Source organism: Gigantopelta aegis, chromosome 7, assembly GCF_016097555.1.
Source record: "Gigantopelta aegis isolate Gae_Host chromosome 7, Gae_host_genome, whole genome shotgun sequence".
Lineage (NCBI taxonomy): Eukaryota > Metazoa > Mollusca > Gastropoda > Neomphalida > Peltospiridae > Gigantopelta > Gigantopelta aegis.
The window spans coordinates 22,587,288-22,642,521 of record NC_054705.1 but is presented as its reverse complement, the minus strand read 5'-3'; the positions used below and the strand labels follow the sequence as shown (position 1 = coordinate 22,642,521).

The 55,234-nt window shown below is 40.3% G+C and overlaps 1 protein-coding gene across 1 annotated transcript; it reads right to left on the bottom strand.

The window, feature by feature from the left end:
* Nucleotides 1–18,895: 18,895 nt before the first annotated feature.
* LOC121377971 lies at nt 18,896–49,669 on the bottom strand. The gene is made up of 6 exons (XM_041506067.1): nt 49,118–49,669; nt 48,718–48,813; nt 48,396–48,576; nt 47,531–48,005; nt 19,245–19,368; nt 18,896–18,973 (listed from the first exon to the last, which is right to left on the bottom strand). Exons 1-6 carry the CDS (start codon nt 49,667–49,669, stop codon nt 18,896–18,898), a joined length of 1,506 nt encoding a protein of 501 aa, XP_041362001.1.
* Between the last annotated feature and the right edge of the window lie 5,565 nt (nt 49,670–55,234).

Sequence of the window (55,234 nt, the reverse complement as noted above, 5' to 3'; positions counted from 1 at the left end):
TAAGGCATACTTATCACCTAGACCCTAGTTTTTAAACACTAAGGCATACTTATCACCTAGACTCTAGTTTTTAAACACTAAGGCATACTTATCACCTAGACCCTAGTTTTTATACACTAAGACATACTTATCACCTAGACTCTAGTTGTTAAACACTAAGGCATACTTATCACACACTAAGGCATACTTACCACCTAGACCCTAGTTCTTAAACACTAAGGCATACTTACCACCTATACCCTAGTTTTTAAACACTAAGGCATACTTACCACCTAGACCCTAGTTCTTAAACACTAAGGCATACTTACCACCTAGACCCTAGTTTTTAAACACTAAGGCATACTTATCACCTAGACCCTAGTTTTTAAACACTAAGGCATACTTACCACCTAGACCCTAGTTTTAAACACTAAGGCATACTTACCACCTAGACCCTAGTTTTTAAACACTAAGGCATACTTATCACCTAGACCCTAGTTTTTAAACACTAAGGCATACTTACCACCTAGACCCTAGTTCTTAAACACTAAGGCATACTTATCACCTATACCCTAGTTTTTAAACACTAAGGCATACTTATCACCTAGACCCTAGTTTCAACCCGCAAAAATGGACACTTAGTTTGGTTAATTTACAAACATGTAATAAATAAATTTTGATACAACAGAGTGAAAGAAGAGTCTGTGACGTTGAAATAAGTCTAAAAATAGACTAAAACGCGACTCCATAATCATTACTACTCAGACGCACGAGCATTTTGTGGTATTAGAAAAACCAGAATGACCAGAAACACTTCGGTTGTACGGAAATGGATAATCTAAACAATAAAATGTAAGTAATGTTGATTTCAGTGATCATAAACAGTGTTTAAAAACTAGGGTTGTAGTTAGTTCCCTTAGATTGGTTCTATTCTGTAAGAACTGATCACGTATTTGTTTAACTGTATTTTTAAACGACAATTCACAGGTGTATATGATGTACAATCCGCATTCGTGTAAAATACTACAAAAGATTAACATGGAATTTCTATAGCATTTGTATTACAAATTAAAATCTACCAATCACAGCTATACATTATACTCAACAACGAAAGTTTAGCAGATATCATTTATGACGTCTATACTTGCCATTGCTGAATAAACTTAAAAGGAAACCAGGTCTTCCTGTTGTGTTAAGGCAAAGGTTGTTGAGTTTATGTTGTTTGTAAAGGGTAAACATTTCAGATGTGAATACTAAATAATAAAAATAGGTTAATTTATAAATGCTATGCCATTTCTTTTAACATTAGGTAAACTTTCATTGTTGAGTATATTTTAAAGTCATTGCTGTTTAGAAGACTTTGACAAGCTGTAATCATTCGTAATATAGGGTGTATACCACAAAATTAAATCCCATAGACGAAAATAGTGACATATATGGCTAAAACTCCTACCTACAGCATATCAATCGACATAAACGTCACGGATATAAATACTACCACCCCTCACCCTTAAAGTGAATAAAACAATTGGGGGTCAAACTCCTCATTTCAGAGAAAATGGGTAGCGTCTACGACTACTCTGGTTCCGCACAAAATGTGAGTACTTTTTTTTTGACAGGTACCCCATACATGTTTCAGGCACAAGGCTACTTTACACAGTGATACTAGATGAAATAAAATTGCATAAAGTTTTTGCCCAGATGAAACTAATTTTACTACAACCAACGCACTCAAACATAGGACAGTCATAGGACTTGTGGCGTTAACTGCTCTATCAAAAAGTTGGGTGGACCTCGAACTTTGACTCAGGCGGAAGTTATTTGGTTTAGTACTACCTATAGCATTGCATAATATATATCTTCCTAGTTCATCAATGACCGTAGATCATGGAACTTGGGTGTTGATTGGTTAACACAGTACATATGTACAAAACGAAGTGTAGTCCTTCAATAATATCTAAATTACTTAATTCTTAAAATTGCACCACCATATAGCTAAGTGCGTTTTACTATTTTATCAAACATATTAGCCTTGTGTCACAAGTCAAGGGTAATCAGAGCAGAATGTGATTTGAAAGTAATTATTTGTAGATTTACTATACTATGTTTATTAGTACACAAAGGGTATTTTAGTATTGTACATATGAAGTTTATACACACCTATTGGTGGAACATCAATTATACAGTAATACAGGTTGTACACACGAGAGAAATGGAATAGATTCAAGACATACGCTTGGATCGTGTGACTAAAGATTTCAATGGCCATACATTAATTAGGCAAGGTGGAAGTCGATTACATTGTTATAGCTTGTAACAGACAATAGTGGATGGTGACTGAAAAGCTGACTGTGTGAATAAAAGAGATGACCTTTAGTTAAAACATTGTTTGGGGCAGTGTGATTTATTTTTGAGAGAGGATAGTGAGACAAGAGTAATGCAGTCGGACAGAAGATTTGTGAATCTCACTTTGGTGTTTATAGTTCGGGTTACGTTTTAAAACAACTGTGTGATAATTAAAAACTTGATATTTAGTATCTATATTGTTATTTTGTGATGGTTATAAAACATAATTGTATTATGTTAAAATGTAGTATTTATGGTAATAACATATTAGTTTTATAAAGATGTGGATAATGAATATTTAGTACGACTTGTATAATGTGGATGGATTGAGTAAAGAGATGAAGTTGATTGGTATTCAACGTGTATGGAATCAAGGTCGTTACATCAAGAGTAACTGTATTTATCTCTTGGTTACAGCACTGTAAGAGTAATCTGTTCTAGATGTTACAGAAGTTTGTTGTCTACTGAGAGATGTATAGATGGCTTGCTTGTTGTGGAGATGTAATAAAAAGTTATAGACATATTCTTGCCTAATTATGAAGATGTGGCTGAGAGTTGAGCCGCAATAGGTGTGGGGATTCACGACTGAGTGGTACACGAGAGTGCAGTATGGTGGTAACGTGGAAATGAAGTTCCATGTGTGGGCTATTTATTAGCCATGTTCGGGTAACTTAAAAAAAACCCGGATTGTTGTTTTTGTAATTTTGGGCTATACTGTCAAGTATGCAATAATGGAGGTGTGGTGAATTGGAAGGTGAAGACCCTGTCTGTGGTTGTGCAATTAGTTTCATCCCTTGTATTATTTAAAATGTACGTGCTCATGTATGTATTGTCAACATTAAGTGATAGTTTGATAATGGAATAGCCGTGGTATGTACAATCGATGCTTAATTAGTTCGTTAAACAAATAAGTGACTTTACATGGTGACTGAAAAGACACAACACAAAGCTGAAGGTCATAAGTGGACACTGATATCTTTTTTAAATTTTTACGCTGTTGTATATACAATGTGATGTGATATATACTTTAATACAAAGTAGTCTTTGTGGTAATTAATATTGAGTAGTGTGGTGATCATCTGTACTAAGATGGTGACTGGTGATTAGTTAAATGTGTGATGGAGAAAAAGGTTTGGGTGTGAGGGGTTGTGTTAATGTGCATTGATGTATGCTAATGAATAGGCCTATGGTTTTGAGTAATGATTGAAATGTGTGAGTGTATATGATTATGAATTTACTGATGTAATAAATGTAGCACAACTTATATTTCTTTTTTTATGTAATTATTTAATTTTAGTTATCTAATCACTTGTGACACCTTGTTACTTACTTATAAGTATTTGACGTGTCATATTTCCAATTGGGGTTCAGTAGCATGCTGTCCTGGGGACGCTAGTCCTGTAGCTTGAACATCCTCTCTAGGACAGCAAGGGGATTGCAGTATTGGAAAGGATTTTTCTACAGTAAAATTACTGTGAGAACATAATTAGGTTTTTTATAACACATGGGTTGTTTACACACGTGTATGTTTTAGACACTGTCAAGACATACGACTGGCTTTACATTATAGGTGATGACCAGATCGGAAATGCCATACATCCAATGAAAACTGAGTACACGGTGGTCGATCGATTACACTGTTACGTAAAAGTTAATTGTTGTTGACAATATATTGTCTGTGTTTACTTCTTTCATAACATGTTTTAAAGTAAGTTAGCCACAAGTGCAAGGGCTGTAAACAACCGATTAATTTGCATAGTCAATATATTTTTAGTAAAAGAATATTAGTGTCTGTACTTAAAATATGTTTTTGAGGTCTTAATATTTGTAAAATAATTTACATACAATTTATATTTTAGGAAATAAATTTAAATTTGTATTTAACTCTCGACTAATATTTTTCGCTTGTTAAAATACATTTTAAAACAACTTACAATCGTGATAAATGTCTATAACGGCAACTTATCTTATTATTCTCTATATAGCTTCCTTTTGGTTAATTTAGTTGCTGTTGTCTATGAACATATTTCTGTTTTATCGCACATATATGTTTTAAAGACATAAATTTGTGGTCGTCGTTCTGTTTGAAATTTTGAAATAATTTGAACGGCGATTTTGACGATCCCCTGAAATAAAATTGAAAGCAGACATCAGACCTTTTTTTTTGTCATGCCACGAACTCAACGGTCCAACCGTTCATGTCTTCAAGACAACATATGTATTTAGACTATTGACAGTTGCACAACGGAATTGTGTCCCTGATCGTTCTATAGATAAAACGTTTGTAATACACATGTCCTAAAAATAGTTTTTTTTGTACGTACGAAACAATACAATTATCAAATAAACATCTTATAAATATTAATATTCTTAGATAATTATTGATATACATATACAAATTATATTATAATACAGCCAATATATTCACTGTAGCTCGATTGATTTTATCTTTCTTAGCAGTTATAAATGATCAAACTCAGGACGTAGCCCAGTTGTAAGCATTCGCTCGATGCGCGGTCGATCTAATAATCCCCGTCGGTAGAGCCCATTGGGCTACTTCTCGTTCCAGCCAGTGCACCACGACTGGTATCTCAAACCATACCATGGTATGTGCTACCCTGTCTGTGGGATGGTGCATAAAAAAAGATCCCTTGTTACTAATTGAAAAATCTAGCGGGTTTCCTCTCTGGGACTATATATACTAATCTACAAATGTTTCACATCCAGTAGCTGCTACACCTCACAACGGATCGATAGATGCTATTAATCTGTCGTTAAACAATAGATTATATTAATCTCACCTTACTACATGATATATATATTAATCTACACCTCACAATCTAAGGTGATTCTATGTCACACTCACATTTCGAAGATAGATTCTATTAATCTACACCTCAAAATTATTCTATTAATCTACACTCACAACGGAGATGTGCTCTACATTTGACTATCAAGTAGATTCTATTTATCTACACCTCACAACGAAGATAGATTCTATTAATCTACAAATCAAACCTATTATAATCACAACAGATACTATTTCTCAAGAAGTTCACATCTTTTCTTTTTCCATTTAATTCTATTAATTACAATTCACACCTATTAATCTATACGTCAGTAACAGAATCTACAAATATTAATCTACACTGCCCAGAGTCGTACTTTCTCAGTTGATACACAGTAGAGATATTATACTGAATCTACCTAGTATTCCTGTAGGTGATAGATCGGTTATTTCTACACCTTATCGCGGTGTTAAATATCCCTTTAATATAATAGTCAAAACGGTTACTGTGGCCGCTTAATACAGGTATTTTATCGATTTGGGATCCGATTTAGTTGGCCGCTGGCCGCGTTAGACAGGTGACCGCTTTATTATAGGTGTTTTACATTATAATTAGTTTGAGAGCGCAAAAGTGATGACCGTCTCTTTAAGAGAAGGAAATATTCCATCACAGCAGTTATTAGCAATATTTGAAGATGTCTTTCATATGCATACACCACTGCCTTTATTTACTGACCGTGCACCACTGGATGGAATAGTAAAGAACCATATAAATTCGTCTTCCAGGAGGTAGGGCGGGTAAACTACGTCAATAAGGACTGCCCTGGCAAATAATCTAACACAGCGCCACATTCTCTCTCATACACTGTTTCTAGGATCTCACCAGAAAATGTTTAAAAATGTATATATTTGTTTTAATTTAATTGTTTTTGTCTTGCTTCCTCGTGTTTTTCGTGAATGTGGCTCTTTCAGTGTTGTTTACGATGTGTCTTAAATTCATTTAAAATATTATACTGATGTCGAGCGTCATTTTATTTATACGTATTTCGGTGCTTATATCCCACTAAGGTTCAAGTACGCTGTCCTGGGCACACATAACTATCTGATCTATCTGTTCTGGTCAGTGGGTTAGTGGTTAGCTGTTAGTGTTTAGTGAGAGAGGAGTCAGTAAACCTACCCATTGAATAGTTAAATTCGCTTTTGTTCACATACAAGGGGTTAATAATAAATGAAAATACGTCCAACAGCCACATATGGTCTTTATCATGAACTGGTGTTCTTCCTCTTTTAAACTGTTTCAACCCTGCGCCACGATGGTCACTTCCAGTTGTTAAGCAGACGATCGACATATTCTTTCTGCTGTTGAATATTGTGAGTGCTAAATCAATCCAGTACTTCCGCTGTTATTCCACTTTGTTTTCCACATACTGAGGGTTAATCATAAGTGGAAATACGTCCAACAGCCACGTGTGGTCTTTATCATCAGCCGGTGTTCGTCCTGTTCTAAAACCCTGTAGTGCTGTGACAGGATGGTCATTTCCAGTTGTTAAGCAGATGATTGCCATGTTCCTTTTGTCATTGGCAATCGTTAATGCTAAATCAATCCAGTACTTCCACTGCTTGTCTGGTGGGTCGGGGTTCAAGACAATCACAAGAACTTGGACACTACCAATAAGAAGTTCGTAAGAACTTATTTCGGTGTTGGCCCCAAAGGCTGCCTCCAGGTTTCTAGTGATGCTCAGCCCTGTGCATGTTTCCAGAATCTTGTGTATACTCTGTGAGGCTTCAGACGTCTCTGTGCTACCTTCATCGTGGAGAATCATCACATCAAAGCCATCAGCATCTTGTGTTTTGGTTGCCCCGTACTTCAGCTCAAAGGCTCTCTTAAACGAGTCGTGCGCCATCTGCGGTTCACGTCCTTCTTGTAGAATGTGCCGCGCTGTTTCCATGTATACCCGGTTTACGAGATCACGAGGAACATCTGTAGCTTGATACGTACACAGCAGAAGACTCAGACACAGCTTGGCATTGTTGTAGTCTTTAACTGTAAGGTAGTTTTCAATAAGGCGTATCGAAATCTCACAGCTGTCAGATTGAACTGGACCATCTAGACAAAGCTTTTTGTAGATGTCCAACGACGTCTTATACTTGCCGACAAGTTCATACAGGCGTGCCATCTCTTTCAGAACGTTTCTGTCCTTTCTAGAATCGTATTCATTCTGCAATATGTCTGTGACTGTCCTGAAAGCCCAACGCTCTTCGTAACCTTTCATATGAAGACTGGGTATTTCAGAAGCATGCCTCGCTGCCGTTTCTACAGCTGAGGTCAAGTAGAATATTCCTTCATTGAATAATGCGTCTTTATCTTTCTCAGTTATCCCTGGCTTTTCACTCTTCCTTAAACAACAGAGACCAGTTTGTTCATAGGCATAAACAGTTAATTCTGGTGCAACTGGTAACTCGCAACTAGAGATAATTATTTCCCTGAAGGTATCTTCAGCTTTTGAATACTCTTCAGTCTGGAGATAAAGAAAAGCAAGGTTATTTATGGCTGAAAAGTTACATCCTTGGGATATAGCTGCTGATTCTCGTAAGTGGGAAATAACCCTTTTTATGAGTGGATCTTCTTTGGAAAATGTGAAACTTTGTTTTTGGAATTCTAACCAGAATTTAATGTTCTTTCTGAGCGATGACGACGGTGTTGATTGTCCAGTTCCAGTGTTCTTTTTAGTTTGTCTACTCCTACGTTCAGCAACTTTCCTTAATGTCAAAGCAAGATGTTGGTGTGAAAATGACGTTTGTCGTCGTTCAATGGCGTTTGTAAGCAATCTTTCTGATTTGTCTAGTTTTCCCACATTTCGGAAAAATTTACCACTTCTTTCCAAAACGAACGCGTCCTCATCACAAAGTTCAAGAGATTTCTCGAAGCAGTATTCGGCAGGTGGAAAGTCTGTTTTGCTCTTCACCTGTCCAACGATATTTTTGTCAAATGGTGGATACAGTTTAGTAACCGAGTTACTTACTTCTCCAAGTTGAACCAACGCCTTGGCATTTAGTGGTTTGTCAGCCTTTTGAGCTATTTCCATAAAAAGTTCGATACAGCGAATTGTGTTTGTAACTACGTCACGTAAAAGTTCCTTTGAACAGCTGTACAGAGTGATTCCGCGTCTTATGGTCAGAGCCTCGCCAAACTTCCACAGATATTCAGACGGATACCTGTCATTAACTGATCTATAGATCTCCACAGCTCTGAAGTAACAGGGAGGAGAAGTACTAGCCAAACAGAACGCTAGTTCTGCCTCTGCCACTGCGTGCATCCATGCATAAGAAGACTTTTTCTTAATTTTTTCAAGCTCTTTCAGATTCTCATCAGCTGCATACAGGTCACTCTTGTACAAGAAACGCACACGATTAGCACGTGCTACAATATTATCGGGATCTCTATCGAGAACTTCCGCATTTTTGTTTAATGCCTCATCATAATCTTTAAGCAGAAAGAGTAGGAACGAAGCAAAGTTATCGTTCCTGTTTAGTTCTATCGGACACATTGTTTCTGCTTCCAGGAATGAGGAAATTCCTGTAATGTTTCTTTTTTATCTTTAATCTCAGAATAAGCCATTCTATGAAAGATAAAATAATAATATACACAGTCAAACTTCGATAACACGATCTTGAAGGGGACAAGCAAATAGTTCGAGTTTTAGGGAGTTCGAGTTTTCGAAATTAATATATAAGAGTTCAAATTTGAAACTGCATGGCAGCTGGTTTATTTCGCAAAGTATTGTCAAAAGCGTGTTCTTCGCTGCCTACCTCTGAACTATGCTTCCCCAGTTGAAAGGCGAATTAATATCCCATTCCACCCCACCCCACCCCAGGTGTTGTATATAATGTTCAAAATGTTAAGACACAATTATACAATTTTGTGAGTTATTGTATTAATTTGTACGCGGGTGCATTATCGGTGACATTTATGCAGGATACCATGAAGGATCTTAACATATGTTATAACAATGCATACGGCTGGACGATTGGACAACAACGACCATACAATGATCTTTCTGCACGACAACGACAGACCTCACACGGCCATCTTGACAAGGGATTATCCGAGGAACGCGGGCATCAATGTGTCATGGGTGGCCTTCAAGGTCGCCCTACCTGAATCCCATCGAGCACGTCTGGGATGTGCTGGGAAGACGCCAGCGCACTCTCATGAACCCTCCACAGACTTTGCAGAAACTTTGTGCCGCATTAGTGGATTAATGGCGCCGTATCTCTAATGCAGTCTTTACACGCACTAGGCAGTCAACGAGGAGGCGTTGCATTGCCATTGTGGGTATACACAGAGGGCACACGTGCTACTGAACCTGTGATTCCATCTGACGACTCCGCTTGTGAATTACTATTTTGACTGCTTCTATTTTAGGCGAGTGTTGTAAGCACATCGAACATATTTTGGACTCCACATTTATTGCTATTCTTCCTCTGGACGTCATACAATCATAATATACCTTGAATAATGATAAATGCCTCCAAATACTAACTGTGCTAATAAAAGACAACACTTTAATAATTATGTTCTCTAGTTGTGCTAGCAAGATTTGTCGCTACGTCAGTACCAATATCCGGTGTCAGTCCCACACTGATTGAATAGGTTTAATATAATTACTCCAAAACTGGTGTAACAAAGGTCGTGGTATGCACTGTTCTGGCTGTGGGATACTATATATAAAACATCACTGTCTGGTAATTAATCGTAAATATATGATTAGCCCATGGATGTTTTGGTCCAATTATCTATCTGGAGCTTAACCATATATATATGGCCGATGCCATATATCTGTAATTACAATGTGTTGAGTGCTTCGATCATTAAAATCGCTTTCTTTCTTTCCACATTTCCTTCCTTCTACAATTGCCTGTAGGTAACTGCGTGTTATGGCTTGGAATAAATCCTCAAATTAAAGCAAACACGATTGCGATATTTAGGCAAACTGGCGTTTTCGCCATATGTTTCCATCATTCTACCCACAATATTAGTTGTAATCCCTGTAAAAATGCGTAGCGATTAGTGTGCAGCCCTATATAACTTGTTGGCAGTAATGCTAATACAAATAAATGCTGTTATGCACAGACGTGCATTTTCGTTTAACTCGGTCAAAAATCAGCCAGCCCCCTATTCAACTTGGAGATCGTACGCCTATGTTGTCTTGAGAGAAAGAGAAAACATCTGCTACTCGTTCCGACAAAGCAGCAAGGGATCTCTTGTATGCACTTTCAAATATACAGTACAGTACATGACACGGCTTTTGATATACCAGTCCTAGGGTACTGGCTGGGACAGCCATAAAATACCGAGTCCACAGAGGAAGATCGATCCTGTAACCCATAGGACCTCGGACGAGTGCTCCACCGATAAATTAAATATGGCCCCGTGTCCAAAACTATCTGCACACTTGATGGGTTTGTGTTATCAATAATAAACCATAAATACAATTTGCGGAACATTATTGTGAGAGTCTACCTTTTAAGCCGGTTGCTAAAATGTTGTTTGTTTAAAGACACTAACAGAGCACATTGATTTTGAATCTCAAAATTTGATAATTCTGACATATAGTCTTAGAGAGGAAACATGCTATATTTTTCCATTAGTAGCAAAGGATCTTGTTTTTTTAGCACCACCCCACATAGAGGATACCACATTCCACGGCCTCGATATACCAGTCGTGATGCACTGGGTGGAACGATAAATAGCCCAATGAGCCCACTGACGGGGATCGATCCTAGACCTGCCGGGCATCAGGCGAACGCTATACCATTGGGTTACGTCCCGCCCCTTACGCCGTTTGTGATATGACCCTACCCGTATTTACAGTCAGTGATAGCTCATGTTCAAATGCTAGTTCGTCCAACACAACAGTTCAACACACCTGTTTTTTGTATATGTGTACGTGGTTACCAGCACTCGAGGGCAAAGGGGAAAGGAACGGCGGCCCATCCGTCTGCTCAAAATATAAATCTATATATTTCACACACGCTCACGCGCGCGCGCGCACACACACACAGAGAGAGAGAGAGAGAGAGAGAGAGAGAGAGAGAGAGAGAGAGAGAGAGAGAGAGAGAGAGAGAGAGAGAGAGAGAGAGAGAGAGAGAGAGAGAGAGAGTATTACCAGAGTGTGTTTCGGTATCGTCAATATCAGAGAGAGACGGACGCACGTACATAGAGATATGACACCTCCATAAGTTTACAATTCAGTTATCAAAGTTACGAACGTATATATAGGACAATATATTGCATATAGTTTCATAATATCAACTTACAATATATATAATTACTTACTTTTTATAGGTTTAATTTGCTCCCAAGCTTTTATTGCCACGTCAGACGGTAGAAACCGTATCGCTAGCTGACGGCGAGGACAGAAACTCAATCAGCTTGATAACGCAAGGGGCGAACGTTCGTGTGACATCACTAATCAATACATTCGAATATCTATGTGCAAACACACACACACACACACACACACACACACACACGAATTTTGTTATGCACAGTCGGGCATTTTCGTTTAATTCGGGCAAAAATCAGCCTGCCCCATATTAAAGTTGGAGATCGTACGTCTCTGTGGTGTTGAAAGAAAGAAAGAAATGTTTTATTTAACGACGCATTCAACACATTGTATTTTACGGTTATATGGCGTCAGACATATGGTTAAGGGCCACACAGATATTGAGAGAAGAAACCCGTTGTCGCCACTTCATGGGCTACTCTTTTCGATTAGCAGCAAGGGATCTTTTATATGCACCATCCCACAGACAGGATAGCACATACCAACGCCTTTGATGTACCAGTGCTGGTGCACTGGCTGAAACGAGAAATAGCCCAATGGGTTGAGAGAAAGAGAAAACATCTGGTGCAATGGCTGGGACGGCCATAAAATCCGAGTCCTCAGAGGAAGATCAATCCTGTAACCCATGGGACCTCGGGCGAGCGCTCCACCGATAAACTAAATATGGCCCCGTGTCCAAAACTATCTGCACACTTTATGGGCTTGTGTTAACAATAATAACCCATAAATACAATGTGAGAGTCTACCTTTTAAGCCGTTTGTTAAAGTTTGTTTTGTTTAAAGACACTACTAGAACACATTGATTTATAAATCATTGGCAATTGAATCTCAGACATATGATAATTCTGACATATAGTCTCAGAGAGAAAACCTGCTATATTTTTCCATTAGTAACAAGGGATCGTTGCTTTTTTATGTTTTTGCACCACCTGACATACAGGATAGCACATACCACGGCCTCTGATATACCAGTCGTGATGCACTGGGTGGAACGATAAATAGCCCAAGGAGCCCACTGACGGGGGTCGATCCTAGACCTGGTGGGCATCAGACGCTTTACCATTGGGTTACGTCCCGCCCATTACGCCGTTTGTGATATGACCCTACCTGTATTTACGGTCAGTGACAGCTCATATTCAAATGCAAGTTCGTCCAACACAACAGTTCAACACACCTGTATTTACGGTCAGTGACAGCTCATATTCAAATGCTAGTTCATCCAACACAACAGATCAACACATCTGTATTTACGGTCAGTGACAGCTCATATTCAAATGCAAGTTCATCCAACACAACAGTTCAACACACCTGTATTTACAGTCAGTGACAGCTCATATTCAAATGCTAGTTCATCCAACACAACAGTTCAACACACCTGTATTTACAGTCAGTGACAGCTCATATTCAAATGCAAGTTCGTCCAACACAACAGTTCAACACACCTGTATTTGTATATGTGTAAGTAGTTACCAGCACTCGAGGGCAAAGGGGAAAGGAACGGCGGCCGATCTGTGTGCTCAAAATATAAATCTATATATTTTATACACGCTCACGCGCGCACACACACACACACACACATACACACACACATAGTGTGTTTGTGTGTGTGTGTGTGTGTGTGTGTGTGTGAGAGAGAGAGAGAGAGAGAGAGAGAGAGAGAGAGAGAGAGAGAGAGAGGGGGGGGGGGGGCACGTACATATAGACATGTCACCTCTATCAATTCATTTATCAAAGTCACGAACGTATATATAGGACAATATATTGTTTCGTAATATCAACTTATGAGTATTTCCATAATTTTAGGCCAAATCCTGTCCCAGGATAAAGTGTCTTTATTTTGGTATAATTTGTGCAATTGTACCATCTCTACTTTCGATGTATAGCCAATATATATAATAACTATGAGAATTTAATGCACATCGGTACTGAATATGATGTAGTGTTTCGCAGATTTCAATGTCCCAACACTGGGATGACGCACTTCTAAGTAAAATAAATTGCGCCAATCCAGCAAAACTGTATTTGCTTTTATATTAATTAGCACACATTTAAGTAGTATTATTACTTAAAATATAAATGTTTAAATATTTTATTGTAAAAGCACATATAATGACGTCACGTAGTGTGTCCCTAAGGGTTTGTCACCTACATGACAAACAGTGAATTGTAACCAATATAAAGTGTAACAAGATGTAATATTCAGTTGCAGGCGCATGCGTGTTTTGCCATTTGAGTGTACTACAGCATGGATGGTTTTTGAAGTCTGCCCATTATAAAGGTAATCTAGAGATCATTAATAACCATATAGATTTCAATACGTGTTTTAATTAATTGTCATCTACGTGACAGCTATTACTCAGAAAGTTTGGGTGACTGAAGTGAAGCTAATACATCGATAGATGCGTGATAATGTAAGGTTTACTTCGCCATATAATGAGCGACAGTACCTGCTTTACCACACCAGTACAGCTGTGGTAAATACAATTTGTCAACTACATGACGGTCAACTACCTGACATTCAGCTGTCACGTAGGTGACTGAATGTCACGTTAATGACAAAATGTGGTGCTTGCTGGAAAATAAATTGATACAACCAATAACAGCTATCAACTATATATATTAGATCTATATCAGTTTGTTTATGGTGACTATAGATAAAATAATAACGTGCACGCAACTCTTGGTGTTATTTAAACATTACTATCAACTAGATTATGATCGCTCGCTAACATTCAGTGGGGCGGGATCTAGCTCAGTCGGTAGAGCGCTCGCTCGAGGTCCTTCGGTCGACGAAGGATCGAATCGCCTCGGGGGAACCAATTCTCTGATTGTGTTTTTTTTCGTTCCAACCAGTGCACCACGACTGGTATACCAAAGGCCGTGGTATGTGCTATCCTGTCTGTTCGTGAGCCATATACAGAAGTTTGGACTTACTGGTTGTACATGGAACTACTATGAAGCGGGACATGGGAAGGGGACAGCAGATGCCATTGGAGGTGTCATTAAACGCATAGCAGATGGAGCTGTGAACACTGGATCCATTGTCAAGGACGCGGAGTCATATTATGACGTTATTGCCAGCCGAACAAAAGTCCAACTCTTCCTCATCAAAGAAGAGGACATAGATGCAAATGATGCCTATATAAAACAGTATCATGATATTAAACCAATAGCTGGAACCATGAAGCTACACCAAGTCCAAACAGTCGAACCAGGAATAATCTCTGTGCGTGACTTATCCTGCTTCTGCTCTACACCAGTACACTGTAACTGTTTAGGTGCTCACAGTGTGAAGATGCCATCGCTAAGAGCTCCTCCTGCTCAGCAAGCTTCACCAATGCATCCCATCCCTGAGGCAGACGTTTTGATGCAAGCTGATGTCCAGCCAGAAGTATTGGCACGTAACCGTGATGAGTCAGGTAGTGAAGCCACAGCACCTAATCCACCTCCCATCGCAGAGACAAGTGGTCCTGATGAAACCACAGTACTTCATCATGAAGCAGCTCCTAACCCACCTCCCAGTTCAGAGTCAGTTAACGGTGAAGCATCTCCCAGTACCAAAATAGATGTTGGGGATTATGTGGTCGTCAATCTGGGATCAGCAGGAAAACACTACCTCGGATAGGTAAAAGTCAGCCGAGTACAAAACTGTGTTAATGACACCCAGATAACTATAAAGTCTATGACACCATTAAAGCAAATATACTGCTGTTCATAATTAACACACCCACTGTATCTTCTACATATTTTATATCCGGAACAAAGAACCTACTGCAAGGTAAAAGGGCTAGGGCTACAAGTTTCACATTACGGTACTAAGATATGTAGTTGGCATCTCATATATACATAACTTCATCATATACTTAGTGCCAAGAATACTAATTGAAGTAACAGTTAGCATATATAATATGTGTGTATGTGTTTCAGATTAAAGAGTTTGCAGATGATCTCTCCAATGAAATTTCCATTAGCTTCATGACCACAAAGGGGAGCGCACCGTACTACTGCTGGCCTAATATAGAAGACCTATCCTGGGAGCAGCAAAGCAGTATCTGTTATGTTCTTGGTGCACCAATATGTGTTACTATGCCCAGAAACAAACGCAGGAAGTGTTACCAATTTCAGGGCGGGATCTAGCTCAGTCGGTTGAGCACTCGCCCGAGGTTGACATGGTGTTATTTTTTGTTAGATTAATATGTCAGTGTTTGACACTATTATGTTGCCAACCAGGTATTAAAATGGTGCTAAGTAGCCAGCATGGTACTATTCATCAGGTGCTATTATGTTATAGTTAATATGTCAGTGGTTGACTGATTCCTGTAAGCTTTTAAAAAAAAAAATATTACATTGCATAGTAGATGTTTTTCGTTTTCTATAGGTAACTGGGGTAGTATCCCGGTATATTATTTGTTAAATACATTTTAAAATGTAGCATCCACTACAAGTCGTAGTGCAATAATTCCTGTCAGCGTGACTTTCATATATATAAATATAAGTGATGCAACTTTGTTAATTATATTTATATTATTGTATGCGTCAAAAAGTTGTGCCAATGTGCCATTTAGTTAAATGTTTTATGCATTTCATTTACCTCAGTTGTGTGGCCATCTGTTTGCCTAACATGATGTGACGTCTGTGATTGTATTTAGTTAATATACTACTTCAATCTTTTATTGTGTTGATATATTTTAATAGTTTACATCTATATAACTAACACAACTACCATAAAGGTGATACTTTATTTAAGGATGAGGCGAAGAACACAGCACAATACTTCTAAAATTAAAACTTGGTACTGCTCAACCATGGTGTCGACACCTACAATGTTATCTTTAGTTCATCAGATCACTTAAAATGAGAATGCACAGTGATAACACATAATAGGAAACTTAATTATTGGGCATCATCAAAATGTGTTCCAGTCTTGCATCACATTTATACATTTAAACTCCATGACATGATGTCACCTACATCATGTGTAATTTGTCAACTACATGATACTGTGTCACCTACATGCCGGGGTCATTAATTAACATTGCTTAATCAAGGTAATTAATGCAAATTTAGGTCTGCTGGATATATTTGCATTATCCCCATATATCATTTTCTTGAATAAATACTATACACAAGAATTCAAAACAATTTATTAAATAAATACAAAATATCCAAAATGAGCCTGAAATTATAGAAATAGTCATATAATTACTTACTTTTTTATATAGCTTATTTTGCTCCTGAGGTTTTATTGTTAAGTCAGACGGTACAAACCGTATCGTAAGATGACAGCGAGGACGGAAACTCAACCAGCGAGAAAACGTAAGGGGCGAACGTTCACGTGACATCGCTAATAATACATTGGAATATTTATATGTAAACAAACACACACACACACACACACACACACACACACTAACACACGCGCGCGCGCGCACGCACGCACGCACGCACGCACACAAAATAAATGTTGTTATGCACAGACGGGCATTTTCGTTTAATTCGTGCATTAATTCTGACATGATATAGTCTTAGAGAGAAAAAATGCTACATTTTTTTTATTAGTAACAAGAGATCTTTTTTTTTTTACACCACCCCACAGACAGGCTAGCACATACCACTGCCTTTGATATACCAGTCGTGGTGCACTGGGTGGAACAAGAAATAACCCACTGACGGGGATCGATCCTAGACCGACTGGACATCAGGTGAGCGCTTTACCACTGAGCTACGTCCCGCCCCTTAAGCCGTTTGTGACATGGCCCCTGGTTGCAATCAGTGACGTCAGCTCAAGTTCAAATACTAGTAAGTCCAACACAACAGTTCAACACTCCAGGATCTATATGGGTACGTTTATAAACTTATATTGAAACAGGTTACAGGACTGACCATTCAGTGGTTGTTTATAAAATTATATTGAAACAGGTTATAGGACTGACCATTCAATGGTTGTTTTTAAACTTATATTGAAACAGGTTCTAGGACTGACCATTCAATGGTTGTTTATAAACTTATATTGAAACAGATTATAGGACTGATCATTCAGTGGGTGTTTATAAACTTATCTTGAAACAGGTTACAGGACTGACCATTCAGTGGTTGTTTATAAACTTATATTGAAACAGGTTACAGGACTGATCATTCAGTGGTTGTTTATAAACTTATATTGAAACAGGTTCAAGGACTGACCATTCAGTGGTTGTTTATAAACTTATATTGAAACAGGTTCTAGCACTGACCATTCAGTGGTTGTTTATAGATTTATATTGAAACAGGTTCTAGGACTGACCATTCAGTGGTTGTTTTTAACCTTATATTGAAACAGGTTCTAGGACTGACCATTCAGTGGTTGTTTTTAAACTTATATTAAAACAGGTTAAAGGACTGACCATTCAGTGATTGTTTATAAACTTATATTGAAACAGGTTCAAGGACTGATCATTTAGTGGTTGTTTATAAACTTATATTGAAACAGGTTCTAGGACTGACCATTCAGTGGTTGTTTTTAAACTTATATTGAAACAGGTTCTAGGACTGACCATTCAGTGGTTGTTTTTAAACTTATATTAAAACAGGTTAAAGGACTGACCATTCAGTTATTGTGTATAAACTTATATTGAAACAGGTTCTAGGACTGACCATTTAGTGGTTGTTTATAAACTTATATTGAAACAGGTTCTAGGACTGACCATTCAGTGGTTGTTTTTAAACTTATATTGAAACAGGTTCTAGGACTGACCATTCAGTGGTTGTTTATACACTTATATTGAAACAGGTTCTAGGACTGTCCATTCCATGGTTGTTTTTAAACGTATATTGAAACAGGTTCTAGGACTGACCATTCAGTGGTTGTTTCTAAACGTATATTGAAACAGGTTCTAGGACTGACCATTCAGTGGTTGTTTTTAAACGTATATTGAAACAGGTTCTAGGACTGTCCATTCAGTGGTTGTTTTTAAACGTATATTGAAACAGGTTCTAGGACTGACCATTCAGTGGTTGTTTTTAAACTTATATTGAAACAGGTTACAGCACTAACCATTCAGTGGTTGTTTTTAAACTTATATTGAAACAGGTTACAGGACTGACCATTCAGTGGTTGTTTATAAACTTACATAGAAACAGGTTCTAGGACTGACCATTCAGGGGTTGTTTTTAAACTTATATTGAAACAGGTACAGGACTGTTTTTAAAGGACGATTGGGGTCAGAAGTGAATTTTTAAAGTTCACGGTTTTTTTTTTATCCGTAGTGAGTGATACCACAACGATGTGCCAGACATTCATCCCAATGGCCATTTGAGGGAGTCTGTTCCACTCCTCTTGCAGCGCCTGATCAAGTTCCGTTAACGTGGTCGGCGGTCTTTCATGTTGATGCACACGTCTCCCTATCATGTCCCAGACGTGTTCAATGGGGGAACGGTCTGGATTCATTGCTAGTCATGGCATTCGATTGCTGTTGCGCTGCTGGACGTGAGCACTGACGATTCGTGCACGGTGAGCACGGGCATTGTCGTCCTGAAAAACAAAACGTCGACGCACATGCCTAGCAAACGGGACCACCAAGCGTGTGAGTATGTTGTCCCGGTAGTACTGCCCAGTGATCCTTCCTTGCACAATATGGAGGGGGTTCTGTCAGTCATAGTGATACCACCCACACAATAACCGATCCACCGCCAATTCTGTCATGAGATCGCATTGTGACGTCGCCAGTCCCGACCACGCCTGTCAACGAAGTCCAATGTGAATAGGGACTCATCTGAAAACATGACATGACAGCGACGAATACCCCAGTTGTGACGCCCCCTCCACCATTCACGTCTGTGGATAATGTTACGGGGTTGACGAGCATGAAGATGGGCTGCATGAAGACGATTTCTAATCGTCTGACCCGTAACTCGGACACCAGTACCCTGGTGAAGGTTTGCAACAATTTGATTTGCCGTTTGAACTCGATTTCTTAGAGCCTGGTTACGGATGAATCGATCCTGTACTCCTGCCGTTGCCCTGGGGTAACCTGAACGAGGTCGATCGTCAACATTGTGGGTTTGTTGGTACCTGTTCCATAGTCTGCTAATCACTGACTACGAAACATCGAAGGTATTGGCCACTTCACGCTGACTTCTGCCCGTTTGCAGCATGCCAGTAGCCTGTAGGCGCTCATCGCGATGCATACGCCGCATCGCAAATTCAAACAATAAAAATTACTAAAAACAAAACAATAACAACTGTATGATCCACAGAATGAACAAGATTGACAGAAATAACGTTCCATAGTGTTTAATCGACATTCCTAGAAATTGTCAAACTCGAAAATGACACCCCACACACGTGTACGAGGCAACTGGGTGCTGTACGTGCAAACTATGGGATGTGTTTCGGTGTGTTGATAAACAGACACGAACGTCCTTTACTAGGATGTCTGTGGTCAAAACTATGTTCGGTCTAATAGTTATTAATATTTCAGGTTCCCCTACTTTATTTGAAGAGTATACTACACAACAATCATACATTAATCCTGACGTTGAAAAAGTTGTTTTGTTTAACGGCACCACTAGAGCACATTGATTTATTAATCATCGGCTATTGGATGTCAAATATTGGGTAATTTTGACATATTGTTTTATTTCTAACATGTTTCGGTAAGATAGTGTTTAAAAAGGATTAAACAATTGAGTAGGTTATGAGTTGTTTTGTTGTGGGGCAGGTACGGATGTCTTGCTAGAGCTGCAAATTCAGGATTAGCGCCTTTAAATACATGGGTTAAGTTAGGGTAGAACGAAACCACTCAACTTGACCTCAAGCGTTCTCCCATCTGAACTCGTGCCTACTATAACTCTAGAGAGCTCTTAACAAGTTCTCAATGACGTATTATTTATTGCTTAACATGTTTATCAATTCACAAGTAATCCACTTAATCTATATGGAAAACACATACTCTCTCTCTCTCTCTCTCTCTCTCTCTCTCTCTCTCTCTCTCTCTCTCTCTCTCTCGCATGCACGCACGCACGCACGCACGCACGCACGCACGCACGCACGCACGCACGCACACATCTTTAATAGAAGTCTGCCACGATTAGAGGCCTGGTCTGAGCTAGTGGCGAAATAGATAGATGTCTGCCTTTAACAGAAGTCTGCCTCGATTAGAGGTCTGGTCTGAAAGAGTCGCGAAATAGATAGAGGCCTGCCTTTAATAGAAGCCTGCCTCGATTAGAGGTCTGGTCTGAAAGAGTCGGGTCTGAGAGAGTCGCGAAATAGATAAAGGCCTGTCTTTAATAGAAGCCTGCCTCGATTAGAGGTCGGGTCTGGGAGAGTCGCGAAATAGATAGAGGCCTGCCTTTGATAGAAGTCTACCTCGATTAGAGGTCGGGTCTGAGAGAGTCGCGAAATAGATAGAGGCCTGCCTTTCACAGAAGCCTGCCTCGATTAGAGGTCGGGTCTGGGAGAGTCGCGAAATAGATAGAGGTATGCCTTTAAAGGGACACACCCTAGTGACGGCTAGTTGTTAACCATTACGGCGTTGTTTTTTCACTATTAAACTTATTTTTTTCACAAATAAAATTGCACTTTACTTACCGTTTATTATTTAGAATATACATTTCCATTCACCTGAAGTGTTTTTTGGTAATCCTGGTGTTTGTAATACCACAAAATGCATTTTTCGTATTTCTTAAAAACGGACGCACGTTTGAGAAAAAACCGTTGAGCAGACAAGGTCTAATCTATTTTTAGACGGGATATTTCCATTTCAATGTCACAGACGTTGGTATACCACGTGATCGTTATCATTTTGGTTCGGTTTGTTTTCTCGTGCACGGTTCGCGCAATCAACATCCGATTTGTTGTTGTTCATTTGTGAGATTTTTCGTCACAATTCGTGAACATTTTAAGTAACAATAAAGTTCAGACACCATATAACAATAGACAACTAGCCCACTGCCCTGCTCAGACAGCCCAGATAGCTGAATTATGTACCCATAACAGCGTGCTTGGACCTTAATTGGATATAAGCAGGAAAATTAAGTTGAAATGAAAGAAGCCTAGCTCCTTCAATGAGTTCTCCCATCTGATCTTGTTCCTACTATAACTATAGAGAGTTCTTAACAAGTTCTCAATGATGTATTATTTATTGCTTGAAATTCTTATTGCTGTATATACTGTTTACTTAGAATTCGTTATCACAATAAAATTCACAAGTAATCCACTTACTCAAACATCGAAATGTCCTTCTGTTGACAAGGTGGACGTTGTTAACATTTTGTTTATTGAGAAATAAACGAACAGAAAACGTTTGTTGATGACAACCCGTCGAATTGTATGGTTTAAAAGTCGTACCCCTCCAAAATAGAGTCCTCCATCAAATACCCAGGGCGGGACGTAGCTCAGTGGTAAAGCGTTCGCTTGATGCGCGGTCGGTCTAGGATCGATCCCCGTCGGTGGACCCATTGGGCTATTTCTCGTTCCAGCCAGTGCTCCACAACTGGTGTGACAAAGGTCGTGATATGTACTATCCTGTCTGTGGGTGGTGCATACAACAGATCCCTTGCTGAGTAGCCCATGAAGTGGCGACAGCGGATTTCCTCTCTCAATATCTGTGTAATCCTTAACCATATGTCTGACGTTTTTTAACCGTAAATAAAATGTGATGAGTGCGTCGTTAAATAAGACATTTCTTTCTTTCTATTTATTTATTTATTTATTTTATTAATTGGTTGATTGGGCTGGGGGCGGTGTCGCAGAAGGGACAGCTGCTGGCGGTTGAGTCGCCAGTTTTGGCGCCCCCCCCCCCCCCCCCTACTAGTACTACTGCTGTTGCTGCTTCTGTTACTACTACTACTATTACACCACACTACTACTACTGCTACTAGTACTACTGCTGTTGCTGCTTCTGCTAAAACAACAGCAACTACTACTACTACTATTACCACCACTACTACTACTACTGCTACTAGTACTACTGTTGTTGCTGCTTCTGCTACAACAACAACAACTACTACTACTATATATAACTCTTTATAATCTATATGTAGATCCCCTTTGAACTGGGGGGGGGGGGGTAAGCTGCCCCTCAACCGATTTCTACACCTATGCAACAGTAGTAGTAGCAGCAGCAGCGGCGAGGGACATTAAATTGTATATCCAGGTGTCCCATTGCGTTCTGCACATCCCAACACAGCATATAGAGAAGCTACTGGTATTAAAGAAACAATAACCTATGTTAGTGTTACAATAGGTATCGAATTACATGTATTAATAAATAATAATAAACAATTTTATGGAATATCTGAATCGTTTAGGACATAATGCGACTACCCTTGTGAATGTAGGATTTGCTTTTATGCCTTTCACATATAATGTGAAACGTTTTGCAACAGAAAATGTATATTTAATATTCCTGTACACTGGTTTTGGCCACACAAGTTGACGAAAACCAACATGAGCGACATCCAGATTAAAATATCTCAGATAGTACAACCACACAGTGCGTACATGACTCTTGTCATTTGAAGTAAAGAAAATGTAATCACTTTAACCTGAATGCTGAAATATATCCACACGTTTTGTTCATACAGCCCTATCAACGAAAGAACGTAAGTACTACCCATTTCAATATAGTTATTACAGAAACTTTCATAGGTCGTCATAGTCAGGGCTCGAACTTAACGACTGCACTGACGGCAATTGAGATATAAATTGCCGTAGGTCGGGTACATCACCGACGGCGCAAAAGTGCCGTGGGTAAAGCTCCTCAATGATGGTAAAATGTTTACACCTGGTGTACATTAGCTGCCAGTATATAACATCAGTACATTTAAAATATATGTCTACATACAGCAAAATAACGTTTCAGTCCTATTTATTTGCTACAAAAGTATTATTGTTTTCAGTTACCATGGGCAGGCTTTAATTTACCGCTGGTGGGCCGTTTCACCCATGACAATTTTGTTTCTAAATTGTCGTGGGATGATGATGATGATAACTAGTTTAACGTGCCCATATACCACTAGAGTCAGACCTCCAGTAAGATCGGTGGCCTGACTCGGGATGTGTGTGTGTGTGGGGGGGGGGGGGGGGGGGGGGTAGTGTTGAAAATGGGCAGAATTTTGAAAATAGCATTTAGTAAAATGTTAATAGAATAAAATATTTAATTTTTTTTTTTTTTTAAATTACAAGCTGAAAATAAAAAGAATTGACTGCTCGGCCGAATATTTATATAATTTGGAACATTTTAGAAGGACAGTCCAAAAATAAATAAGAGAAAGAAGAGAGGATCGGACTATTTAATAATATTTAAACAAAAGAAGTAATTTCGACATAAAATTTTGAACGAAGGTCTAAATGTTTAAAGTCCGATCTATATGTCCACGTGAGTGGCCACGTTAAGGCCGTTGGAGTTTGGCCTTCGGCGAACCGATGAGCGGAGGACCGGCAAAGGCGGGGATGAAGTGCTTCCATCTCTGGTCGGCGAGGATGGTTATGACACTCCGGTAGTCGTTGCCGAAAAGGGCCTTGACGATCCTGTGGATGGTGTGGCTATCCATCTCTCTAACCAGGACCGCTTGTCGGTAGACTCCTTCTCGGCGCTGAGTTAGTACCAACCCCGTCTTGCCGGCTGTAGATTTGATGTTGTGTAGCTCGTAAGCGCTTCCATCAGGCAGTTGTTTTAGCTCTGGTTTCACTAGTCCGCCCATCAGTGTTGCCGGATCCGTCTCTCCCTGCACGAACTTCAGGAAGCCGGACCTGATTTTCCCGATCTGAACTTTCCAGACGGCTTCCGAGTCGGAGGGGGACGGTGCGAGTGTTGGATGAGGCCGGGCCTTGTCAGGTTGGTCGCTCGGCTGAGCGACGGCCTTCCTCTTTCCAACAGCGGCTGATCGGGCCGGTGGCTTGACGACTGGCAGTACCGGGGATACCGGCCAGTTCTGTCTGGGCCACGTAGTGGTCGACTCAGGCTGGGCTGGGGGCGGTGTCGTAGAAGGGACAGCCGCTGGCTGTTAAGCCGCCAGTTTTGGTTCCCCCCCCCCCCCCCCCCCCGTGCCGTTCCTGGAGCGCTTTTCCTCTTCCTCCACCTCCGCCGTACACCAAAGTCATGAAAACCCGTGATCCGGTGTACGTGACGCAATACTCAAGTAGCTTCCCGTAACTCAGTAAGAGTACCCCCAGGTGGGGGGTGGGGGTGAGGGTGGGGGGGGGGGGGTTAACTCGAGAGTACATGGTGAGACGTCTGTTCTCATCCCAAGTTAGCTTGGACAAATTGTTACGTTGGAGCCCTGTCATAGATACTAAATATTCGAAATACTTCGTCAACTCTGGTGACAGTCATGTTTGTACAGTATCCAGGGCTTAAATCATATACACATAGCTATCATCTGTCTCTACCAGTAGCAAGAGCAATTCCATATGCTCGACACTAAAGGGGCGTTAAAGGGTGGGACCAATATAAGTATGTCAAAAATAAGCGAGCACAAGGGGGGGGGGGAGGGGGAGGGGGGGCAACTGAACGAGTCCCGAAGGCGCGATGTATTTGGGGGATACGGCGGCATGTTACAAAGGTTATTTGCCCGTTACTGTAACTCTCGCCGTTAATCTCGATCCGTAAGCCTCGCTACAACTTTTGCATTCAGTCGAGATGTAAAGGTTATAAAAAAAAGGCCACAATTATTGGGGGGGGGGGGGGGGGGGGGGGGGGGGGGGGGGGGGGGGGGCTGGCCACCCCCGCCTGCTTTGGGCCTGCAAATTAAGTACAAACATACCAACCTCTAAACATTTCACCTCAAAAATCAATGGAATGTAAAGCTATAATTAGATTAAGATAACTTGAAATGCATTTCAGAATGTATGTACAACGTTTTACCAGCTATTTTTAACATTATTGACCTAAAAAGACATCAGCGTGCACGGAACAGACAAAAAACCTGTGCACACATTGTTGAGATATAAAGCCATGCAGCAGAAGTTTACCTGGTTTTAACATTTAGCTGACAGAAATGCATTAAGAGCCTTTGCTGACCTTTCTAAGAGGTACCCAACAGCTAACAGATGGTAGAACATAAACCGGGAAGCCTCAATGCCAAGACATTATTATAATTTATCATCCATCAAAGTCTTTTGTAGGAGATATCGCTGGCAATATAATGTGCGATATCCCCTGCGATATTCATCTAGGAGATATCGCTTCTTATAATCTTGATTGGTCAAATTTTAATCACAAGACAGTCTTTTGTTACGTCACTGTTAATTTCAGCGCTAAACATATCATTACTGACGTCACGCCACTGTTGTTCTGGACCCATATTCACAAAACAGTGTAAATTTACGTCTACGACTAGCCTCAATGTCGAGAGATTATTATAGTTTATTATGAAAGGCTTCTGTGGGAGATATCGCTGGCAATATAATGTGCGATATCCTCTGCGATATTCATCTAGGAGATATCGCTTCTTATAATCTTGATTGGTTAAATTTTAATCACAAGACAGTCTTTTGTTACGCCACTGTTAATTTCAGCCCTAAACCTATCATTAGTGACGTCACGCCACTGTCGTTCTGCTAGTTAAATATAGTAACATTCATCCCACATAACTGACTGTTTACAATTGTCGCAAATGAAAAGAATGATAATGGATGATGAAAAGAATATCCTCTCGTGTCAGCAAACCTCGGATTTCATACTTTTATCAACTCGTGCTGATAAATTATTTTAGTACGCCGCTGTGTATGTTTCAGCGCTAAACCTAGCATTAGTGACGTCACGCCACTGTCGTTCTGCTAGTCAACGAGTCTGCCGTTGCTAAATATAATGACATTCATCCCACAATACTGACATTGTTTACAATTGTCGCAAATGAAAAGAATGATAATGGATGATGAAAAGAATATCCCCTCGTGTCAGCAAGCCTCGGATTTCATACTTTTATCAACTCGTGCTGATAAATTATGATATCACAAGACACTCGGGGAGTATCCTCTATATACTCGTGTAGTGTCCTGCAGCTGAGAAGCCGGCGTAACTATAACCTTGCAGAAATAATGTTTCTTTTCATCTAATTGAGACCATTCGACCCACGAACACAGATCATAGCTAGATTTGTTTTAGCTAATGCACGTTTTCTACCACTGATTTACCAGCAGTCAGATGCCAATTGTGTTGTCTTATACCACTGGTTTACCAGCATTCAGATGCCAATTGTGTTGTCTTATACCATGTTACAGTGGTGGTAATCGTGATGGTAGTACATCATGATGACGATGTATTTGATGTAGTTTCTTTCTGTAATCTTGCATATTATTTAATGTAGTATATTTCCCTATTCCTAGAGTAGAGGAAATATCCTTTTTGAGGTGGGTGTGTGTGACGGTACATGCTCTTAAATTTGTTTCGCCTGTGGCGATTTTAATTGTGTTAGAGGGCCGTGTGCAGTTTCATTGCACTTAAGCCCAGATGGGCAACTTGTTACGTAATACTTCTGCGCGACGGTCCTCGATCGGTACGCCTAATACACACCCAGCCAGGACCGGAGGCCATGTGGCTAGTAGTTACGTAATATCTCCGGTAGTGCTGTTTATGGCCAGGAGATTGCTCGCGGTTGGCGACAGCCAGACTGACGATCAGAGAGAAATATACCGACTCTAGTAGAGGTAGAAAATGAGATGATACGTGAGGTACCGCCTTGTACCCCCAGGCAAAATCCTGATTTATAATAAATAGCTAGTGTTTTAGAGATATCGGGGAGAACGAATTAGGAAGGCTCCAGGGGATCACGGACGTCGTCCACTGAACGAAATATATTAGTTCAGACGGGACTTTGGTAATTATATATTTTCTGCTCTGTGTATAACCTTGATGTGATTGATGTGACTTTAAATATTTTAATACTGTATTATACCAATATTCTTTAGACAGTGTCTTCGGTCATCTGACGAAGTAAATCGTAGACTTTTTGTTCTAACATTATACGAGTATTTGGTAATATAAAGCTTAGCCAGTCATCCTAGACGACCTAGGTAAACTGTAGGTTATTGTCTTTATTGTGATAAGTATTAATTCTGTGTTACAAGGTTACTGAATGAGTAGTTAGGGTTAATTAAAAATTAACCCGTTAGGAATAGAGCTGTAATTCCTTTATTAATTAAGTTCCCCTGGAAGCGTTTCTAAATTATCACACGTTACTGAACGAGTAGTAAGGGTTAATTAAAAATTAACCAGTTAGGAATGGTGTTGTAATTCCTTTATTAATTAACTTCTCCTGGAAGCGTTTCTCAATAATCACACGTGTGGGTGTGGTGTAACGGTGAAGTGATTCGCATATTGTGTAACTAGACACCTAGAGATTAACTAATTAAGTGATCAGTTCTGGGTTGTTATTATTGCTGTTATTAATTAACTACTACGGCTGTACAATTGTCAGCGTAGGATAATACAGATTCCAAAGTGTATTGTGTTTTGTTGTGTTTCTAGTGAGCTAAACGTGCTATAATAATATATACTTTATATAAGATCGTATCTCTGATCATACCTAGAGACGAGCCATACTAGGGTTTAACCACCTGTTACAGAGAGATCTAATAGATATACAGTTAGGAGAGATATTTTGATAATCGTGTTTTATTCAGTTACGGGAATTATAGAATCCCCGTGACACACCAAAAATAAAAATGCAGACAGTGGTCTCAAATTTTGTTCGTCAATAAAAACAAAAATTGTTCTGAATGTGCAATTTAAATATGACTTGACCTGACTGAAATTTTAAACGGAGTGCTTTCATAATCAGGTTAGGTCAGGTCATGGGGTTCAACGTGCTCATTCAGAGCAAGCTGTTTTAGCGCACTCCTGTCATGGGCACAGGTGCTGGCCTCAGCTGGCTCCTCCGTCCAGGACAGGAAAGGGTTGGGGTGGGTGGGAGAGGGGACTGTCTGCACTGGCAGGTGTAAGAGAGTAGCACGTCCAATCGGTAGCAGGTGGAGGTGGTTTTGGTGCTATGGCATTTGCAATATCCCGTAGGATTAAGCCAAATTGAATGTAGGAAATTTGACGCATTTTTGAACGGTCCGCCTAAATAGAAATGGGGAGCTATATATATTTTTGAACTTAGTATGCCGAGAGTAGCTCGTTACTGGGACCTAGTTGGTGTTGAGATGTCTCCCAAGGTTGCCCATAGTGGCCCTTAAAAGGGCCTGATCTGTTCAGAAAAGGAAATATTCACTTGGTTTCACACACACACACACACACACACACACACACACACACACACACACACACACACACACACACACACACACCGATTGCCACATTCAGTAACGATTGTAGGCATTAGGACAAATATTGTTAAAATTGCAACTGATTCAAAATTGTAAGTACAAAAATGCTAAATAAATTTAACAATAAAGGTGTACACAATATTTCAACTCAATATCTTGAGGCATCGGTTGAGTGCTCGCTAGCGGTGCTTGGGTCGCAAGATCGAACCACATCGGTGTATCCATTCACCTGATTGGGTTTTTTCTCGTTCCAACTAGTGCACCACATCTGGTCAAAGGCTGTCATATGTGTTTTCCTGTCTGTGGGAAAGAGCACAAAAAAGATCCCTTGCTGCATTAGAACAAAACGTAGCGGGCTTTCCTCTGATGACAACGTGGTGTTTGACATCCAATAGCATATGATCAATATATTCTAGTGGTGTCATTAAACATTATACTTCTAACTTCTAACAATATTAAGTACAGATAAATGTTCATAAAAGGTAAATATTTAAAGAACACCACAGTAAAAACTAGTAATATAAACAAATATTATGTACCGGCTTCGGTGGCGTCGTGGTTAGGCCATCGGTCTACAGGCTGGTAGGTACTGGGTTCCGATCCCAGTCGAGGCATTGAATTTTTAATCCAGATACCGACTCCAAACTCTGAGTGAGTGCTCCGCAAGGCTCAGTGGGTAGGTGTAAACCACTTGCACCGACCAGTGATCCATAACTGGTTCAACAAAGGCCATCGTTTGTGCTATCCTGTCTGTGGGAAGAGCAAATAAAAGATCCCTTACTGCCTATCGTAAAAAAGAGTAGCCTATGTGGCGCCAGCGGGTTTCCTCTAAAAAAATAAAAAAATAGTGTCAGAATGACCATATGTTTGACGTCCAATAGCCGATAAGATAAAATAATCAATGTGCTCTAGTGGCGTCGTTAAATAATACAAACAAACTTCATAAATATTATGTTGTAACACGAAACTAACTGCGATTTGGCTTAGATGATAAAACGTTCCCAATTTCATGTCGGCTTTTTCTTTGACCTACAAGCCCAAATCAAAACTAAAACAATGTCTATTTCTCAAGCAGCTCGTGCGTCTTGTATCAGGGACAGTTCTAACAGATTGTCTGGGTCACCATAATGGATTAAGTACTAGCCAGTGCGCTGTTCGACGATTAGTCTTCGCAATAATTATTATCTTTTGGATATAAATTAATAAATTAATTGTGCTAAATAATACTAACTACATTTTTAGGGGTGATTTTAAAAAGTCAATGCAATAATTTGAATAAACAAAATCATGGACTCCGTTTGTTTGTGTGTGTGTGTGTGTGTGTGTGTGTGTGTGTGTGTGTGTGTGTGTGTGTGTGATCAGATGACGTCACACTGTTGCAGAATGCCACCTTCATTGTAGGTGACAATCGGTTGAAACGACCGTTGCCAAGTATGCAAATCGGGCCAGTTGTTCAAAAATTAATCACTGTGTAACCATTAGTTAAGAGAAATTATTAAAACCAAATATTAAATGACTTCAAAGAACAATTGAACAATATATTAAAATTTGACTAAGAACAGCATAATAAAAAAATATATTAGGTAGGCCCCTGCGAAGCTTCGTATATTCGATTCGATTCGAAATCGTCGCGAAGCTTCGATTCGATTCGATACAATGTTTGTGTATTCGGAATTTCGAATACTGCAGTGTACGGACAACAGACCTCTTTCACATTCCCATTGCGCAAGTGCGCGAAGAGTACCGTCCCTTGCCGAATTGGACGGTATCGAGGCTATATACAAATTGGGGGGCATGATCGACAGTTGTCATGAGCGTCGTGAGTAGCTTCGTAGGAGCTGTGAATCTCTAGCGACTAACGTACATATTTCGTATAAGATGTGTCACGGGGATTCTATAATTCCCGTAACTGAATAAAACACGATTATCAAAATATCTCTCCTAACTGTATATCTTTTAGATCTCTCTGTAACAGGCTGTTAAACCCTAGTATGGCTCGTCTCTAGGTATGATCAGAGATACGATCTTATATAAAGTATATATTATTATAGCACGTTAGTTCTCTAGAAAACACAACAAAAACACAATACACTTTGGAATCTGTATTAATCTACGCTGACAAATGTACAGCCGTAGTAGTTAATTAATAACAGCAATAATAACAACCCAGAACTGATCACTTAATTAGTTAATCTCTAGGTGTCTAGTTACACAATATGCGAATCACTTCACCGTTACACCACACCCACACGTGTGATAATTGAGAAACGCTTCCCGGAGAAGTTAATTAATAAAGGAATTACAGCTCTATTCCTAACGGGTTAATTTTTAATTAACCCTAACTACTCATTCAGTAACGTGTGATAATTTAGGAACGCTTCCAGGGGAACTTAATTAATAAAGGAATTTCAGCTCTATTCCTAACGGGTTAATTTTTAATTAACCCTAACTACTCATTCAGTTACCGTGTGACACAGAATTAATATTGGTACCTATCACAATAAAGACAATAACCTACAGTTTACCTAGGTCCGCTAGGATGACTGCCTAAGCTTTATATGACCAAATACTCATATAATGTTAGAACAAAAAGTCTACGATTTACTTCGTCAGATAACCGAAGACACTGTCTAAAGAATATTGGTATAATACAGTATCAAATATTTAAAGTCACATCAATCACATCAAGGTTATACACAGAGCAGAAATGATATTTACCAGAGTCCAAACGGACTAACGTTCCCGCGAAGCTTCCTTTTCGTTCTTCTCGATATCTCTAAAACACTAGCTATTTATTATAAATCAGGATTTTGCCTGGGGGTACAAGGCGGTACCTCACGTATCATCTCATATTCTACATCTACTAGAGTCGGTATATTTCTCTCTGATCGTCAGTCTGGCTGTCGCCAACCGCGAGCAATCTCCTGGTCATAAACAGCACTACCGGAGATATTACGTAACTACTAGCCACATGGCCTCCGCACCTGGCTGAGGGTGTGTATTACGCGTACCGATCGAGGACGGTCGCGCAGAAGTCTTACGTAACAAGTTGCCCATCTGGGCTACGGGCAATAAACTCGCCAAAGGCGAAACAAATTAAAATCGCCACAGGCGAAACAAATTTAACAGCATGTTCCGTGACACACCCCCACCTCAAAAGGGATATTTCCTCTACTCTAGGAATAGGGAAATATACTACATTAAAACAAAAAGGTGCGTTAACCGACGCATACGGGCATTTATAACACATGTAATAATAAGGTGACTACCAGTAATCACACTGAGTCTCTGAGTCCCTGGTATACAAATAAAATATATATAAACAAAACAGAAATAAAGAATGTCAACACATTATCATAACATTCAACTTCGGGACAGGGCATCAGCGATTACATTGGGTGTGCCCTTGATATGTTCAATGGTAATTGGGTATTCTTGCAGAAGAAGACTCCATCTCAAAACTCTCTGGTTGGAGGCTTTCATTCTGTGAATGAAAGTAAGCGCATTATGATCAGTAAAGACCACCACTTGGTGCACTGCCGATTTCACGTAGATCTGAAAATGCTTCAGAGCTTGTACCATGGCCAAAGCTTCCTTCTCTATAGTGGAATAGTTCACCTGGTGTTTGTCAAACTTTTTCGAGAAGAAACTTACAGGATGGTCCAGTCCATTTTCGTCTTCCTGGAACAGCACAGCTCCAGCTCCCACGTCACTTGCATCCACAGCTAGCTTGAACGGCATTCGGTAGTCTGGTGCTGCCATCACGGGAGACGAGGAGAGCATCTGCTTGAGACGGTTAAATGACTTCTCGCATTCATCTGACCACTGGAACTTCGTTTCCTTCTTTAGCAGCGAGGTGATGGGTGCCGCTACCATCGCAAATCTAGCGCAGAAACGACGATAATAACCGGCCATGCCAAGGAACCGGCGAACTTCACGACGGTTGGTCGGTGCAGGGTACTGGCTGATGCTTAGTGTCTTGGCCTGCAGTGGGGCGACGCAACCATGTCCGACAGTATGACCTAAGTAGGTCACTGAAGCTCTCACGAATTCGCATTTGCCCAGGTTCACAGTCAAGTTAGCTTTCTGTAGGCGACTGAATATTAGTTGTAACCCGGTTAAATGTTCATCCCAAGTGTCGGTGGCTAACACCACATCGTCCAGATACACACTGACGTTTTCTAAATCCGATAACACCCGGTTCATCATCCTTTGAAAGGCAGCAGGGGCAGTCTTCAACCCAAACGGCATTACTCGGAATTGGAAGAGGCCGTCAGGTGTGATGATCGTCAGAATGTCCTTAGCTTCCTCCATTAACGGAATGGCATAAAAACCCTTCAGTAGGTCCAATTTGGTGATGTATTGCGCGTGTCCAACTCGGTCGATGCAATCGTCAAGGCGGGGTAGAGGGTAGGCATCTGCCTTGATGAGTTGATTCACGCGACGTAGGTCAGCGCACACCCGGAAACTGTTATCTCCCTTTTGAATCAGAATAACAGGTGATGCCCACTGACTGTTTGATGGTTCCAGAATGTCGTGTTCCAACATGTAATCTATCTCCTTTTTTAGTGCCACACGTTTTACAGGATTTATCCGATAGGCATGCTGTCGAATCGGTGTAGCGTTGGGTTCGAAGCGCACATCCTGGATTAAGGTATTGGTAACCGTTGGAAAGTCCTGACAAATGGAAACATTGTCTTGTATCAACGTAGTCAGCTCTGCTCGCTGGCGGCTGTCAAGGTGCTGTAGATAGGAACTCAAGTCTGCTAGAATCTGGCTGTTGGTTAATTTGATCTCCGCAGTCTTGACGTCATCACAGGAAATTGAGTGACTCTCAATTTGGACAGGCAACACTGGAACTATCGGCAGTCTGTCAAAATAACCTTTTAGCAAATTGATGTGACAATACCTACTTTTCCTAACCCTATCAGGAGTGTTTATCACATACCCTGTCTCATTAACCCGTTTGTGCACAACATAGGGACCGAAATACCGGTTCTGTAATGAACCCCGTTTAATGGGAAGGTACAGCAGCACTTTATCACCTGGTTTAAATTCCCGACTCTTAGCCTTCCTATCAAACACTGATTTTATTTTGCTCTGAGCATAGCTCAGATGCTTTCTAGCCAGTTCGGTCGCCTGCCACAACCTATCTCTAACTCTCCCTACATAAATCAGCAGGTTTTCGGCATTATCCTTGTCTAACCAACTATCTTTTACCAATTTGAGAGGGCCTCGGGCTGAATGCCCATAGACCAACTCAAATGGGGTGAATCCTAAGGATTCTTGCTTAGCATCCCGTGCTGCGAACAACACGAAAGGAATTGACTGGTCCCAGTCAGTACCATTATCGAAACAATGGTAGCGGAGCATACTTTTCATGCTCTGGTGGAAACGTTCTATGGCGCCCTGGCTCTCAGGGTGGAATGCAGCAGAACGAATCTGTCGTATATCTAACATAGACAGTACTTGCTGGATTAACTTGCTCATAAAGTTCGTACCCCGGTCGCTTTGAATTTCACCTGGTAAACTTGTGTACGTAAAGTACTTAAGCAGCGCACTAGCTACAACCGACGCAGTAACCTTCCTTAAGGGAATCGCCTCTGGAAAACGCGTAGTTAAGCACATAATTGTTAACAAGAATTGGTTGCCTGAACGCGTTTTCGGTAATGACCCCACGACATCTATCAACACTTTTGAAAAGGCTTCCCCAACTATGGGAACCTTCTGCAGGGGATAGGGAGGAATTAGCTGGTTTGGTTTGCCCACAACCTGACACACATGACATGACATACAATGCTTACTGACATCTGCAAACATATCCCCCAAAAAATAAAACTCTGAGGCAAGTTTACTATGAGTTTTATTCCGCCCTAAGTGGCCAGCAAACACGTCCTCATGTGCTAACAATAACAATGACGGACGGTACTTAGAGGGCACCACAATTCTACATCTTGTCACAAATTCCTCACTATCAGGCACAACCTTTTCCACACTCTTATTCATTAACACTCCCACGTCCATATAATACCCTGACATCTGATCCTTCATCTCACCCTTAGTTAACAATGTAGTGCGAGCTGCCAACAAACTTGGATCAGCCCCCTGCTCTAGAATTAACTCTTGTCTATTACCAGGTAAATCCCCTCTATCAAACACAATTGGTTCAATTCCCCTCTGCGGGAGATCAACAGGTTCCACCACATTTAATTCCTCAGTTGACTTATCTACCATATTACTGATAACCTCATCCACTCCAATTTCATGGCTCACACACGTATCAGACAAATCACAAATATCCTCTGGGTCTCGTGCTAACCTACTGGCCATAGCCCTAGTCTTTACACACGCAGGATACCTAATCTCATCAACCTCACACTCTTTTATTGGTAACGTGCTGTCTTTAATTAACAGTTGGTCACATTTCGGCTGACAACACTGACTAGTCAAATCATTTCCCAACAAAACTCCTATGTTTTCAACAGGCAAGTCCTTCACAACACCCATAACGACTGGTCCCGTCACAAACTTCGAACACAAGAAAACCTTATGTAACCTGACAACCATATTTTCTCCAGTAACCGAGGTTAAAGCCAAACTACGTCCTATGTCTGAGTTTTCAATACCAGCTAAACACTCTTGCGTGATCAAACTCTGACTACACCCGGTATCTCTATAGATTGATATTGCCTTAGGACACAACTCTTGTTTCACATCACAAACCATACCAGTGGATACATACGGGTTTACTTTCTCTGCCATGGGACTAACCATTAACTCTCTCGCTAACGGAGCTGACCTCACTAAACCGACCACTTGCGCATTATCGCGTTTCCTTTTAAAACAGTCCCCGATAAGATGGTTATCCTTTTTACAATAACTGTAGTGTGGACGAAAAGTTCGTGCATTGGCTGATAATGCAGGTCTATCCTTACTTTGCCCACCAGGTGCATTCCTTGCCTGACTAGCTGACCAGCTAGATGACTCTCCCCGATAGTTACTTTCCCGGGAAAAACCTGGCTGAAATTTCTTGTTATCACCCTGTTGTAAAGAGCTACCCGGTACTGCCTGAGCTTTGTGTATTAACACGTAATCATCTGCCACTATGCCTGCCTCCTCTATCTTTTTGACATCACGATCCTCTAAATGAATACGTAAGGTAACTGGTAATCCATTTTTGATGTCCTGTAAGATCAACAACTCCCGTAACTCGGTATATGACTCTACCTGATGAGACACCACCCATTTATCAAACATCCCTGCCTTCTTAGCCACAAACTCACTATAAGACTGACCCTGCGTTTTTCTCAACTCGCTATACCGTAAACGATAATCCTCTGGTCGTAATTCATAAGCCCTCAACACTGCAGACTTAACTAGGTCGTACTGACTTGCTCGCTCATCACTCATTGAATTATAAGCTATACTAGGCTTCCCCTTAAACTTAGACACGGCTAACAATGTCCACTTAGACTGCGGCCAATTTAGCTGCTTAGCGGCCCGTTCAAAAAGTTGAAAGAACATGTCTACCTCCTGATCGTCAAATACAGGCACTGATCTATAAGCCTCCGACATGTTAAAACCATGTCCTGCCTCACGTCTAACTTCTTCAGTATTCAACTTTAACTCATGTTCCACTTTTAATTTTTCTAACTGGAATTCTCTATCCCTCTCTTCTCTTTCTCTCTCTCTCTCTATCCCTCTCTCTATCTTCTCTATCCCTATCTTCTTTCTCTCTATCTCTATGTCTATCTTCTCTATCTCTCTCTTCTCTTTCTCTCTCTCTCTCTCTCTCTCTATCTTCTTTTCTCTCTCTCTCTCTCTCTCTCTCTCTCTCTCTCTCTCTCTCTCTCTCTCTCTCTCTCTCTCTCTCTCTCTCTCTCTATCTCTCTCTCTATCTTCTCTATCTCTCTCTATCTTCTCTATCTCTCTCTCTATCTAATGCACGTTCTTCTCTTTCGTACTCAAGCTTTTTAAAAGCTAATTGTTGTTCCACACTTAACTAATTTATTTCTATCTCTGGAACAATCTCACTGTCTTCCATAACAGGACTATCACCAAAAACTTCCTGGATAATAATTGTCCTTATATCTCCTAAGGTTTTAGCTGATGTTAAATCAATTTCTCGCTCACCCGCGATTTCAACTAACTCGGCCTTACGTGCTCGCTTAATCTCCACTACACTGAGCGTAGGCCTATTCAGCAAATTCTTATCCAATTTTCTACTCCTGTCACGGGGATTCTATAATTCCCGTAACTGAATAAAACAGGATTATCAAAATATCTCTCCTAACTGTATATCTATTAGATCTCTCTGTAACAGGCTGTTAAACCCTAGTATGGCTCGTCTCTAGGTATGATCAGAGATACAATCTTATATAAAGTATATATTATTATAGCACGTTAGTTCTCTAGAAAACACAACAAAAACACAATATACTTTGGAATCTGTATTAATCTACGCTGACAAATGTACAGCCGTAGTAGTTAATTAATAACAGCAATAATAACAACCCAGAACTGATCACTTAATTAGTTAATCTCTAGGTGTCTAGTTACACAATATGCGAATCACTTCACCGTTACACCACACCCACACGTGTGATAATTGAGAAACGCTTCCCGGAGAAGTTAATTAATAAAGGAATTACAGCTCTATTCCTAACGGGTTAATTTTTAATTAACCCTAACTACTCATTCAGTAACGTGTGATAATTTAGGAACGCTTCCAGGGGAACTTAATTAATAAAGGAATTTCAGCTCTATTCCTAACGGGTTAATTTTTAATTAACCCTAACTACTCATTCAGTAACCTTGTGACACAGAATTAATATTGGTACCTATCACAATAAAGACAATAACCTACAGTTTACCTAGGTCCGCTAGGATGACTGGCTAAGCTTTATATTACCAAATACTCATATAATGTTAGAACAAAAAGTCTACGATTTACCTCGTCAGATAACCGAAGACACTGTCTAAAGAATATTGGTATAATACAGTATCAAATATTTAAAGTCACATCAATCACATCAAGGTTATACACAGAGCAGAAATGATATTTACCAAAGTCCAAACGGACTAACGTTCCCGCGAAGCTTCCTTTTCGTTCTTCTCGATATCTCTAAAACACTAGCTATTTATTATAAATCAGGATTTTTCTTGGGGGTACAAGGCGGAACCTCACGTATCATCTCATATTCTACATCTACTAGAGTCGGTATATTTCTCTCTGATCGTCAGTCTGGCTGTCGCCAACCGCGAGCAATCTCCTGGCCATAAACAGCACTACCGGAGATATTACGTAACTACTAGCCACATGGCCTCCGCACCTGGCTGAGGGTGTGTATTAGGCGTACCGATCGAGGACGGTCGCGAAGAAGTCTTACGTAACAAGTTGCCCATCTGGGCTACGGGCAATAAACTGCACACGGCCCTCTAACACAATTAAAATCGCCACAGGCGAAACAAATTTAAGAGCATGTTCCGTGACAAGATGTTAAAATGGCTGCGAAAAACGGTCGACTTAAAGTTTAGATCGGAATGGTTTGAGACCAAAATAATGAAACATTAACTTAGACGAAGTCTCTGGAGCCGCCTGTCAAGGGTATTTTAACAGCGCAAAATTGAAAGATTCATACAATAAAATTAATTTTAGTGGAATGTGTTTGCTATTTTTGACAATTAGAATTATAGTTAAATATTCACGCGGATTTACCACAATCTGATTAAAATTAGCTCTACTGGTCTCACCAGTAGATCTAACAGCATTGCATGGACTCACATGTCCAGGTGACATTTCATCTAAAAATAACAATTTAAATATCGACCAATTACACTTCGCCTTTTATAACGTTATTCGGGAGCATACAAATTCTAAAAATATCGGTCGAGACTATGTATGCAATAGGCGAACTTGTTGGTCTATTTCAACAATGAAAAAACAGGGGGAAAAGTGCAGTAATAAACTCTGGATTGTATACTAGCATAAAAGAATTTTATGTCTATACCATCACGTTTTTTGTTTGTTTTTTCGTCTTGAAACGAATTTTATATAACATTTATATTGAAATTAGTTTCCGGCATACTTCGTAATTCACCCGTATCATTTCGTATACCCTCGGCATAATCTCGAATGTTTTCAAATTCTTTTCAAGTCAATGGCATGATTTTGCAAGTAAGGTTTTGATTGGTCGAATGAAATAGTGGAGCTAATTTTAATTAGATTGGGATTTACCAGTGATGTTTAATTCTCCACATGTATCAGTATTTAAAATTTAATAAAATATGCCTCTCCTTCACCCTAACAACCCCCCCCCCCCCCCCCCCCCCCCCCACAGCTCCATTTTCCCCTTATTGTTTCATTAAAGGGACATTCCTCAGTTTGCTGCAAGTTTTAACAGAGACTTTTTAACGAGTGTAATTGCATATCAAATATATTTTTCTGCATGTGAAATATTAGTGGCTGTATATTAAATGTGTTTCTGATCGTTTTAATATTTGTACTAGGTTAAATTTCACTTTATTTCCTAAAACGTATTTAAAGACGAAATCCAGTTTGGGCTTTTTACAAATATTAAGACGATCAGAAACACATTGAATATACAGACACTAATATTCTAAACAAGAAAATATATTTAATATGAAAGTTTAATCGTAGAACATTTTGTTAGAAACATCTTACAATGCAGCAAACTCGGGAATGTCCCTTTACAAAAAGACAGTCGTATAACTACTAATCAATGTCACATGTCTGTCCACGAATTATTTATTTATGTATTTATTTATTTACTGATTTATTTATCTTATTTTATTTATTATTTTATTTTCACTATCATTTATATCAGATACATACAACTTCACTTGAAATAATAGCTGATATTTACGAAGTTTTAAAACATATATGAGCTGTCAAACCTACAACTTAGCATGACGTTAGACAACGAGTAAACGCGGCTGTTTGCGTTGTTTGTTTTGGAGAATTTAGAAGATGACATCTTCTTTACATGAAGATCAGCATGAAGTAAACATATATCTGTATGTACAATAGTGTTTGGTTACTACTTTGTATTTTGTATTTTGTACCTGAGAGCATTGGTCGAGATCGCTAGCGATACCATCAGTACTTTGATACACATTTACAAGCATAGGGAGAAGTCCTATATATATCGATATGGTATGCAAGTATCACACGATTTTATAACGTACATGATTATACATAACAAAATTCAGCAAATTTTCCTAATTTGATCTTTGGTCTAACTTATGAATATTATATATAACTTCAGGCCCGTAGCCAGCATGATTAATGATTAGCGGGGTGGGGGGATCGAAATTTAATGTAAACGGAACTCATCAAACGCGAGCGCCGATGGCGCGGAGCCGTAGACGGGAGGGTGGGGTGGGGATGTTTCCCCATATATATATATATATATATATATATATATATATATATATATATATATATATACTCTTCAAAAGAAGAAACGCAAAACCACATTGTCGTAACATTTGGAGAATTGATTTAATTATTGAATGGTGAGTCCGATAATTACCAAATGTTGCAGGATTGTTCACAATTCACTCTAGTCCATTGTGAGTAAGTGATAGGACACACCACCAAGGTCAAGGTCATCTGGAGTCAATACCGGGTGTGGCCTCCGCGTGTGTTGACAACTGCCTGGCACCGCCTGCCCATTGAAGCAACCAGAGTACGGATGACGTCCCGGGGTATGGTAGTCCACTCGGCCTGCAAGGCTGCTGCCAGCTCGGACAGGGTCTGGGGCTGTGGTTGTCGCTGTCGGAGGCGTCGGTCCAACTCGTCCCATAGACTCAATTGGGTTCAAATCCGGTGATATCGATGGCCAAGGAAGGACATTAATGTTGTTCTGTAGGAAAGCCGTTGTGAGACGTGCTGTGTGAGGCCTGGCGTTGTCATGTTGGAACACTGCGTTGGCGTTGGCCATAACTGGAACGATGTGTGGCCGGAGGATCTGGTCAATGTAGCCCTGTGCATTCAGGTTGCCCTGCACGTGGACCAGGTCAGTTCTGCCAGTGTGTGAGATGGCTGCCCACACCATGACACTACCCCCGCCGAATCTGTCCACTTCCTGCACGCAGTTTGCCGCATAACGTTCACCACGACGCCTATACACGCGACATCTTCCATCATGACGTCGGAGCAGAAATCGGGACTCGTCACTGAACCACACCTGTCTCCATCGCAGTTGAGGCCATTGTCGATGAATCTGGCACCACTGCAGTCGGAGTCGACGGTGTTGTGGTGTTAAGATGACACCTCGAACTGGACGTCTGGCACGAATTCCTACCTCACGTAGGCGGTTCCGTACGGTCTTTTCGGATATCCTGCGCAAACCTGGTATTGCTGCGGCTGTGGAGGTGGCAGTAGTCAATCGTTCCCGAAGGTGGCGTACCCGGATGTAGCGGTCCTGCCCGGGGGTAGTGACCCGTGGTCGACCGGATCTAGGGAGGTCACGTGTTGATCCATGTTGCTGGTAACGGTCCCACAGTCTGGAGATGGTGCTTGGGGACACATGGAATGCCCTGGCAACGGCCGTTCTGGATTCGCCTGCGTCTAGTCGGCCGATGGCATTGTTTCTCTGCGGTTCACTGAGACGTGGCATGTCCTGGATTGTCAACTGTCGGCCAGATACAGAGGCCAGGCAAGCGAACACCCTGCACTTTTATACTGTCGGTGTTCATGTTGCACGTGCAGACAACGCACGTGCAGTGGTGACATGGTTTGCACGTGGCTGCGTTTTTGCGAATACTCACATTTTGGAACTTTATTGTACATTAGCTGCGTTTTATCGAATGTAACCGTGGGAATGTGTTTGGGACATGCAATGACCTTATATTCACAAAGCATGAACCGGTAGGAAACATAAAATCGGAGTTATAACCCATTTGTACCCTTTTGCGTTTCTTTTTTTGAAGAGTATATATATATATATATATATATATATATATATATATATATATATATATATATATATATATATATATATATAACACCCCTTGCCAAACAATGAGATGACGCCGGTTACACTCGAGAATAATACACGAACTCTTGTTGCGAAATATACGTTAACAAGTTACATTAAGTTGTGGTATGCATGTAAAATGGACTGGCCACAGAGCCACGACAAGAAACCGTTTGTTTTCAGTCGTACCAATGTATTTATAATAAATGATACATGGCATACTTCTCACATCCCACAAACAGGATAGCATACACGACGTCCTTTGATGGATCCTTGGTTGGGACGAGAAATAATCAAACGGGCCCACTGAGGAGGATCGAACCTTCAGCACATGGAACCTCAGACAGACGTTCTTGCTACGTTATCCCGGTCATTTGGGGACAAGGACTTTTATATGTAAAATACGAAAGAAAAAAAATTCATTTGAGCGGAACTCTCAATCCTGCGTGGGGGGATTGTCCGATACCCCCCCCCCCCCCCCCCCCTGGCTACGGGCCTGACATGGAACTTAATATGTTTGCTTCAAACATTCAAACGAAGTACCTTATGACTGGTACCTTATGACTTCGCATAATAAACCATGAGTTTATAATAAAGAGACCATCCTGAGTTTGTAGCTATATTATCAAGCTGTCGGCTAGTCTAATATGTTATAGGCTAAATCAAACTTACATCTTTCTTAGGTTAAATAATCTTGCTTCGAATTTAAATAGCTGTATATGCAATACAGTTACATTTCTGACCATTCTTAGGTCGGTAGCAACCGAGATGTCGGAGGGGGACTATAGCCCCACGTTTATAAACCCGGTTTAAAATATGGATTTTGCCCCCCCCCCCCCCCCCCCCCGTTACATATTGTGCTCCCTCCACTTCCCCAACTCCAGATATCGTTCCTACGGGCCTGATTCTAATGTTTTATATACCATAGCTCAAATTTCATATGTATCGTTTAATTTTATTCCAAATACCTAACAAAATTTTAAATAACTTGGTAAAAAGAAATCCCGACAAGAATCCTGAATGTAATCTGTATAATGCTTTATAAATATTTAAATCATGTTAAATACAATAAATATCTGCATACATACACGCGCGCACACATTAATACTATTTCATCCTATATCCGATATTTATTGCGTACGAATCCGAACCGATGGTTTGTCAGGTGTTAACAACCAAATATTTTGTATTTCGTGATAAGCAATAATTCACAAATGTCTCCAATAAGTCTTGTTGGATGTCGACAGAATTTTCGGGTTCCCTACTGATAGAATAATTAATCATGGAGATATTCACATTCCTATTGCGTGGCCTACCATTGTCTATGCCCCCCCCCCCCCCCCCCCAACTTGTCCACAGGTCTATTTTCCTGTAACTTACTTTGGTTAAAAAAAAAGAGAAAAAAGTCCCCTCCTCCGATTACATGCCATATAAATGATGTTTAGACTTTCATCTATCTTTTTTTGTTAATTCAAGATGTCTCTGGGTGCATTCTGGGATATTTAATTTCATAATGGGGTGGGGTTAAATTCTTTAACCATTAAATGCGTTTTTGGTTAATATATCTTGATAATTTTATTTTATTCTACAAATGCATAAAATATATCAGACACTACTATAACGGTCTTTCTTCTTTGTCTTCTTATTATTTGGCTTTGAACTTACTGTATTAAATACCTGAAAAAGAGAAATAAATCTAAAGACGGTCCAAATATCATAAATTAAAAACAAAGTAAATTAAGTGTGGATGAAACCAATCTTCGTCATCTCATTAATTTTTTACTTTATTGATTGATTGATTGACTAATTTTTCTAGGAAGATAGGACAATTTACTGTCATCACTGCTGATAGATCGCAACAATAAATAACATCCAGGCGCGAATATAAGTATTTTTTTTATTTTTTATTAAGGGGATAGGGGCAATCTAAATCCGTGCCTAGACTTTATAAAAGCAGAGTATACATCTAAAATTTCAGTTGCTATAATATGTAGTACCGTAGCGTCATCTTCCATGTATATATTTACCTTCGGTTGATACCGTGCGCATATGGTGTCGATTTTTTATTATTATTTTTTTGAGTCTTACCCATTGTTGGTCCCAGCACGAAGAATTCACACCTCTACCCTCCCCCCCCCCACCCCCCACCCCCCGCCCCATTAAAAAGCCCGCGTACGGGCCTGATATACTAGTACTTTCTTTATGTGATAGAACCAACTGGCCTAGTTGAGCCCCATCGCCACCCAATGACACCTATTTTCCCCCACCTCTTACAATTACCGGCCATCCCATATAACACGTGGAAAAGAAGGAATTAACACTCGTGCACGGTGTGGTGATTTGCGTCCTTTGAGAGTCTGTGTATTCGAGACGTCTGGAGTCTGTGTATTCGAGACGTCTGGTGTAAAAGAGAAATATTTTGCATAGTTCGGATTGTGGTTAGGTTGTGGGGAGCATGATTGTATATAATAATTATTAAGTTTGCTTTTCAAGCCTGTAACACATTTTGGTAAACAAGTTCCTTGTTCGATGATGGGGACCTAGGGACTATGCCTGCACAGTTTTAATTCAGTATGTGAGTAGATGAATTCTAGGATATTTGATTTCATTTTTCATAAATACAGTCTGATAAAATGGCCTTACAACGCGTCGTTTTAGACTGGGTTGAGGGCTAAATTACATGTTACCTAATATATCTTTTGATAATTATATTTTATTTTATAAACTGAAATACACAAAATATATTAGATACTAAGTTATAAAGGTCTTATTTCATCTGCCTTATTATTTTATTTTTGAACTTACTGTATTAAACACCTTGGGGGGGGGGGGGGGGGTGAGGGTCCAGAAAGTGAAAATATAAAACAAATATAGGGTGGATGAATCCAATCTTCAGACTGCTGTTGTTTCTTCACTCCCGCTGCACTGAAATATGTGTGCTTAAAAACAAAATTTTAATAAAAATGTGTTTTTTTTGTGTTTTTTTTTTGTTTTGTTTTTTTAATCGTCACAATATTATAAATACTAAACAAAGTCAAAACTGATATATTTGAAGAAAAAGACCCTAATAAAAATACAATAAAAAGTAAATAACCCCAGACCCCCCCCCCACACACACACACACACCACACACACAGATAGAGAGGGGTGGGGGTGGGGTGGGGTGGGGGGACGACGCACACACCAGACAAACCTGCACCCAAATTCCTTTCGTAAATCGGGTTGGTAAACGCACAATTATGCATGCACGGTTATTGGAGAGAAATGGCATATTTTATGATTACACGTTTTTCCAAATCAAAATCAAATGAACATGTAAATGACAGCCCTATATAAAACCCGCACTCGATCCTTTTGTAATTGCTGACACGTTTTCAGTTATTAAAAAAAGCTCCTAGACAAAATAACATAGGACCGTTGGTAAAAAAGATAAACTAGTAAGCATACTGGTACAGCTATTGGAACACAGGTAAATGAGGGATATATATATATAATATACCCGCAACAACAACGGTCCCAGATAAATCAGGTACCCAAGTTTCTTTTGGAAATCACGCCAGCTCACAATAACTATTATCAAAGGAGTTATGAAACGAAATAACAGGTGATCGTTGGTCAAATCGGCGGTAAACATATTTGTACAGCAAGTGGAGAAAGGGTAAATGGTGGCTAGAGAGAATACACTAGTAACAACAACAGCCCCAGATAAAACCTGTACCCAAGTTCCTTTTTGAAATTACGCCAGCTCACGTATTAACAAAGCAGCACACAAACGATCGGCGATCGTTGGTCAAATCGGCGGTAAACAAGTATACAATGTTATTGATACAGCTAGTAGAGAAAATGTAATTGGGGGCTAGAGATAATATACCGGGCCCATAACAACAGCACCAGATAAAACCAGTACCCTAGTTCGTTTTTGAAATTACGCCAGCTCACATATTAACAAAGCAGCATACAAACGATCGGCACTCGTTGGTGAAATCGGCGGTAAACAAGTATACAATGTTACTGATACAGCTAGTAGAGAAAATGTAATTGGGGGCTAGATATAATATATCGGGCCCATAACAACAGCACCAGATAAAACCTGTATCCAAGATCCTTTAGGAAACTCACATTAATTAAACAAAACAGCTCGCAGACGAAACGATGGTTCGGATCGTTGGACAAATCGGCCTTAAACATGATATTGGTACAGCTAGAGGAGAAAGGGTAAATGGTGGCTAGAGGGAATATTCTTGCAACAACAACAACAGCCCCAGATACAACCTCTACCGAAGTTCCTTTTTGAAATCACGCCAACTCTCATATTGACAAATCAGCACACAAACAACCGGCGATCGTTGGGATCGTTGGTCAAATCGACGGTAAACAGAATGATATTGGTACAGGTAGTGAAAAGGTAAATGGGGTTAAATATAAAGTATTTGCAGCAACAACATCCCCATATAAAACCTCTTCCAGGCACGTGTAGCACACGCCCCTCCCACTTGTGGACGAATATGTACGGGTTTTTTTTTTTTTTTTTTTTTTGGTCGTATATTTAAATAAAGATTTTTTAAAATTGGCTTGTGTCCCCTCCCCCACTAGAGACTGAGCCCCCTCCATTAGAGATTGTGCTCCAAACCCCCACACCCGGATATTGTTACCACCTGCCTGCGTACCCAAGTTCCTATCGAAAATCACTCCCAACGCATTTTTATATTAACAAAGCAGTTCGCAGACGAAACGACTAACGATCAGTTGTCAAATCGGCGGTAAACATAAATGTATAATGATATTGGTACAGATAGTGAAGAAAATGTAAATGGGGCCCAGAGGGAATATATCCACAATAAAAACAGCCTCAAATAAAACCTGTATTCAAGTTCCTTTTGGAAATCTATTAACAAAGCAACTTGCAGACCCGCGATCGTTTGGGCCGTTGGTAAATTCAGCCGCAAAAATAATGATATTGCAGGCGTGTGTGCACAGGGGTGTGCTTCAGGGCCTACCCTCCTCCCCCTTCCCGAATTTTCTTTTTAAAAATAATGTTTTTTTGCGAAGCATGACCCGACATTCCCTAAAAACATCTCTCACCAGTCTAGACACTGGTACTCATTTTTCTGCATATGCGCCTTTGTACGTTGTTTTGTAACCCCCCCCCCCCCCCCCCCCCTCATAAACGTAGCTCGCCAACCTTCTAACATTATTTCATACGCGCCTGCATTGGCAAAAACAGAAAAAGAAAAAAAGACACAAATAAAAAAAAAAAACCTAAATAATAATACATGTATTAATAATGAAGTGTTTGTTAGCCGCTTCATGGGCGTACATAGGAATTTGTAAAGGGGGGTTCCAAAATAGATTGCAGAGATAGGGGGCAATCCAATGCGAGCGAGCGGAGGGAGCGAAGTTAGTCCGGTTTGGGGGTTCGGTGGGGCGCCGTAAGCCCCCCGCTAAAATTTTGGGTTTTGCAGTCTCTCAGGGCACTTCTGACATATACTGTAGGGTTAAGTTTGGGGCCAAATTGGGGGTTTCATAGGAACAATTTTTAGAAAAAAATTAATTAAAAATCAACAAGGCATGGAAAAGGCCCCAGAAAATGTTGAAATTTAAGGTGCTCTCTGGTGGACTTTAGACACGTATTTAACACCAATATAATGCTGTACAAGATGCGTTTTTAACGGTTTTATATATGGCAAATGAAACAAGTACGGTCTGTATCATGGCAGATTCAGAAAAAAATTAGCAAGACAGTTGGTTATGAACAGACTTCAAGTTTATTGACAGTTTACACACGGATGGTTTTTCTGACAAATGGTTTTACTGAAATATTAGATTCTGGAGTTCAAGTTTCCTTGGATGGAGAGATGCGAACATGTTGACCACTTGTTCGAGATCAATTTTGTGTCCATAGTGAATATGTAACAGGGCCAGAGACGATAAACGCTCTTGACCCATACTTGCTCGCATGTAGGTGTTCAAGCGCCTGAGAACGCTGCAGCTTATTTCACACTCACAACTTGTGACTGGCAGAGTGCAAACGATTTGAAGAAGAACATGTAAATTCGGATATAACTTCGCATCGCATTCTTTAATGGCACGACTGCATGATTGTGGTCGGTCGTTGCGATCCATATCCATGTAATGAGCTCTCCAACGAATCATTTCCTCTGGAATAAGCTCACTTGAAGGCAAGCCATCTTCGTATTGTTGTACAGCATCACTGACATCCAGATCGGCCTTCTCGCAGAGAACAGATGGGACAAGACCAATCAGTCTGGCGCAATTTCTTGCCAAACCTGTTGATAAATTGATTGTATTTGAACAGTTGTTTCTACAATAAATATATTTATGACATGTTCACAAATGTATCAAATAGAGACCATATGTTAATACAGCAAATTAGCGAACTACATTAGGCATGTCAGACATATAGTTCTGTCACGGTCCCCACCATGACTTGCTCCTTCGTAAGTGTTGGTTATAGGAGTCCCAGGGAGAGACGTGCATTTATTAACCTCGCCAGATCGAGGTTATTGCAATGTGGTCCGTGTCTGTGTGTCTGTCCGTGTGTCTGTCCATATGTCTGTCCAGTCACATATCTCAAAAAACATTCATCATAACGACTTCAATTTTTTTACACAGATCAGATAATTCTACGCCATAATATGTCGCTTTGTAGTCATCACCTGAGAACCGAGTATCCAGTTCCACGATAATATGGTCCAAGAGTGGTATCTCGGTGTTGCGGATATGGTACCCCTTTACAGCACACATGCACCTATCACTACAGTCGCATTCAGGGACAGGCGCGTTGCTGCGGTGCTGTTGCCTCTTCGCTATGCGTGGTAGTGACGGTCCCACGTCAACCTGTAACAGAGCATTGACCACGTTTATTTATTTTTTAGAGAATCGTTAATACTTACTCGTGCATGCTTAAATAAAACCTGAGGGAGGTAGGTAATAGACATAGTGTAATGAGTTAGATTCTTATATACAGGCGTTACAGACCTTGTCAGCCATTCTGGTGGCATGTGTGAACCATCTGTCAAAGTGGCTGTCGACGTTGTCTCGTATATCCTGATATGTATGTTTAACTTCATCCACCTGCAAGATATATTCTAAATTATGTATACCCGATACACATGTCACGGCTGGTGAGATATATCAGCATATATATAAAATACATCTAAACATATAAGTCTACTATTAAGGTAGTCTTTTCAGACGGAAATTTTCTATGATGTTTGCAATTTATGTCATGGACACATTCATTCGTACGTAAACATGGACTGCAGTTGAAATACACACATATCTGCCGCTTGATGTCGATCATATTCCTTATGGACGTAATTTTGCAAGAGTGTACCAAAACCAAATTCAGTTAATGGGAATTGCAGTGCGTATATACTGCCATTGGTGCTGAATCGCGGATACGTTTCTGGATGCCCACTTTCTCACTACTCATATTCGATGCCCAGTCATAGCACTGGCTACTCATATCAGCTGTGTCGAGATGCACCTTTTCGAGCCAACTTAGTATTTCTGCTGCAATGTAGGCTCCTGTGATCCTGTTGAGTGTAATGAATTCCATGAATTCTTCCCGGATGTTGCCATCATATTCAATGAAGCAAATACACAGAGGCATCTGCTCTGTGTGGTGACACTCTACCTCGTCAACCATGATTGTATAAAACTTTGCTTGACAAATGTCCGATAAGATGGTGCTTCTGACGATACCCCCCATGATTTCAATAACTTCGTTTTGGATGCGTGGTGACAGATATTGACCTTTCGATTTAGAACCTTCCTGCAGATGTTGTAAGACGGGATCGGATTCTCCAAGCAATTTTAGCATTGCAAGAAAATTACCTGGGTTTATGGCCTCATCCAATACATTCTCGACTTTACCTTGCAGTCCAATACACTGTCTACCACAATGAAGAATGGACTTGGCAATCATTGTTACGATGTGCCTGTTTTCTGTTATTCTGCTTTGCCTTGATCGATCCAATACGCAGTGAATCCCTTTGTTTGGTGTTTCAATGGAACTTTTGAAGTGGGTGGCATCACTTAAAGCAGAACAATGATAGACGGTTTTTGCGTGTTCGCTTAGTACCTCATGCAGGTTTGTCCACTTCGTAAACGGTTTGTTCACCAGAGCGCCTTTACTTCCCCTATCCTTGACTAACAGAGCACAGAACACGCAAAACACGCCATCGAGTTTTGGACTGTACACAAGCCATGGATACCGTTGAAGCCAGTGATATTTGAATGAACGATTACATCTATTCATGTAGCAAGTGGGGAAAATATATTCAAAGGATGGACGATAATGATTCACCAGTAGGTGGAACTTTTGACCTGGACTAAGATCACCAATGGCAGTCTGGATCTCTTTATTGTTCATGGTAGCGCAAATAATCTTGCCGATGTCATCAATTACATGTAGAAGCGTGGTGTCCACTGGTGGAACAGATGTCGCAGTATGCATGCAATAACTTGGCAAATTAGGGGCTGCTGGCGGTTCGTCTGAGGTTGACCGACTATGGGCTGCTGGCGGCTCGTCTGAGATTGACCGACTATGGGCTGCTGGCGGCTCGACTGAGGTTGACCGACTAGGGGCTGCTGGCGGCTCGTCTGAGGTTGACCGACTAGGGGCTGCTGGCGGCTCGTCTGAGACTGACCGACTAGAGATCGGAGATGAAGAACTGGAGTGGGAATTTGGTCCAGAAGGAGAAGACAGCACATGATCTTTGTCATCAAATTGAAGTTCTGTAGAATATGTTATTGAATGGCACAATCAGGTTGTAGTGGCCTGCAGCAACAGCTGTATCCATCTTGTATTGGATACGCACTGGGGTTCGCCCACTATAGTGATCGGTTGGTATTACTGCTATAACATTAAAATCATTGCCCCTGTCCTCATAAATACGGATAGGGAGTTTCAGGATGTATGCCGCTGCCATAATCTCTAAATTCCCCGCATTGTCAAAGGCATGAGTAACTTGCAGATGTGAATTGAAAGACAGCGAAAGAAACACCTTCCATCGCCCACCACCTGCACAACTCTGTAGTCACGCTTAGAGAGACCTTGTTGGCTGTCTGATGTTGATGAGTGACTCAGAGGCTCAACTCGTGGTCTGTGTGGGAATACAGGAAGACACAAACTGTCAAAGTTCTGTCAATAACATTGTTAAACTAGCCTATATAGAGATAGTTTTCAGAAAAAAACATTGTCTCCCCCGCCAACAATTGATCGCCGTTTGTACCAAAAAATGTAAGGGCCAGAAAAGGTAATTCTTAATTAAAAAACATTCTGATTTACCAATAATATTTTATTCATATTTTGAATAGAGTAGTGTTGTCATAGTAGGAAAACATAGATGAAAAAAAATGGGGGTCACGGACTAAATTACTAAGTGCTGCCCAAATAAACGACTGCCCTATTGTCCATCTGCAGCCAAGCACAGTAAAATTGATAAATTGGGAAAATGACGTTAGATCACGTAATATTTGCTAGTTCATGTAATTTTCGCCAGGGAACTCCCGCGACTCCCTTTAAATCACCGACATACACCCACACACCCAATAGTAATATTGTTTCTGTGTACACTGGAGGGGGGCCCGGCCGGTCGCCCACCCCACCCTGGGTCAGGCTGTATGTACAATTAATGAACTTGTTCAACGTTCTTGAAATTGTACATGCTTGAGCTTGGACCCCCCCCCCCCCCCCCAAAAAAAAAAAAAAAAAAAAAAAAACTAGAGGTCGATACTTTGCGAAAACTTGCTGATTGGTAGAAACAGTTGACAGTTGATAGATTGTTGGACAGGTTGAAAGTTTACAGGTTGGCAGGTGGACTCTAAAACTTTCAAAAACTGGCCTATACTTCATAATGGGAATATTCGTTGCCATGGAAACCTATTTTACTTTGTTATCATATCTGAAATTCTGCACACAGATTGCCACATCGAGTAGAGATAGACTAATTGTTTTATAATTTTAGAAATCGCTTCCAAGATTTTGTTAGAGATCAAAATTTAGGTATAGAACTTTTACATGTTAAATTTAAAATATTGACGTATTTTTTATGACGTCAATTATAGGTTTGCTCGAGTTTTTATTGTTTTATCAGATAGGGTATCCAAAGACGTGTCTACAAAAAAAAAATGAAAATGTTCTCATGTACGGTTTTTTAATTATAACGCTACATTGTAAAACCAATGCACCTTCGCAGTGACCGTGACCTTTGATCTTTGAAGGTCCCGATTTTTGCATGCAGTCGCAATAGCTCCATAATTGTCTTTTTCAAATTTCAGCAGAATATCTTTATTATTAGCCAAGATATAAAATGTTAAACTTTTATAAATCATCTATCTCTCATCATTGCACGACCAGTTTCCATGGCGATACAAAAAAACAACTTTTCCGATTTTGACAAAATTAGCCGAGTGTCGACCTGTCTAGGATACCCATCAATTGTGAAAATTTCGGAACGATTGCATCATTATTATGGACGCTAGACTGTACACAGACAAACACACAGACAGACAGACAGACAAACCGCACTGACCAACATACTAAATACAACTGACCGGTCCCCCCATCTTCATAAATCAAGGCTAATATTCGTTCCTCGTATTCAGCCTTGATACATGTAGTCAAGATTACTGATATCCACTACTAGCGCCCTCTATTGGAAGAACATTTGTAACACCGATTATGTCCCTTACACGATGATATCGCTGACCAATCACAGCATCGGTAACATGTGACAATCTTGAAAGTAATATCAAAAATTAACCGCCGGACGCTGACGCTGCCATCTTTGTTTACAATAACAAGGGAATCTATAAGGAGCGTTGCGATTCGTTGCAATCAGATCTCATCGCATCCAATGAAATTTAAGCATTTTGTGGCACGATTTCTTGACGACATGCATCAAGGCTGAATACGAGGAACGAATATTAGCCTTGATTTATGAAGATGCGGTCCCCCAGGCTACGCCCGTTCAATACAGTTCTAATATAAGTTCCTGGCTAGATCTGATTGAAATCATTGATAATAGCAGTCTCATTTACCTTTTCGTAAAATAGCTATCGATTGTTTTTGACCATTGCATCGTGGATACCGATTGAATTAAATTATTTGACTATACATGCTCGATGCTTGCAAAGCAACGTCATCACTCGTCACAAATCGCGCGCGCTTCTGTATGCCTAGCTCGAGGTTTGCGTGAAGTCAAGCGTTGCTATATTTGCGAAAATCTTACAATAGGGGCCTAAGTTTTATGTATTTTAGCTTGATTTCAGGTTCAAATATTGGGCATATATTTCTATGTTGAGTAAATATAATAACGTCAGATATCAATGTCAGATATATTAAATTATAAAAAAAAGCGATTTCGGGGGGGGGGGGGGTTCGGTCGACCCCCCCCCCCCCCATGTACGCCCATGTGGTTTGTGTTATCCTGCCTGTGGAAAGCGCAAATAAAAGATCCCTTGCTGCTAATTGGAAAGAGTAGCCCATGTAGTGTGGACAGTGGGTTTCCTCTCAATATTTGTGTGGTCCTTAACCATATGTCAGACGCCATATAACCGTAAATAAAATGTGTTGAGTACGTCGTTAAATAAAACACTTCCTTTTTTCTGTTGAAAGTGGACACTGCATTCCATGTACTTTGACAAACAACAGTTCCCTTACTATAATGTTTCTAAACATAGAAATACAGGCCCGTAAGAACGACTTTGGGAGTTGGGGACACTGACGTATCGGGTACAAAGTCTATATCATATTTTGGTTAATATGGAAAAAAAAACCACCCAACGGCTCACAAGTGTGTGTGGGGTGGGGGGTGGGGGGGGGGGGGGGGGGTGGGGGGGCAGGCCCCCTGGTTCCTAGGGGCCTGAAATATATCCATTAATTTCCAGGGGCGGGACGTAGCTCAGTGGTAAAGCGTAAGCATGATGCGCGATCGGTCTAGAATCGATCCCCGTCGGTGGGCCCATTGGACTATTTCTCGTTCCAGTCACGACTGGTATATCAATGTCTGTGGTATGTGCTATTCTGTCTGTGGGATGGTGCATATAAAAGATCCCTTGCTACTAATGAAAAAATGTAGCGGGTTTCCTCTATATGACTGTGTTAAAATTATCATGTTTGACACCCAATAGCCGATGATTAATAAATCAATGTGCTGTAGTGGTGTCGTTAAACAAAATAAACTTTTAACCATTAATTTCTAAGATTTTAGGGTACATAATTTTACCATTCGTACCCTATGGCAGAAAACCTGCTATGCGCCATCTCTGAACATTATAGGCATCCAGTCAAAAACCCATTAAAGTTTGTTTTGTTTAACGACACCACTAGAGCACATTGATTAATTAATCATCGGCTATTAGATGTGAAACATTTGGATAATTCTGACATGTAGTCATCAGAGAAAACCCGTTACATTTTTCTTAATGCAGTAAGTGATCTTTTATATGCACCGTGGCACAGACAAATTTGTTTTTTTAACGACACCACTAAAGCACATTGATTTATTAATCATCGGCTATTGTATGCCAATCCCACAAACAGGAGCATCCCGTCAGTCCAAAAGCGAATTAATATATAATTAACTGCCTGTACTAACATCGAAAAGCTGTTACTGCAGAGGCCTACACGAACGGTTTTGTTTTTTGATTTTATTTATAATAGGAGGAAAAACACCCCACACTAAAAGCAACAACCCCCCCCCCCCCCACCAAGCAAGCATACAAACACACACATACCCCAAAAAAGAAAGAAAAGAAAAGCAACAACAAAAACTGTATTTTGCTTGTTTGTTTGTTTTGTTTAACGACACCACTAGAACACACTGATTATCATCAATCATCGACTATTGGATATCAAACACTTGGTTACCCCGACACATAGTCTTAGAGAGGAAACCCGCTACATTTCCCCCTTAGTAACAAGGGATCTTTTATATGCACCCTCCCGCAGACAGGATAGCACATACCACGGCCTTTGGTATACCAGTCGTGGTGCACTGGCTGGAACGAGAAATAGCCCAATGGTCCCACCGATGGAGATCGATTCCAAACCGACCGCGAAGCAAGCGGGCACTTTACCATTATAAACTATATGGTCTAGCCTCAATTGCAGGGAGGTCCACTCCCCGGCTCCTACGGACGTGATTTTAGTTGCTTTTATGACTTTATGATTTTATGACTGGGTTACTTCTCGTTCCAGTCAGTGCACCACGACTGGTATATCAAATGTTGTGGTGTGTCCTATCCTGCGGGTTTTCTGTAAAACTATATGTCTAAATGACCAAAATCTTTCACATCCAATAGCCGATGATTAATAAATAAATGTGCTCTATTGATATGATTAAACAAAACAAACTTCAACTTTAACTTCAGCTTTATGACAAGCTGTACACCCTGCCCAGTTCTCACTTCGTAAACATTTGTTTATTTCTCGTAGGTGACCTGAATACATGCTAAATCAGTTCCCTGTCTAATTGTAACCTTA

Excerpts from the sequence above, each read along its gene's own strand:
- LOC121377971 (XM_041506067.1), bottom strand. The coding sequence starts at position 49,669 with ATGATTGCCAAGTCCATTCTTCATTGTGGTAGACAGTGTATTGGACTG. Across the intron at positions 48,814-49,117 it reads GCGATTCAGCACCAATGGCA|GTGGATGAAGTTAAACATAC; the intron begins GTATATACGCAC and ends TATATCTTGCAG. Across the intron at positions 48,006-48,395 it reads ACTGGATACTCGGTTCTCAG|GTTTGGCAAGAAATTGCGCC; the intron begins GTGATGACTACA and ends ATTTATCAACAG.